This window comes from Bufo bufo, chromosome 4, assembly GCF_905171765.1.
Source record: "Bufo bufo chromosome 4, aBufBuf1.1, whole genome shotgun sequence".
Taxonomy (NCBI): domain Eukaryota; kingdom Metazoa; phylum Chordata; class Amphibia; order Anura; family Bufonidae; genus Bufo; species Bufo bufo.
In genome coordinates, this window is record NC_053392.1 from 527,965,817 (window position 1) to 528,037,905 (window position 72,089).

The window sequence follows — 72,089 nt, forward strand, 5'->3', positions numbered from 1 at the left end:
ATAAAACTTTTTTATTTAAAAATGTGTTTTTTTCCCCCCTGTGTTCATATATGTCCCAATGCATATTCCATAAAACCAAATTTTACCATCCATGTCCTACTTGCTTAATTGAATACTGATTCCATATGTTATATTCTAACTTTATTAGGTAAATACGTGTACCGATTCTCTTTGTTGATTTATATATTATGGAGGTACACCCTTGTTAACACAAGGCTGTTTTGATCCAGTTGAAGTACTGTTTTTATTAGTCTAACCTCATGTGATCTTATGCATTTATTCCAGGTCCTAAAAGCATATTTATTTCTTGTAACTGTTATTGTTCATGTAATTTACCTGGTTCACCAGAAGGTGGCAGCAAGCATGGCAGAGCTACATTTACAGAGGATGGAACCCTTTTTTCCATTCTAACCCTCCCTCTAAGGAGGGGATGGATTAGTTAGTTAGAAGTCAGTTGCAGTTACCCCCATGCTAGGGGAAGGAAGCAGGTGCACGTCCCTGTTGGACGTGCCTTGCGTAAGCCAGCCAGAGCACCTTCAGCTCTGCTGGATGTGGCGGCCACAGCTTAGAGCCTATGAAGCCAGGAGAAAGGTTGCCAGGATTAAGCTAGAGTCAGACTACAAAAAGAGAGAAGTTGCAGCAGACAGCTAAAGCAAAGTTATTCAGTCAGCCTGTCAGCACAGCAGAGCCAGAGAGCAACAGATGTAGCAGGGTTGAGTTTGTTTGCCTGCCAGAGTTAATGCTAAAGCCTGCTGGGAACCAAGACAAAGCCTGAAACTGTTGGAAAAACGTTTATGCAAAGTAAAGCTGTTATTGAACTTCATCACAAGGTCTGGACTCAATTTATTTCATCATCCTCTTCATCAACAACCCCTCCAACATTAATTGACATTTACCCACCCTACATCACTCTGGCATTCCTACACCTGGGTACCATCCATATCACTAAAAAGGGCCCTGTAGTTTCATTGCAACTGGTGTCACAAAACAAGTACTAGTACTCTTAAAGGGCCCTGGGTGGAGGCGCCCGCTGCATGTACATGTGTTTAGCAGAGTTGTATGTGTTTAACAGGACTGCATTTGTGTAGCAGAGCTCTATGTATGTAAAGGAACTGTATGTGCGTGGCAGAGCTGTATGTGTGTATAGTAAAGCTATGTGTGTGTAACAGGGCTGTATGTGTATGGCAGAGCTGTATCTGTGTGTAGTAGAGCTGTATCTGTGTATGACAGTGCTGTGTCTGTGTTACAGACAAATCCTTAAAAATAATCTAGTAGTACAAGAAGCATGGCAGGACACAACAGAGCAATGACAGGAGATACATTTATTTGGATAGGTACTTTTAATGAGGTGACCACATGCACCATTGCTGGTTGTTAAAATGGTCAGCAGATGACACACTAAGGGTAACAGGAGCTGACCAAAACTATTTCCCCCCATGCTACACCCTAAAGTTACTGACCTTGACCCCTCCAATTCAGTAAACCACATTCCCTTCAAATTTTCTGTTGTCTAAATCTTTGGTGCATCTTTTAAATCCAAAAATATGGTAACCCTTTCTACAAGCAGTAAAGTCTATTGCCATAAACATGTGGTTACCTAACGGTCTCAGTTCAACACGACTTTTTTTTGTGGTTCTCAACCATCTGTAAATGTCTGTTCTCCTTCTCACCTTCTCACGAGCCATCCTAGCATCGCGGATGAAGCTAGGGAGGCTTGTCCCCTTCACGGCCTTCTATCGGCTGCCCCCCCCCCCCATCGCAAGATGTTTTGATCCGCATGAGGGGGAGATGCAGAGGCAGCCGCGCCAGCATCAGAAGCAACGCGGGTGCCGGCGAGCAAGGTAAGTACAACCTCTGTGAGGGGCCCGGTTATATGGGGGGGCATTATAGGCCTTGGATAAACCCTTTAATTCTACCTCTAGCTCTAATGATGCACACTTCTCTATGAATGCTATCTTCCCTTTCCTTTAATGTAATTGTGCTCCCTTCTGCTCAAACACAGCTGCACCCTCCCCATTGAGGTGCATACCATCCTTACTGTACAGCCTGTAGCCAACAGAGAAGTCAGCCCACTTCTGTAGGAACCCAAACCCTAACTTCCTACACCCGTTTTTAAGATACTTGTTTACCTCCTTAATCAACCACTGCCTTTCTAGTGTGGCACTTGGTATGGATAAGTTAATGCTTCAGAAAATACATGTGAAATTCCTGCCGTAAACTTATGACCTAAGTCAGGGATGCTCAACTTATGGCCCTCCAGGTGTTGTAAAACTACAACTCCCACCATGCCCTGCTGTAGGCTGATAGCTGTATTCTGTCCAGGCATGCTGGGAGTTGTAGTTTTGCAACAGCTTCAAGGCCGCAGGTGGGGAATCCCTAACCTAAGTGATTGAGATCATTTTTAAGGGAGTTCCACCTACCTATAACTTTGTGTCAATTTGCACCATAGTCTATCAACATGATCTCCGATATGATCATGTGGGTTGTTGATGAGTCACACAGCTGGGTGTCAAATGCCACTCTCAAGTCACTGGTTAGGGTCATGGCCAAAAAGTGTACATATGTAACATCCTGAAGTATGTCACTAAACTTCTGCTTCCCCCGCTACAATAATGTTAGGTGTATATGTGTATTGTCACCTTGTGTAATCTAACAATGCATTCATTATTATATGTATTTTCCAGGCCTGTTTAATATATCATGCTGTAATTTCCATGTACACCAGCAGGTGGCAGCAGTATGTAGCAGACCATAGCCAGTTTAGTATACCTAGGCTGGAATGGTCCTTTCCAGTCTAGTCTTCCCTGTGTGAGCAGAAGTGGGCTGTTCCCATGTCCTGTCTCATGGGGAAGAAAGAAAGTTCTAGTTAGTGTACCAGCCACCCCGGCTAGGGGAAGGCTGTGTTAGTAGGAGCTCCCAGAAACAAGGATCCCAAGACAGGATCGAGCCTCGGCTGAGGCCAAGATCACTCTTCCCAGCCTGAGCCATCAGCCTCAGCTGGTTGACAAGAAAAGCAGCCATCTCCAGCCTCCAGGAAGAAGCATTCCCTGTTAGCCAAGCTGTGAGTACATATCCAGAGACCAGGAGAAGCCAAATCTCTCCTCAGCTAGTCAGGCCCATATCAAGCAGAAGACAGACAGAGCAGAAGATAAATACTTGCCATATTCTCCAGGCATATAGTATAGGAGCAGAAGAGGCATTAACCCCTGCCATACATTGCCAATACCTGCTGGGACCTAAAGACTATTGCTGTACTCATATGGATTTATGCTGCACCCATTAAGTAAAGACAAGTTGGATCATATTTCCTGTCTGGATATCATTCATTCCTCAATTACTCCTACTAACCACACTCAATTTATTGCAAGTGAGCCAGGATCCAGGAGTCCACCCGTGCCCAGGTAGGAGACACCGTTGACATTACACAGAGACATTATCCCCCTCTGGCATTCCTCACCTGGTACGTGAGTTGCAACATCTTAAAGGGCCCTGAGACTATAACCTGCGCACATTGCAATTGGCGTCACAAACTAAAAACCATTAATATTGCGCCAGTGTGCAATTGCCCCAATCCAGCTTACTGCATATTTGGCGTCACGAACAGGATCGGATTGAATTGTGTGTCCATCCCTAACTACAGAACTGGATCCAATTGTGCGCTAAAACGGACCTAATCGCATGTTCCACAGTATTATAAGGGCTGAAGATTGTGCAAAAACCGCTGAAAATGAACTTTCTTACTTTTATTGTTGGACCAGAGAACGCTGCATTGTGCGCAACGGCACTGCAAGGGTTAATCGCAGCAGCTCATCCATGAGTTCCAAGATGGCGAAGATAGCGAATCCACGCCCCCTCAAGAGCGCAAAACTAGCGAATACGCCCTCCAGAAGCGGGAAAACTTAGTAACTCCCCCTCAAAGGCGCGAAGATGTTGAATACGCCCCCTGGAAGCGGGAAAAATAGAGACTGGCCCCAGTGAACTTTCTATTGTGGACCGAGGAGATAAAGACTCCTCCCTCTGGGCTACACCCCTAGAACTAGCAGTCTGCTGGATTGATGAGGTAGTCAAGATGGCGTTTCCCCAACCCCGGTGGAGCCAGATGTCGTTTGACGATGAGCCCGTCTATGAAGAGCGCCCATCGGAGATCTATGTCTCCCAAGTCCTAAAGAAGAGTGGGCCTTCTCTACCTGTTACTATGCCGGAGGCCGCAAATTCCTCCCTGAGCAAGAGGTCAGTGCCACCTACCTTGGCCAGCGTCCCGGAGGTGCCAGAAGAGACCGCTACTGAAGTCCTGGTGACTGATGTCGAGAGCCCGGACCTGATGGAGTTCCCGGAGGCTGTGAATCCCTCCGCCCTGTCAAGTGGTACCGCGGAAGGCGACGTGCTAGCAGAGATGGAAGTAGACGTCGTGCCTGTTTCCGCGGAGGACGTCGCTGACGTCGCTACCCCAGCCAGTAACCAGTCTGCGTCACAGATGAAGATGGCATCCCCAGATGGCAACCAGGAGGCACCGGAACCTGCCGCCCGGCCGCAACAAAAGGTAGGAGCTGCCGCGCTCCCTGAGGCCCTGGCCCGGTCCGTGTCCGCCCCTGCACCGCGTCCAGAGACCCCAGCACCTGCCACCAGGCCTAGGCCTGCACCGCGTCCGTCACCTACTGGTGCGACGGAGGCGGCTGGTGATTCCACTCCGCCGCCCAGCTATGACAAGCTACGGAGCTTGAACCCCGATGTCCCACACGAAATCACTGCTTTCGCCCAGACCGCATGGGAGTACAAATCAGCTGTCGAGGAATGGGTGAAGCAGGTCATTGACGATCCCCAGCCAGGAGATCCCACCTTAACCAGGCGTACCGGGACAGTTCTGTGGTTCTCCGTGGAACGGGGGGTGGGCTTCTTACAAGACAGCCATTCCGGGACGGAGATTTTTGTGGGCCGACGGTCTGTTAAAAGGCACTACCTGCCCCAGGCCAGACACAATCTCTATGTGGGGGACCAAATAGAATATACCCCCATGCGGTCCATGCAAGGACTCTTTGCTGCCGGTGTCACATTACTGGACAAACCGCTCACCCCTGCCGTCACCCCAGAGACCTGGCAGGAGGATCCAGGCTCTGCTGGCAGGACCAGATGTCTCCAGGAAGCCCCGGACGGCCGCCTGCAGTTTAGAGAGAGGCCCCAACCCGAACCTGTACCTCCCATCCCGGACCTGTCACTACCACCAACCCTGAGGGTAGGGCAGATTAACAATTCTGTCCTGACCTTCAATCCTAAGGTCCAGCCCTACCTCTGTCCACCATATATGCTGCCCTGGAAGCAGCCCCAGGCAACTGCTTCAGTCCTTCCTGAGCCCCTGCAGCCAGAAGTTCTCCCACCTCCTATACCGGCTGGAGATCCCGGGCTGCGGCGTGTTACCGCTGCTTTTTCAAAGTTGTCAGCCCAACAAGTCCCTGCAGCTACCAGTAGAGGGCAGTGGCGCACTACTACCAACGCCACAATGAGTTTCCATCAGAGGCAGGAACAACCTTTGATGAGATTCAGCAGCTCCAGTAGTGACGAGGAGCTGGACACCTTCCTGTAAGGTGTCCTCTATAGCAGAAAAACCCTTCAGTGACATTGTTCGGGAGCCACGCCATGGACTGATTTCCTGACGGGTGAGGACCTGTTTGGCCTTTGTGTGCAATGTTAATGTTTTATGTTCCAGGTTGCCAGTGTTGTCCTCATCCACATGGCCATGTCAGTTAGGACTCCCCCCATCAGCACTTAACCCCATCATGTCCAAGTTAACTGTTTTATCCCCTTTCTCAGGTTACCTGATAGCCTGCTACTCTTGAACATTTTAACCCTTTGGATTACAATTAACTTTAACCCCTTGGATTACAAATGAACTTTTATCAGTTTCCAGAGGATTCTACTACAAGCACTTTCAGGAAAAAGGACTCAAGTCATTGTTGAGCCTCATTTTGCACTAATAAATTGCACTACCTATATTATAAAATGTTTTATTGCAACATAAAAGCTTGCACTCAATCCTCATGCTATTTAATATTTTGCACTATTGTACCAGTTTACCTGTTATGTAACGTTCAAGTAACCTGCCCATTGTGTGTATTGTCCTTCCAGATGCCACAATGTGAATTTATGCACTGTTTAGAATAATTGCACTTAACAAAAATGTAGCAACTTACTTAAAGTGTGCCTTTTTACAGCTCTTGTTCTCTTCCCCCTTATACGGACTGTCATCATAGGGACGTTGAATACTAATGGCCTACACCCGGTGATATATACCCATAGGTACCCAGGGTAGGACTAAGTGGTAAGTCCAGGCAGATCCAGTTACTTCACAGGTACCCCTGCTGCTTCGGGAATCGTTAGAAGCCCTAGGCTGCTCCTTCCCGCTTGTTTAATGTTCCGGATTGTTCCTATCCGGAGGTGTCTCATTTCCAGGAGCGCACAGGATTAAAGGCCCTCCTCCTGTGACTTGCCAGAAGATACGGAGACGATAAATACCTCCCCTTCTGAGCCTTTGCCTAAGGTATGGTACCTCAAGCCTTAGAGCCGCTTACTTTAGCTTCCTCTTAGTCATCATAGTGATCGTGCTACAAGCCAAATTTCTTCAGGCTATGGTGCAGGGAAGGAAATACAGGATAAAGCCACCCTTCTATTTGCGGGAATTCCATTACATAATGGTGGGATTACGAAGTAAAGACACCCCAATGCTTTCTTTGATGTCAACAGCGCTTAAGACATACAAAGTCAGTCAATAAAGGTTTTGCTTTGTGCAGTATTTAGGTTACCTGGTTATACCAAGAGAAGGAAACTGTGTGTTGGACACCTTACTCTAGCCGGCAGGAACCTCGAGAAAGACGTTAAATGTTTTGTCTATGTATGTCTTTATATGTATTTCATGCAGCACTTTGTATTTTATTGGGTACCCAGAGCTGATTCCTCAACCGCCTAACGTGCGCCGAGGATGGCTTATCTTAAAGTAAAGGGGTATGTAACATCCTGAAGTATGTCACTAAACTTCTGTTTCCCCAGCTACAATAATGTTAGGTGTATATGTGTATTGTCACCTTGTGTAATCTAACAATGCATTCATTATTATATGTATTTTCCAGGCCTGTTTAATATATCATGCTGTAATTTCCATGTACACCAGCAGGTGGCAGCAGTATGTAGCAGACCATAGCCAGTTTAGAATACCTAGGCTGGAATGGTCCATTCCAGTCTAGTCTCCCCTGTGTGAGCAGAAGTGGGCTGTTCCCATGTCCTGTCTCATGGGGAAGAAAGAAAGTTCTAGTTAGTGTACCAGCCACCCCGGCTAGGGGAAGGCTGTGTTAGTAGGAGCTCCCAGAAACAGGGATCCCAAGACAGGATCGAGCCGCGGCTGAGGCCAAGATCACTCTTCCCAGCCTGAGCCATCAGCCTCAGCTGGTTGCCAAGAAAAGCAGCCATCTCCAGCCTCCAGGAAGAAGCATTCCCTGTGAGCCAAGCTGTGAGTACATATCCAGAGACCAGGAGAAGCCAAATCCCTCCTCAGCTAGTCAGGCCCATATCAAGCAGAAGACAGACAGAGCAAAAGATAAATACCTGCCAGATTCTCCAGGTATATAGTATAGGAGCAGAAGAGGCATTAACCCCTGCCATACATTGCCAATACCTGCTGGGACCTAAAGACTATTGCTGTACTCATATGGATTTATGCTGCACCCATTAAGTAAAGACAAGTTGGATCATATTTCCTGTCTGGATATCATTCATTCCTCAATTACTCCTACTAACCACACTCAATTTGTTGCAAGTGAGCCAGGATCCAGGAGTCCAGCCGTACCCAGGTAGGAGAAACCGTTGACATTACACAGAGACATTATCCCCCTCTGGCATTCCTCACCTGGTACGTGAGTTGCAACATCTTAAAGGGCCCTGAGACTATAACCTGCACACATTGCAATTGGCGTCATGAACTAAAAACCATTAATATTGCGCCAGTGTGCAATTGCCCCAATCCGGCTTACTGCATATTTGGCGTCACGAACAGGATCGGATTGAACTGTGTGTCCATCCCTAATTACAGAACCGGATCCAATTGTGCGCTAAAACGGACCTAATCGCATGTTCCACAGTATTATAAGGGCTGAATATTGTGCAAAAACCGCTGAAAATGGACTTTCTTACTTTTATTGCTGGACTAGAGAACGCTGCATTGTGCGCATCAGCACTGCAAGGGTTAATCGACCATGTTTCCCTCATGGCGCAGCAGCTCATCCATGATTTCCAAGATGGTGAAGATAGCGAATCCACGCCCCCTCAAGAGTGCGAAACTAGCGAATACGCCCCCCAGAAGCGGGAAAACTTAGTAACTCCCCCTCAAAGGCGTGAAGATGTCGAATACGCCCCCTGGAAGCGGGAAAAATAGAGACTGCCCCCAGTGAACTTTCTATTGTGGACCGAGGAGATAAAGACTCCTCCCTCTGGGCTTCACCCCTAGAACTAGCAGTCTGCTGGATTGACGAGGTAGTCAAGATGGCGTTTCCCCAACCCCGGTGGAGCCAGATGTCGTTTGACGATGAGCCCGTCTATGAAGAGCGCCCATCGGAGATCTATGTCTCCCAAGTCCTAAAGAAGAGTGGGCCTTCTCTACCTGCTACTATGCCGGAGGCCGCGGATTCCTCCCTGAGCAAGAGGTCAGTGCCACCTACCTTGGCCAGCGTCCCGGAGGTGCCAGAAGAGACCGCTACTGAAGTCCCGGTGACTAATGTCGAGAGTCCGAAACCTGATGGAGTTCCCGGAGGCTGTGGATCCCTCCGCCCTGTCAAGTGGTCCCGCAAAGGCGACATGCTAGCAGAGATGGAAGTAGACGTCGTGCCTGTTTCCGCGGAGGACGTCGCTGACGTCGCTACCCCAGCCAGTAACCAGTCTGCGTCACAGATGAAGATGGTATCCCCAGATGGCAACCAGGAGGCACCGGAACCGGCCGCCCGGCCGCAACAAAAGGTAGGAGCTGCCGCGCTCCCTGAGGCCCTGGCCCGGTCCGTGTCCGCCCCTGCACCGCGTCCCGAGACCCCAGCACCTGCCATTAGGCCTAGGCCTGCACCGTGTCCGTCACCTACTGGTGCGACGGAGGCGGCTGGTGATTCCACTCCGCCGCCCAGCTATGACAAGCTACGGAGCTTGAACCCCGATGTCCCACACAAAATCACTGCTTTCGCCCAGACCGCATGGGAGTTCAAATCAGCTGTCGAGGAATGGGTGAAGCAGGTCATTGAAGGTCCAGCCCTACCTTGGTCCACCATATATACTGCCCTGGAAGCAGCCCCAGGCAACTGCTTTAGTCCTTCCTGAGCCCCTGCAGCCAGAAGTTCCCCCACCTCATATACCGGCTGGAGATCCCAGGCTGCGGCGTGTTACCGCTGCTTTTTTAAAGTTGTCAGCCCAACAAGTCCCTGCAGCCACCAGTAGAGGGCAGTGGCGCACTACTACCAACGCCACAATGAGTTTCCATCAGAGGCAGGAACAATCTCTGATGAGATTCAGCAGCTCCAGTAGTGACGAGGAGCTGGACAACTTCCTGTAAGGTGTCCTCTATAGCAGAAAAACCCTTCAGTGACATTGTTCGGGAGCCACGCCATGGACTGATTTCCTGACGGGTGAGGACCTGTTTGGCCTTTGTGTGCAATGTTAATGTTTTATGCTCCAGGTTGCCAGTGTTGTCCTCATCCAGATGGTCATGTCAGTTAGGACTCCCCCTATCAGCACTTAAGGCCTCTTTCACACTTGCGTTGTCCGGATCTGGCGTGTACTCCACTTGCCGGAATTACACGCCGGATCCGGAAAAACGCAAGTGTACTGAAAGCATTTGAAGACGGATTCGTCTTCAAAATGCTTTCAGTGTTACTATGGCAGCCAGGACGCTATTAAAGTCCTGGTTGCCATAGTAGGAGTGGGGAGCGGGGGAGCGGTATACTTACAGTCCGCGCGGCTCCCGGGGCGCTCCAGAATGACGTCAGAGCGCCCCATGCGCATGGATGACGAGTCCATGCGATCACGTGATCCATGCGCTTGGGGCGCCCTGACGTCACTCTGGAGCGCCCCGAGAGCCGCACGGACGGTAAGTATGCTGTTCCCCCGCTCCCCGCTACACTTTACCATGGCTGCCAGGACTTTAGCGTCCCGGCAGCCATGGTAACCATTCAGAAAAAGCTAAACGTCGGATCCGGCAATGCGCCGAAACGACGTTTAGCTTAAGGCCGGATCCGGATCAATGCCTTTCAATGGGCATTAATTCCGGATCCGGCCTTGCGGCAAGGCTTCAGGATTTTTGGCCGGAGCAAAAAGCGCAGCATGCTGCGGTATTTTCTCCGGCCAAAAAACGTTCACTCCACTCAGAATGCATTAGGATAAAACTGATCAGGATTCTTCCGGCATAGAGCCCCGACGACAGAACTCTATGCCGGAAGAAAAGAACGCAAGTGTGAAAGAGCCCTTAGCCCCTCATGTCCAAGTTAACTGTTTTATCCCCTTTCTCAGGTTACCTGATAGCCTGCTACTCTTGAACATTTTAACCCTTTGGATTACAATTAACTTTAACCCCTTGGATTACAAATGAACTTTTATCAGTTTCCAGAGGATTCTACTACAAGCACTTCCAGGAAAAAGGACTCAAGTCATTGTTGAGCCTCATTTTGCACTAATAAATTGCACTACCTTAATTATAAAATGTTTTATTGCAACATAAAAGCTTGCACTCAATCCTTCAAGTAACCTGCCCATTGTGTGTATTGTCCTTCCAGATGCCACAATGTGAATTTATGCACTGTTTAGAATAATTGCACTTAACCATTGCACTTAACAAAAATGTAGCAACTTACTTAAAGTGTGCCTTTTTACAGCTTTTGTTCTCTCCCCCCTTTTTTGGACTGTCATCATAGGGACGTTGAATACTAATGGCCTACACCCGGTGATATATACCCATAGGTACCCAGGGTAGGACCAAGTGGTAAGTCCAGGCAGATACAGTTACTTTACAGGTACCCAGGAGTCCAGCCGTACCCAGGTAGGAGACACCATTGACATTACACAGAGACATTATCCCCCTCTGGCATTCCTCACCTGGTATGTGAGTTGCAACATCTTAAAGGGCCCTGAGACTATAACCTGCGCACATTGCAATTTGCGTCACAAACTAAAAACCATTAATATTGCGCCAGTGTGCAATTGCCCCAATCCGGCTTACTGCACATAAACTTAAGTAACCAATCATTGTTACAGTATACCAGAAATAAATGAGTAAAGCAACTTTGTGAATAGTCTCTAAACTATCCTACTATCACAGCCATGTACTGGAGATTTGGATTCTCTAAGGGTGGGTTCACACTAGCGTTATGGAGTCCGTTATGGCTTTCCGTTATAACGTAACATAACGGAATCCATAAGACGGAATGGCGGATCCGTTAAAAGGCATTCCGTTTGCTCTTCGTCCTAATAGAAGTATATGAGAATCAAAACGTATCCGTCTGGTTCCCGTTATGCTAGACAGAAAACAAAGTCCTGTCGACAGGACATTGTTTTCCGTCTTGCATAACGGGACCCAGACGGATCTGTTTATGGGAAAACATAACAGATCCGTCTCTGTCCCGTTATGCAAGACGGAAAACAATGTCCTGTCGACAGGACTTTGTTTTCCGTCTTGCATAACGGGAACCAGACGGATACGTTTTGATTCTCATAGACTTCTATTAGGACGGAGACAAAACGCAATGCCTCTTAAAGGCTTCCGTTTTGCCTTCCATCCTATGGATTCCGTTATGTTCCATTATAACCCTGTTATAACGGAAAGCCATAACGGACTCCATAACGCTAGTGTGAACCCACCCTAAGCTGTATTTGACTTAAGGTAGAGAGTGTAAAAGATCTACTAGTCTTGAGTCTTAACCCTAAATCTTTAGAAGGAGGACGCTCACGTAGTAGTCTCCATAATAGTCATGGACTGATTAAATTAGTGATGATGCTGTAGTAGCATAGGAACGGAGGAACACAGCATTCCTGCAGAAGCATAGGAACACAGGAACGGAGACAAGGATCATAATCAGGAGAAAGGTCAGGATGCAAAAGGCCAGAGGTTGAGATAGGACATGGAAGCATAGTCAGAAATGGAACCAAGGGTCCGAACAACAGGTAGCAGACAAAAAAATCCAAAGGGTGATATCTAGGAACAAAATGAGTCTATCATGAGTCAGAACCAGGAAAAATAGCATAGGAAGTGAGAGGTAAGACAGAGTACGGACATTAATAAGCAGACAAGGCATGGCAGGATGTTTCCCCTTTAAATAGGCCACCGACTTGGCATCATCTACCATGACTGGTTGTCTTGCCATCCCAGTGCCACCGTGCAGGCAAGAGATCCATAGCCTAATAAAGCAGGCTGTGGCAGAAGATGAGGACCGGAACAGCAGAGGTGGAGGTATGGAGTTTCTTAGTGGTGCTGGAACAGATGAGGTGAATGATTACCTACCCCTAAATTTACCCTTTAGAATTTAGATTTAAAGTGTATGTAATTTTCAGCCCAGAGTCCAGACTAGAAATAAAGTGAACTGGAATAAGCAAGGGACCTTTTCTTCTAGTTTATTTGACATTTTACTTTAGCTTCACAGAATACTTTAATTCCTTCTACCCTGTTCATTGTTCTCCTGTGTAATTACATTTCCATTTTATCAAAACCTTCGTCTACACTTATTGACATTCCCATCTTCCATTTAACCACTGATTCAAGACGGAGCTGACAAAAGAAAAGAATTTTATAAGTGAATTGTGACAAATGATTAAAAAATTCTTATAGGCGAAATAGAGGTAAGATAAGAAATATGAAACTGTTGGGAGCTCTTTGATCCCTGAGCAATTCAATAACTTATTTATAATTCTGCAATTCAAATTTAAAACATTTATTGTAAAAATCAGAAAGCTCAATACCAGATACAGCAACTGAAGAAGAGCAGCACTGTTTCTAGATTAAATGCAGACCCTTTTTTCCCATCTTCATACAACCCTTTTAACACCTTTAGGCTACTTTCACACTTGGGTTTTGGGCGGATCCATCATTGATCTGCAAAAACGGGCCCGTTACAATAATACAACCGCATGCATCCGAAATGAACAGATCCGTTTGTATTATCTGTAACATAGCCAAGACGGATCCGTCATGAACTCCATTGAAAGACAATTGGAGACCGATCTGTTTTCTATTGTGCCAGATTGTGTCAGAGAAAACTGATCCGTCCTGGCACACAATGTAAGTCAATGCGGATGGATCCGTTTTCTCTGACACATCCTGGCACAATAGAAAACGGATCCGTCTCTAATTGTCTTTCAATGGAGTTCATGACGGATCCGTCTTGGCTATGTTACAGATAATACAAACGGATCCGTTGATTTCGGATGCATGCGGTTGTATTATTGTAACGGGCTGTTTCGCTCAGTTTCGTCAAGCGGACAGCAAACCGCTGCAGGCAGCGTTTGGCTGTCCACCTCCAGAGCGGAATGGAGACTGATCGGAGGCAAACTGATGCATTCTGAGTGGATCCTTTTCCATTCAGAATGCATTAGGGCAAAACTGATCCATTTTGGATTGCTTGTGAGAGCCCATGACGGATCTCAGAAACGGAAAGCCAAAACGCGAGTGCGAAAGTAGCCTCTGCTAGAAGTATAATCTTAAATAGTATAGTCAGGAAATATTATTGCTTATGCTTTCTGATTTCTGTCTATTTTTCTATGTTGAAAAGGAAAAATAAAAAATTATATAAAAAAAAAGAAGTATAATCTTAAAACTCTGGATCCAATTTAAGTCCTGAGGCAAGGGCCAGGCAACCTTCCTTGATGCCCAAAACAGGGGCTTAATTGAGGGTGTTTTCCAAGTGTTTTTTTTACTGATGACCTATCCTCTGGATAGGTCATCAGTATCTGATCAGTGGGGGTCCAACACCTGTATATAATTTTGCAAAAAAAAGCACACAGTTGTATGAATTATGGTTTTTATTGAGCACACTGAGTAGACATCCACAGTCCAGGCACCGGGCTCCGGTGTTGATATCTCAAGCGCTGCTGGAGAATGCACCTAATTTATCACAAGGTGCGGGCCTCATCATAAATTAGGCGCATCCTCTGGCAGTCCATGCACCTAAAGAGAAATCTACGGCAGCTCTGAGCTTCCGTAGAATTCTGGCTTCGTTTGTGCCATGAAAACTGGTGTAAATGAAGAGAAATTTTTCTCAGGTGTTGGCCACACTACTTTACCACTCTTGTCACTCCCTCTTTTGGAAAAGTAGCATAAAAAGAGGCACTTGTCACTTAAAAAAAAAAAATAACTTGCATTTAAAAAAATAGCAAACACTCAGCTTGCAACTTTTTAAAGCTTTCATAATAAATCCCCCCTAGTGTGTCCATTTTTAATGACCATTTTTTGTCATGTGAATGTAACCTAAGTGAATCTCTGTGTTAATGATTTCTACTAGATCTAATTGGCAAGAGGTTTCAGTTAGAGGGGAACTAAACCCTGAAAAAACATAAATCGTACAAATACCTTTAGTGTAATCCATCGTGCACATACAGCTATGTCTACAAGGTGCTCCCCAAACTGCTGTCATAAGCAGTTTAGGAGGGATCTTGCAGGCAAAGCACTTTTGGGGGGGTATTTAGCAAGGCTATTATGCCACAATAGTGATGTAAAAAAAAAATCGAAAAGTTTGTTGCACGCTATATTTGCTGCACAATTGTTGATTTTTGGCCCTTCACGCCACTTTTCTAAAGTGATGAGAAAAGGGGACGTAACGAGCAAGCAGCAGAAATCTATGGCAGCTGGGAGGCTGCTGTATGTTTTAGCCTGTCGCAGGGCCTGCCAGAAGATGGAACAGATCTATGACATATATGTGTCTCTCCATAAATTTGCAGAGAAAGCATTGGTCTTGATAAATGTCCCCCTTTGTGTATCTCCTAGTCCACCCCCATCTTCAGCTACAGATTCGCTGATTGAACAAGCCTGACCTAGCAGACGCAGAACATTCTGGATAACCATGCTAAAATTCGACAGATCCATCTGACTGCACTGCTATAGAAGTCACTGCCCTTAGTCCTGACAGCCATGTTCTCTCCCACTCCCTGCCAGACACCCATCATCTGCCTCCCTGCATTGCTCATTCCATTCTAGTCAATTCATTTTTGAAACGTGCCGGTCCGCAGGGGTAGGACACGTGAGGTTCACGGTGGGCAGAGGGGTACAACAGTTCATCGGTTACTCGCGGTTTAGCAGACGCCTCCCTGGGCCAGCAGTGCAGTGAAGGGGAGAACAGCACTGGATTCTCCGGGGCACACTCTATTACAGTGGACACCGGCCAGGTGGTGATTGAAGTGCTCTTTATGGTGAAAGGGTGCTGAGTGACTTAAGTAATGTCGTGACACCAGCACCTTGGTGGTGCAAAATGATGAGAGTGGTAGTAGTATGGAGATAGAAGAATGGGGAAAGTTTGAATCCAACTGAGAACTTTACTGTAACCAGGTTTTTGATAACAGTTTAAATCCAGTTATGAAACAGTCTCTGATACACATGCAAGTTGGATGTGATGAATCCGAGTAACAGGCTGTACTTATAGTTATGTCTTAGGCTAGGGTAGTTAGTTATGTACTCACTGATGTTCAGCTCTTTGTCTTGCTTCAGTCTCAGTAGAGGAAGTTCAAGTCTTTATCTTCTACACACAAGTGATGCAACACATATCTTATCTGTCCTGAAAAAAACGGTGAGGCTGCCGGAAGCTAATAAATCCTTCACCTAGATGCAAAGGCGCCTAGAGCCCAGAATAATAGTTTTGTCCTTCAATTGTCTTTTCCACAATAAACTTGGCAAAATCCACTTGATACTCCGGAAGAGTAGACTGTCGAATACAGACTTCACCTCTGCCTATTTTCCTGGCTTGACACTGAGATATAAATTGGCTCCCCTGGGCCTCGGAGCCCAAGAGATAGCTGAGAGGAGAGGGGACATCTCCTTCCCCCTTGCTCCTCACTCCATCTCCTTCTTCAACTTCCACACTCTGAACTCCAATTCCTACATCTTTTCAACTGACTAACTAGGCCTGAACTGTGCTATATATACTGTGGTGCTACACCCATATAGTGGTGGAATGTGTGTAGTGCACCTGACAGCCTGGTAACAGGGATTTCACATAAGAATAAAATGAAGCATGATACAACATATGACATAACAAGCTTTTGCAGTGCCCACTTACACTAGTGGCATTTTCACCCCACTTACCCACTGACAGAGCTCAGCAGCACAGAGAAGTGGTGCAGGACCTGAAAGGACTAGAATGATGTCATCATGCGGGTGTGAGTATCTGTGAAAGGTTAGTGTTTCCCTTTAGTTTTGCTGCAAGGCCTTTTCCTGTCTGTGTTAGAGAGACTTTTCCCTGCAGCACTGCAGGGGTTAATTCCCTTTCTGCAGGGGCAGATTAAGTGCATGATAGACCCGCGGCTGTCTACCCAACTTTGCCCCTCCCTCCATATGACATCTTCAGACAAAAAAAAATACCCCAAATTCCCTAAACTGAAAAATATGGTCGCCAAATTTAAAATACATATAATTATAATAAAAAAGACTTTGAGGAGAATACAGCACTACATACCTCTTACATCCAGGGACCTCCTGTCATGTAGATCTTCTCTTTCCTCTTCTTCGTTTGACCCAGACCGCCATGGCAAATTCTTTCAGCCACATCTCATCTCTACAGAGTTTGTAACAACGCCCCCATGCAGTAATTTTCCCCACACTGCCCCCACATAATAATACCCCCATAGTAATTTGCCCCCACACAGTAATTTCCCCCACACTGCCCCCATATAGTAGTTTGCCCCACACAGTAATGCCCTCCACATAGTAATTTGCCCCACACCGCCCCACATAGTAATTTCCACCACACTGCCCCCACATAGTAATTTCCAACACACTGCCCCCACATAGTAATTTCCACCACACTGCCCCCACATAGTAATTTTCCCCACCACCCACATAGTAATTTCCATAACACTGCCCACACACATTAATTTCCCCCACCCCCACAGTAATTTCCATAACACTGCCCACACACAGTAATTTCCCCCCACATTTTCCCCCACATAGTAAATTGCCCCACAGTAATTTGCCCCACAGTAATCCCTCCCCTAATAATTTTCCCCACACAGTAGTCCCTCACATAATAATTTGGCCCCACCTCCCCAAATAGTAATCCCCCCTAATGTACTCAATGCCTCTTCACTAAATGTCCTACTGTGTGTCCCCACACCCCATGTCCCCCAAAGTAGGCACATAACATTAAAAAAAATATTAAAATTAAAAGCTGAATACTCACCTATGTCCAGGGCCAGGCGCTTGCTCTCAGAGGAAGGCGGGACGAGGCAGGTGTGCACACGTCCCGGCACAGGCACGTGATGATGTCATCACGCCAGACTGCGCTGGGATTTCACTACTGCTTAGGCGTCAGGCCCACTAGGCCTGAAGCCTATGGTGGTGATCAGTGGTGGGGCAGGGAACTATGTGCTCCGCCACAGTATGTGGGCATTCGGGTCGGTGCTGGGCCAGGGCTGCCGACCAGAACTCCCCTATTGTAGTCCGCCATTGCCTTTCTGACCCTGTGCTGAGCTGTTTGACAAATGAGCTAATCAACTCTCCTATATAGCTGTGCTGCTGATCTCACTTATTTGCCTGAGCAATTGGTCTCTACAGATCCTGCTAGGTGTCTCTAACTTGTTAGGGCTTATAAAGAGCTATTTTATATCTGTCTTCTAGATCCTGACCCTCTGTCACCTGACCTGACCTGTGCCTGTTCACCATGCTCATCCTATGTTTCCTGTTTCACGGATTTGCAAAAACTCTGACCACCCTGACCTCAGCCTGTTATTGACTATAAGCTTGCCTGTGTCTCTGATTCCTGTTGGTCAGCAGCCAACCACACCGGGACTATTTCAAGAGGAAGCGACCTGGTGTTTCCTTTGCATTGAAGGACAGATCCCTGTATAGGGGTTAAAGGGTGAACACTAGGGGACCGCCAGGATAACACCCTAAGGACTAGTCCAAAGTCAAACCCTTTGGTTGACAAAGTGGGTCCACACTCACTGCCCGTAACAGTTACTCAGCCTGCTCAATAAAAGACATGTACAGTACCAACTGCTTGATAATTTATCTGTTAGAAAATGTAAAGCACTAAAATAAAATATCTAATCCAATTCTAAGCGTCTTACTTAAAGTGAAATATTTTGTCATAAAAGTGAAAGTATGTTTCTGTTAGTAAAAGACATGTCATGAATGTCACAACTGAGGGATTTAACGCAGTTTCTGGCAGACACTTATCTCTTATTCAGCCAACCACAGGATTTAGGGAAATGAGTTCGACTTGGTATTTTGGAGACTCTGAGACATTATTTTGACAGCTTGCTAAGATCATGAAATCCTTCAGTAAGTAGTAACATTATTAGGTCTTCCTGTGTAATGTTGCAAGAATTCATTTCAAGTTTGCTAAAGATCACAGTCATTAACCATGATTCAGTAGGTCAGAAAAAAATAAAAAATAAAATACATTGTATTGTACAAACCTTCCATGAACTGTACGTACAGAAGTTTGATTACTGATCTACTGAAATCTTCATTAAGAAGTCTTTTTCAGTAGAATGACTATATCAACTAATAATTACATCTGGTTTACTGTGCTGATGTCTTTGTCATGGCTACAAAGTGTACGCACATCTTTGGTGCTTTGCTGAAATGTTAAAGCCATGTTCCGGTCAACCTTGATCATATTATGAGGTTTCAAGGGACAATGATGCAGAAACCCATCTACAACAGAAATCCTAACTGGTTTTCAGAATGCCGCAGGGAAAAAAAAGCAATACATGGTGTCCATTCAATGATATCTGTGACTATGTGATTCATGTATCTGTCTTCCAGAGTAGGAGTTGCTCAGATCAGTGGCAGTCAAGCAGCAAGCCTCTTTATACTACCTTACAGAAACAGTCCCTCTAACAAGGTAAGTCACTAATTAACTGATGCTGATTGGGTTGTACACTTTAGAAAACCCACTTTCATATAACCTATTGGGGTCCTTTGAGTTAATAAATGGGAATTCTCTGTTTAACATCCTCATCTCTTAGAGTTTAGAATGGTAATAAAGAGCATCTTTTGCTCTGGAGAACGTGTCATGTCTTGCATAGACAACTTTTTTATTTGAATGGGCACCATGTAATGCTTAATTTCCCCCATAGTGGTGCTGCACTAGGTTTCCTCACAGATTACAGATGAATGCTGGTGGTCAAGTAGCAATTGTCCAAAGCAGAAAACCCCTTTAAAATGCACCTCCTCTTTAGAATTACATTGCAACAGTATTAGAGATCTATTTTTTAGAAACCCCCTCATACACTGCCTATACTGGCTAAGTTGCTCCCACTGCAAGCAAGAGTGTTCAGAATAATAAGGGGTGCACTCACAGCCTATAAAAAAACTATAGGGTAACATTTAGTGCACTCCATGGTTAACCGCTAGGACTCTTGGTATAGATACAGACTATTATAAAAGCCCTGTAGACTCTTGTTTAGTGTAGCTTCTGGCAAAACCTGCAGTTAAAAGTATGGCCTGCCCTTCTCCATAATGAATTTGAGGAAGATGTAGGGTAGACCTGGGGCATTTAGAGTTTTGGATAAGGGAAATAATGTATAGGTAAGAAAAATGAATGAAGTATCTTGAGAACAAGGTGGAGCATTTCTAATTGTGGTATAGGTTGGTGGTCGGGGAAGAGGTTAGAAGGATTCAGAATTTATCACATTTGACCATGCCAACTCCATTTATATTGCTGTTGTGGAGTCATCTGCTTCACTCAAGGCCTTGGTTTTACTTCTGTCATATCCTCCCATTTCAGTTTACTCTGTTAGAGATACACAAAATGTAATTGAATGGATATCCGTAAGTAGATAACATCTGAAACATTATGTAATACATGTCATCCAATTTCATTAACCAGAAAGACGCTCTGGTGGAATTCTTGAAGAATACCTCTGATAATGTCACGTCTGAGGATGGGGAAAACCCTCAGCCGTGCGATGAGCGGAAGATGATGGTCGCTGCTTGGCCAGGAGCACAGAATTAGGGAGCAGGTCTCCTCCTAACGCATCCCTAATCTGACCCTGACTCCTAGCTGCATGAGCCGACCTTGAAGGTAGGAGGGCTCATGCTCCGGAACCTCGGATCCCTAGTAACCCTCCGCAGATCCCTAAAGCTAGGAGCAGGGTAAGACGACCTGTTCCTCCTAGACACGGAGGAACAGGAGTCTCACCGGCCAGGCTACAATAAAGGGGAACATATACAACTCATGGCAGTGGCAGGTAAATGCCATAAGCACAACACCTACCTGCCACAGACACAAAGTCTGGAACCCATGCGCAAGTGCTGCTGTCCTAACACAGAAACGGACACAGCACACAACACACATCACACAGGAACCCAGGACCATAAGCTGCAATAAGAAACATACAACAGACACATCTTCATCACATCAAACAAGATTTATGACCACAAGGGTGGCTCTCAGTGGCAGATGGTATAAACCAGGAGGGTGCCTCCAGCTTACAAACAAGGCTGGAGTACCCCTCAGACATCAGGTCTCAACTGGGGCTATATAGCCCATGTAGCCACACCCACTCAGACACACCCAGTGTTCACACAGAAAGAAGGGAATTAACCCTTCTCACACCAGGGAAGGGAAGACCACAACTAAAAGGGAAATACACACACACACAATTACCCTGCAGCTGTTACCGCAGGCAACGACATGCGCGGCAACCGTGTCAAGGGAGTCGGCCAGAAGGCCGAGACACTGCCAGCACATGTAAACAATACAACAAGTTGCCGCGGGCAGCCACAGGCGAAGGGAAGTGTCAGTGCACACACACAAACCAAGTGCACACCAAACCTACAACGAAACACACACAAAGACAGGTTGCCAGGTGCAACCGCATGCAGACTGCAGCAAGCTGCCTAGCAACAGCTCAGGCTGCTATGCTGCCAGGCACATAAATAGAGCATGTTGCCAACGGCAACCACAAGTGAGGCAACATACAAGCGGCCCTCACCTGTTGCTGAAACAACCACACGAGACCGCAGGCAACAGCATGCGGTGATAGGAGTCACGACCATGACCATGGTCGTGACAGATAATTTTGTCAATGTACCCATGGCTACTGTTAATGTTGTTAATGTTTTTTTTTTGTGGAAATGGATGTGGTATACATCTTAGTGTGAACAAGAACCTAAGTCACTGAAAGAAGTATACAGATGTGGATCTTTTCTACAGATAACAGAAACATCCAACACTTTCACTTGATTTCAAACATGGTGGCATTTTTCGCTTTGACATCAATAGGAAGCTGTTGGTGGCATTTTGCGAGCGGATAATGCTGTGGAAATAGATACTTTATAATGGGGGATCTTGTGGCACATTTTATCTGTTTGAACATACTAAGGGTAGCTGCACTCAGGGCAGATTTCAGTGACAGAGATTACTGCAAAAGCTGCACAACATGCGGAGTATGCAGCAGATTCTACTCTTCTACATTGAAAGAGTACATTAAAGGGAACCTGTCACGTTGAACATGGTGTCTGAGCTACAGGCAGCATGTTATAGATCTGGAGGAGCTGAGTAGATTGATATATAGTTTTCTGGGAAAAGATTCAGTATAACTTGTATTTCATTCACTTAAAGGGGTTTTCCTGGAATTTTTGAAAATTAAAATAAATATTACTTTATTATAAATACATTCCCAAATACCTTTCATTAGTTATAATGGCTCGTTTTGTCTAGGGATCAAACATTAGGAGATATAAAATGGCCACCGTCCTATTAGTGCACAAAAAATATGTCCTAATCACACAGGACAAGTTACTGTACAACACTGAGCTAAAGAGCTGCCTCATCCTCCTCTTTGCTCTTCTTGTCAGGGATTATGATCCTGAATACAGATGATAAGATATTTAGCTGAATCTCTGTGGGAATGGAGTTCATGAGGAGACATGAAGTACAGAAATGACGGACAGGACAGGCTGTGGTAATAGGGACTGCATACAAGTGCTGCTGCTCATTAGCCATATATCCACCTCCTCTCTGTACTTCATGTCTCCTCATGAACTTCATTCCTACAGAGAGATTCAGCTAAAGATATTATATGTATTCAGGATTATAATCCTTGACAAGCAGAACAGAGAGGAGGATGAGGCTGCTCTTTACCTTGTGAAGTAACTTGTCCTCCTGTGTGATTAGGACAGGTTTTATGTGTACTTACAGGACTGCAGACATTTCCCCCCAGACAAAACAAGCCATTATAACTAATGAATGGCTTTTGGGAATATATTTATAATAAAGTCATATTTAAGTATTTTCCATAATTAAATTTTCTTAATTCCCGGAGGACCATTTTAAGTTCCTGCTCATTCTGGTCTTTGAAGTCTAGTTGATGGTCCTATCAGTGACTGACAGCCTTCCCTCTATGAATGTGTATACAGAGATCTGTCAATCATTGATAGGACCGCCCCCTTGACTTCAAAATCCAGAATGAGCAGGAATTTAAATGAATAAATTACAAGTTATATTTAATCATTTCCCAGAAAACTATATATCAATCTGCTCAGTTCCTCATGCTCTATAACATGCTGCCTGCAGAGTACTTAGCATTTTCATGGTGATAGGTTCTCTTTAAACTACATGTGCAGTTACCCTAATGAGACTCTTTAACACACACTATTGCATTTTGGATTTTATTTCTTATTTTATTAATGCACAATGAGTTTTAAGAAGTTACTACTATATATTCAATATCATGCATTTTAAAAAGTAATTAAATATAAATTTTTAGTCTGATGATCACTCGTAAGTATATTGCTGTAATCAGCATTTGAGATCTCCTGAGATAAGCGGCAGCGCTTTGTGTGCTTTTGGCGCTAGAATTCCCTCCAGGGCATGTTTTCTTAGATCAGAGATCGGGTCAGACTTGTCTCCACTGCTGCTCTGAATATAAATGACAGCTGTGTTTTCTGAGATGATTCTCAAAGTCATGTCCAGTTTGCTGAACATGTGATTTGTGCACAGTTTGGACAGCAGCCTGAGTCATACAACAAATCGGTTTGTTTTTTCGCTATTCTTTGTGCTTTCATGCAGAGGTCAGTCTTACGGGTCTAAATAATTTAGCGGCTAGCATTTACCGTATACAAAAGAAAATCTTACATAATGAAGCTGTCTAAAATAAAAACTGTCTTCATTGCCCATAGTAACCAATCACAGAACATCTTTCATGTCTCATAGTGCTCTTGAAGGACATTAACCCTTTCCTGACATGGCAATTTTCAATTTTTGCCTTTTCATTTTTTACTCCCTGCCTTCCTGGAGCCATAACTTTTTATTTTACTGTTCACATAACTGTATTGGGGGTTATTTTTGCGAGATAAGTTGTACTTTCTAATGGCACCATTTAATTTTATATACAATGTAAAGGGAATAAAATGCGGTGAAATTGGAAAAAAACGCAATTCTGCCACAGTTTTATGGGTTTTGCTTTTACAGTGTTCCATATGCAGTAAAACTGACCTGTTTCCTCTATTCTCCTGGTGACTACAGTGATATCGCATTTGTATAGTTTAGATGATGTTTTAATTCTAAAAATAATAATAAAAAAATTTGAAAAACTTTTTCTTTTTATTGCAATATTCCGACTCACATAACTTTTTTATATTTAAGTCTACAGAGCTGTGTGAGGCTCATTTCTTGCACAGCGATCTGTAGTTTTTATTGATACCATTTTGATTTGTGTGACTTTTTGATCACCTTTTATTTAAAAGGTTTTGTCACTTTCGGGTTATCATTGACCAATGTGTATGTAAGGTGATTATATAACACTAATATAGTCTTTGTTCATATTCTTCACCATTTTCTATATTTCTTAAGGTATGCTCCCTTGTTTGCCAAATCTTTTGTGCTGTCTACACAGAGCTCCTGTCTATACAATGGCTGCTGATGGAGGGTCATGTGACTGAGCAAATCACCTGAATGTGATGTCTCCACCATTCAAATACACTGTACCTGCAGATGCAGGTGCAATTTTTTGGAATGGAGGAGACTGTGATTTGCCTGGTCACATGACCCTCCATCAGCAGCCATTTTATGGACAGGACCTCCCTGTAGCCAGCACAAAAAACTTGGCATACAAGGTGGCATGGCTTATAAAATATAGAAAAGGGCACAGAATGTTAACAAAGGCTATATTAGTAAGTACAATATAGCCATCTTATAAACACATTTGTCAATAGTAGCCAGAAAGTGGCCAACCCCTTTAATTATTTTGGGAGGTGAAGCAACGAAAAGACGGCAAATTGTCCATTATGATTTTTATGGCGTTCACCATATGGGATAAGTACATTTATATTTAATAATTTGAGCATTTTGGGATGCAGCTATGCATATTGTCCATCCCATTCATCTCTCCTTCTAAATCCTGGTATGTCTTATCTGAACTATTAATGTCTCTTTCCCTGCTGGATTTATTGAGTATTTGTTTACATTGACTATTTCACCCCTGTATCTGGTCCTCCTTGATTAGGCCAAATGTTGCCCCCTCCCCTCTTGGTCACACCTGATTGAACACTGAGTGGTATAAATCTAAGGTCCTAGGTCTTTACAGACCTTGGTCTTTCCAAATGCAACATCTTTCAAGTGCAACTCTTAAGTGCACAGACTGAATTATACCAGAATTGGACCAGAAGGGGACCACAGGTAATTACAGACATAGTTAATGCAAACAATGTTTCAATTTTCCTCTTACTCTTCCCACTTCTCTACAACCTCCTGAAATACCCCCACGTCCATTCACCCAGCAAGGAACTATTCATCTCTTCCTCCATCTTACCTTCTCATCTGACAGCTTGCACAAACCTGTTTGACAACATAAAACACTTCCTTCCCAAACACACACAGATACCTCCTGCCCTCTCCTTCTCATCTATTAACACTTTATCTGCTTCTCCTTACTGCTGGTGATATCTCTCCAAATCCAGGCCCCCCTCAGCAAATCCCCACTATCACCTCTATGTCCCAATACAAATCTCCTTCTACAAATTTCTGCAACCCCTTAAACCTAATAACCATTCCTGTGACCCCTGCTCCTTTGGTTCCTCTTGCAGGAGCATTATGGAACGCACGCTCTGTCTGTAACAAACTGTCGTACATTCATGAACTTTTCATCTCTCAAAACCTTTCCCTTCTGGGTCTCACAGAAACATGGCTGACACCCTCTGACACCTCCTCCCCTGCTGCACTCTCTTATAGTGGATTTCAATTCACTCACACCCCCCGCCCCGGCTGCAAACATGGTGGAGGAGTTGGTCTTCTCCTATCAGACACCTGCTCCTACAGCCCAACTCCACTGCAACCCTCCCTTAAGCTCACCTCATTTGAAGTACACTCTGTTCGCATCTACTCTCCCTCCAACCTTCAAGTAGCCGTCATTTACCGCCCCCCAGGCCCAGCCACCATCTTTCTTGACCACTTTAACACCTGGCTACTGCACTTTCTTTCTGCCGACATCCACACTATCATCATGGGGGGAGTTCAACATCCCTAATGACACCTGCCACTCGCCCGCCTCTAAACTCCTATCGCTCTCTTCCTCCTTCGGCCTATCACAGTGGTCTTCAGCTCCCACCCACAGAGATGGTCACACTTTGGATCTTATCTTTACCCGCCTCTGCTCCCTATCTAACCTTTCTAATTCGCCTCTCCCCCTATCCGACCACAACCTACTCACCTTCTCTTCATTGGTCTCTTCTGCTGCTCCCCCGGTCCACACACTAGCACACCCCCGCAGGAAGCTTAAACATCTCGACTTTTGCTTGCTTTCTGACTCTCTTCTCCCACTCTCTACCATCTGTTCCCTCCAAGACCCAGATGCTGCTACCACCCTATATAACACCACAATAAGTACAGCTCTGAACACTGTTGCCACCCTCACACACAACAAAACCCGAAAAATTAACAGACAACCCTGGCACACCAACCTGACCAAAAAACTCAGACAAGCTTCCAGGGCTGCTGAGCGGCGATGGAAGAAATCCCATTCAAAAGATCATTTCACCGCATACAAGCAATCCCTCCTCATATTCAAATCCTCACTCGCTGGTGCAAAACAGGCCTACTTCTCATCTCTCATATCTTCCCTGTCCCACAGCCCTAAACAACTTTTTAGCACTTTTAACTCCCTTCTCCATCCCACAGCGCCCCCACCCTCTCCTCTCTTCTCAGCTGAGGACTTTGCCAAATATTTCAAACAAAAGATAGTCAACATCAAAGAAAGCTACACACTCTACACAACTGCTCGGTCCTCTTCTCCCAAAACCCGCTTCTCCACCATTACAGAAGAAAAACTCTCCACTCTACTATCCAGATCACATCTCACCACCTGTGCACTTGACCCAATCCCATCCCACCTCATCCCTAACCTCACCATAGTGTTTATCCCAGCCCTAACTCATCTCTTCAACCAATCACTAACCTCTGGTGTCTTCCCCTCCGCTTTTAAACACACTACCATTACACCCATCCTCAAAAAGCCTTCACTTGACCCATCTTCTTTGTCCAGTTATCGCCCCATATCACTTCTTCCGTATGCCTCAAAGCTACTTGAACAACATGTCCATTCTGAACTGTCCTCTCACCTCTCCTCCGGCTCCCTCTTTGACCGCCTACAATCTGTCTTCTGACCCCACCACTCGACTGAGACTGCCCTCACCAAAGTCACCAATGACCTACTGACAGCCAAAACCAAGAAACAATACTCTGTCCTCCTTCTCCTTGACCTGTCCTCTGCCTTCGACACTGTTGACCACTCCCTTCTGTTGCAAACTCTCTCATTTCTTGGCATCACTGACCTGGCCCTCTCCTGGATCACATCATACCTCACAGACCGAACGTTTAGCGTCTCCCACTCCGGCACCACCTCCTCGTCTCATTCCCTCTCTGTTGGTGTCCCGCAAGGCTCTGTCCTAGGACCCCTGCTCTTCTCTAGCTACACTTCTGCCCTCTCCTTCAGACAGCACATCCAAGCCCTTTCCACCACCTGCCGCCTCCAACTCAAAAACATCTCCTGCATCCGTGCTTTCCTTAACTTTGAATCTGCGAAAATGCTTGTACATGCCCTCATCATCTCCTGCCTAGACTACTGCAACACTCTCCTCTGTGGCCTTCCATCTAGCACTCTCGCACCCCTCCAATTTATCCTCAACTCTGCTTCCCGACTAATCCACCTCTCACCCTATTACTCCTCTGCCTCTCCCCTCTGCCAATCCCTTCACTGGCTCCCCATTGCCCAGCGAATTCACTTCAAAGTACTAACAAATACATACAAGGCTGTCCATAACCTGTCCCCTCCCTACATCTTTGAGCTACTTTCCCGTTACTCCCCCACACGCACTCTCCGATCCTCACAAGACCTCCTTCTCTCCTCTCCTCTTATCGCCTCTTCCCACAATCAACTGCAAGATTTCTCCCGTGCATCCCCCATACTCTGGAACTCGCTACCCCAATATATCAGACTCTCACCTACAGTGGAATCCTTCAAAAGAAACCTGAAAACCCACCTTTTCAGACAAGCCTACAACCAGTGACCCTGCTGCCTCCATACCGCCACGACCAACTTCACCCGCACCTACTGTGTCCTTCTCCCATACCATGTAGATTGTAAGCCCTCACATGCAGGGCCATCTTTCCTTCTGTACCAGTTTGTAACTCGTCTTGTTTATGATTAGTGCAATTGTCTGTATTATGTATGTGCACCGCTTCTCATATGTACAGCGCTATGGAATGAATGGCGCTTTAATAATAAATAATAATATTATGTTTATTTTTATGGTTTATTTATTTTTATTTTTAGCTTTAATTCCTGTGGAACACCTAAAAGCAGTGGCATACCTCCAGTGGAGGCAGACCACACAACTGTTATGGGCCTGGTGGGAGGGGGTCATGCTAAACTCCTTCTTTCTTTTCACCATGTAAAAGCATTACATTTCCATGCAGCCAGAACTAGGGGGAGCTCCATGCAAAGAGATTATTTCAGCTTCCAGGGAATAGTAACTGTATAAATTCCTGTGCACTGAGCTCCCCCTAGTGGTGGCTGCAGGCAGGCAGGCAGCTGTATAAAAGGGAAGCAAGAGATGTCTTAATGTAGGGGGGGGGGGGCGACCGCACTGGCCACCAATGTGTTAAATACAAGGGAGGGAGGGGGGGCCGCACTGGCCACCAATGAGTTAAATACAGGGAGGGGAGGGGGGGTCTGCCCCCTGCTGCCTGGCAGCACCTGCCAGGCAGCAGGGGGCAGTCATGTACACAGTTCTTTTAGTATATTCTAACCTGAAGCGTCCCCATCACCATGGGAATGCCTCTGTGTTAGAATATACTGTCGGATCTGAGTTTCAAGATCTAACTCAAATCCGATGGTATATTCTAACATAGAGGCGTTCCCATGGTGATGGGGACGCTTCAAGTTAAAATATACCATCGGATTGGAGAAAACTCCGATCCGATGGTATAAAAGGGACTCCTGACTTTACATTGAAAGTCAATGGGGGACGGATCCGTTTGCAATTGCACCATATTGTGTCAATGTCAAACGGATCCGTCCCCATTGACTTGCATTGTAATTCAGGACGGATCCGTTTGGCTCCGCACGGCCAGGCGGACACCAAAACGACTTTTTTTCATGTCCGTGGATCCTCCAAAAATCAAGGAAGACCCACGGACGAAAAAACTGTCACGGATCACAGACCTACGGACCCCGTTTTTGCAGACCTTAAAAAAAAACGGTCGTGTGCATGAGGCCTTTATCCGATCATTTACCTCTCTCCATTGAGTTATGTATGGTGGATGATAAATACAGTGTTAGACTTCCATTTAGATTGAAGCCTCACTGGATTTTTATAATGGACAACCATGAACTGATTAAACCGAAAATTATTTTGGGACACCAATTATAATTCAGTATTTGGTATGGGATGCATTTAAGGCTTTTATGAGAGGGTGTTTATTAGTAATATCTCTAATTTAAGAAAAAGCTTGGGTAAGAAGGAGAGAGACTTGCAAGAAGCAGCGGCTGCTGCTATGGATGAGTTTGCCAGTAAGAATACAGAACAAACTAGGGAAATTATGCAGAGGACAAGTCGGGCCTTCTCTGAATTTCTTCTGGATAAGGCCCAACAAAGGCTTTTTTTAGGGGACAAAAATATTTTTCTGAATCAGGTCGCCCAGGGAAAATGCTAGCTAGGGTGATCTCTATTCAGGATCCAAAAAATATATAAAGTTAGCATTCGTTCTTCTGAAGGCACAATTATTCAAGATCAGGAATGCATTAAAGATGCATTCGTAGGGGGCGTGGTCTGGCTGCCGAGGCGCGCGGATGTAGTGTGCTGCAGCTCCGGAGATAGCACTACAAACCAGCGACTTATACAGCGACTAACTCAATGTTGAACCACCTAAAGCTGGAGGGAAAAGTCACGGAAACCTATCTGAGCATGACGGGGCGGAAAAAAAGAGTGATGAAGCACCCGCAGCTGACGAAATTCTACTTCACCAGAGAAGCGGGAAGATCTCAAGATGGCGCCGGGGACAAAACCGCCTCCACACGAGAATACACAGAAGGCCCGCAATCAGCTATAAGCTCCGATTCTATGAAGGGGTCGGATACACTGGCTCCCCCGAGATCTGCACCCGATGATGACGAGGATTTGTCTCTCGGGCAGGAGGGAGAAAGCAGCATGACTGCTCCAACCCAGACAAATGGGAGAGAGTTGACCGCAGGGCCTGCAGACTCTTCACATACCCCACACGTACCCAATCATCTGAAGAGGACCGTAATCATGCAGGTACTCTGGGAGCATAAGGGGGCCCTCAGGACACGGGGGAGGCAGAGATCCTGGCTCTGCCAGTTAATAATATGGCCCTGACAGACACTGTCATGAGGGATATGCTTCTAATACAGAGGCGCTCTCTTCTCCATGATATGCGCTCTATAGTGGCTCCTTTACGAATGGACGTGGAGGATATTGGGGCTAGAACAGACCATTTGGAGCATAAATTTGGAGAGTTTGCAGGCTCCCACAATGATCTTACAGGGAGTGCAGAATTATTAGGCAAATGAGTATTTTGACCACATCATCCTCTTTATGCATGTTGTCTTACTCCAAGCTGTATAGGCTCGAAAGCCTACTACCAATTAAGCATATTAGGTGATGTGCATCTCTGTAATGAGAAGGGGTGTGGTCTTATGACATCAACACCCTATATTAGGTGTGCATAATTATTAGGTAACTTCCTTTCCTTTGGCAAAATGGGTCAAAAGAAGGACTTGACAGGCTCAGAAAAGTCAAAAATAGTGAGATATCTTGCAGAGGGATGCAGCACTCTTAAAATTGCAAAGCTTCTGAAGCGTGATCATCGAACAATCAAGCGTTTCATTTAAAATAGTCAACAGGGTCGCAAGAAGCGTGTGGAAAAACCAAGGCGCAAAATAACTGCCCATGAACTGAGAAAAGTCAAGCGTGCAGCTGCCAAGATGCCACTTGCCACCAGTTTGGCCATATTTCAGAGCTGCAACATCACTGGAGTGCCCAAAAGCACAAGGTGTGCAATACTCATGGCCAAGGTAAGAAAGGCTGAAAGACGACCACCACTGAACAAGACACACAAGCTGAAACGTCAAGACTGGGCCAAGAAATATCTCAAGACTGATTTTTCTAAGGTTTTATGGACTGATGAAATGAGAGTGAGTCTTGATGGGCCAGATGGATGGGCCCGTGGCTGTATTGGTAAAGGGCAGAGAGCTCCAGTCCGACTCAGACGCCAGCAAGGTGGAGGTGGAGTACTGGTTTGGGCTGGTATCATCAAAGATGAGCTTGTGGGGCCTTTTCGGGTTGAGGATGGAGTCAAGCTCAACTCCCAGTCCTACTGCCAGTTTCTGGAAGACACCTTCTTCAAGCAGTGGTACAGGAGGAAGTCTGCATCCTTCAAGAAAAACATGATTTTCATGCAGGACAATGCTCCATCACACGCGTCCAAGTACTCCACAGGGTGGCTGGCAAGAAAGGGTATAAAAGAAGAAAATCTAATGACATGGCCTCCTTGTTCACCTGATCTGAACCCCATTGAGAACCTGTGGTCCATCATCAAATGTGAGATTTACAAGGAGGGAAAACAGTACACCTCTCTGAACAGTGTCTGGGAGGCTGTGGTTGCTGCTGCACGCAATGTTGATGGTGAACAGATCAAAACACTGACAGAATCCATGGATGACAGGCTTTTGAGTGTCCTTGCAAAGAAAGGTGGCTATATTGGTCACTGATTTGTTTTTGTTTTGTTTTTGAATGTCAGAAATGTATATTTGTGAATGTTGAGATGTTATATTGGTTTCACTGGTAAAAATAAATAATTGAAATGGGTATATATTAGTTTTTTGTTAAGTTGCCTAATAATTATGCACAGTAATAGTCACCTGCACACACAGATATCCCCCTAAAATAGCTAAAACTAAAAACAAACTAAAAACTACTTCCAAAAATATTCAGCTTTGATATTAATGAGTTTTTTGGGTTCATTGAGAACATGGTTGTTGTTCAATAATAAAATTAATCCTCAAAAATACAACTTGCCTAATAATTCTGCACTCCTTATATTGTTGCCCATTATGCTTTAGAAGCAGAAGTTGAGGCTATTAAAAACAAGACAGCGGACTTGGAAGACCGCAGCAGACGCAATAACATCAAGCTGCGAGGTATTCCAGAGACTGTTGCGGCTAAAGACATTCCTTCTTATGTGAAATCGCTAATAAAAAGCGCTTTGCCTCATTGCAGCGACAAAGATTTAGAGATTGACCGGGCACACAGAGTCCCACGCCCCAGACATCTGGAGGAAAATGTCCCAAGGGATGTTCTTGCTAGAGTTCATTTCTACTCCATTAAGGAGCAACTGATGTCCTTTACTAGACAAAATGGTGGACTGCCCGCTCCCTACCACAAAATATCACTGTAATGCTGATTTATCGGCTGCTACGCTTAGGCTACGATGGGCTCTCCTCCCTATTACATCTGCTTTGCAAACAGCCAAGATACAATACAGATGGGGTTTGCCGGTACTCCTCTTGATACACCATTTGGGGGACCTTCATATAATAAAGTCCATAGAAGAAGGCAGGAAAATGCTGCAAAGCTGGGACATTCCAATTGATCCGCTTAAGGAGCATCGTCGGGCCCCTCCTGACAAAATTCAGAAAGATTGGGACACCGCCCGCTGAGCAGGTTCACCGGGAGAAGTTAAGGCTTTTATTGCCTGTATGCTAGGTTTGAGTGACTGTCGATATAAGTTACAACCTAGGCTTCAGACAAGACTTTAATTCCCCAAGTTCTTCAGGTTTTCGGAGAGCCTGTTGGCTCTTACGGGTGCACCTTACGTATTCATGCTTCTGGTTTTATGTTATTATGTTCTACCACTGTTATATGATGCTAAATCCATGAATGGTGCCACAATTATGCCTGTACAATGCTCCACCGCCTTCATGTTATGGATGGGACGCGCTGGCTGGGAGGCGTCCTACACCTTATTTACAGTTTACTAAGCGACCTTTTTACTTTACATTTTAAGTTGCTTTACTATGGTAATCTCATTTCCTAGCCTTAATGTGAATGGATTGAATAGTCCAATGCGCAGATCACACTTATGGAAAGAGGCCAAAATTCTTAAATGTGATTTCCTGGGAGCACGAGAAACCCACTTACTAGTCAAAGATGCTCATAGGATACAACATGCACAATTATCCCATATCTTTCAAGCCCACTCCAACTCAAAAACTAGAGGGGTTTTGATAGCCATAAAAAATACTCTAGCATTCACACTGATCGACAACATTAGTGACCTTGCAGGGAGATTTGTGATCCTGGTATGCACCCTGAATAGCATACTTTTCACTCTAGTATCTATATACGCACCTAACACTGGCCAAACCCGATTCTTCAATAGATTATTGAAATTGATCAATAAGAAACGGAAAGCCCAATTATTAATGTTTGGAGATTTTAATATCACTACAGACCCTGAACTAGACACATTATCCTCCTCTTGTAGGACTGTTCCATCCTTAGCTGATACTCTGTGGAAGGCAGAACTATTTGATATCTGGCGAATCCAGCATCCGTCAGACACAGAGTATACGTTCCACTCAGGGGTACATAATGTATATTCTCGTATTGATATGTTCCTTACTGACAGGGCAGCACTTTCAAGGACGGTGGATACGGAGATAGAACAGATTAAATGTTTCGACCATACTGCAATTACTATGTCATTTTCAGAGGACAACAATTATTCCCCAAGATATCTTTGGAGGAGCAATCCTATCTTACTGTCTTGTCCAAAGCATGGTCGGCGCATTGAATCAGACCTGAAATAATTTTTTCATCTCAATAAACTAGACTCCACTAACCCCGTGGTCTTATGGAATACCCACAAAGCATACATTAGAGGGTCATTCATTTAACAGGGTGCGGTGCGGAAGAGGAAATTGGAGGAGGCCAATATCACAATTGCTCGCCAAACTAAAACATTTGGAGGACAGTAATAAAACAAATCCCTCATCCTCAACTGCAGAGGCTCTGAAACAAGTAAGGCAGGATCTGAGGAATCACATGTTAGAGTCCTTTGAGAAAGGGCTTTGTAAAACCAAGGCATGCTATTACTCCCAAGGGAATAAATCAGGTAAACTTTTGGTGGCCAGTCTCAAGGCGAAACGGGTAAAGAGTAGAATTCCATATCTCTTACATCCTAAGACACAAACTAAAATGTACTCCCCGTCGGATATAGCAGAGGGTTTTCAGGCCTATTACCACGACCTGTATAATTTAAAGGATTCAATACCAACTCCCCCAGACTTGACAGACGTGATATATGAATACCTCCGCTCTCTAAACTTACCTACTCTAACAAGGGTACAACTCCAAACCCTTAATGCCCAAATAACCATTGAGGAAGTTGAAAAAGTAATAGCCTCTTTACACCGGGACAAAGCACCTGGCCCGGATGGATTTGCTAGTCACTACTATAAATGGTTTTCACATATTCTAAGTCCATTTTTACGTGACTTTTGCCAGTCCGCCTTGTCATCCGGAGTCTTTCCTAAAGAAAACCTACAGGTTATTATTATCACCCTACCTAAGCCGGGTAAGCCCTCTGACAGACCCCAAAATTTTAGGCCTATCTCTTTGCTGAACCAAGACATCAAAATATACGCTAAACTTTTAGCCCTTCGGTTAGCTACAATACTCCCATCCATAATCCACACAGACCAAACTGGCTTTGTTCCATCCCGCCAGTCTTATTTTAACACTAGAAGAATGCTGGGCATCTTTCATCAGGCCAAACAAAAGAGCTGCCCTCTGCTACTCCTAGCCCTGGACGCAGAGAAGGCGTTCGATAGGATCAGATGGTCGTTCGCCTTCTCGGTGCTTTCTACTATGGGATTTAGTGGTCCTATCATGCTTGCAAGAGGCTCTCTATAGCAACCCTACAGCTAGCGTATATGTCAATGGGGTCCTGTCCGGGGCGTTTGATTTGATGAACGGCACCAGGCAGGGTTGCCCACTGTCCCCATTCATTTTTATTATTGCAATGGAACCATTAGCTCAAGCTATAAGGTTGGATCCCCACATTTCTGGAGTTAGAATTGGAGGTCAGGAACATATAATCTCACTATACGCAGATGACGTTCTCCTGTCATTAACAAAGCCGGAGACGTCCCTAGCAGCGGTCATGAACCAGATAGAAACTTACGGTAACATCTCGTATTACCATCTTAATTCCTCCAAAACACAAGCACTACCAATCCACATTCCGGAGGCCTTAACATTATCTTTTCGCGAAAAATGGTACTTTGATTGGTGTACTGACAGCATTAAATACTTGGGTACTAATATGACTTCCTCTTTGTCAAAACTATATACCCTTAACTATGATTCTTTTCTACTAACGATTGGTAGGGATCTGGAAAACTTTCACAAACATGAAACATCATGGTTAGGCAGAATTGCAGCATTTAAGATGTTTATCCTCCCCTGTTTCCTTTATCTGTACCGCACTATCCCGATCATGTTGCCAAATAGTTTTTATAGTAAGGTGCAGTATATAATGTCTAAGTATATTTGGCAGAATAAGAAACCGAGAGTAGCCAGAAGCATTATTCAGAGGACACGTGGAATGGGAGGTCTTGCAGTACCGGACATGAAATTATATTATATAGCCTCTTTAGTTTCTATGCTCAGGAATTGGAAGCAGGAGAGGGTGGGGATCCCCTGGGTACAGGTAGAACAGGCACAAGCATCGCCTTTTACCTTGCCAGACCTATTACAGTTGCCCTTTTGGGACACCCCAGTCCCAAACAACCTAAATCCAGTGATACTGGCTTCTATAAAATCTTGGAATCAATTTCATAACATAGCCACTGGGGGGAACCCGCCAACATTGGCCTCATTGCCATTTTCTATTATCAGAGCTTTATTCCCGCACACAGATTTATCTATGTGCACAGTGGAATCGTTGTATGAGAGTGGGATACTGAAGTCCTTTCAATCTTTGAAGGAACAATTGAAGCTCTCTAAGTCAGAATTTTTTAAATATCTACAAATCTGGCATCTGCTACAAACATTACGCCCTGCAAAAATTGATTGTAACCAAATGGGCATGATATACCTTTCTAGCAATTCTAAAGGGCTAAAATCGCTATCTGAAGCACTGCTCCAACCAGCCCAATTTAAGAAGTCTCATCTGTAACGGTCACGTCCACACACACACAGGGGGAAGGGTAGTGACCACTGCGCTCCACCCTCACCCCTGGCCCTGCCTACTTGCCTCACGAGTCCTGATGACAGGGGACAACTGGACGGCAGTCCCTAACTTAGGATATGTGCAGGGAAGACAGACAAGACAAAATACGGAACATGAACGGACCGGGTCAGAACCAAGACAGCTACGCAGTACAACGGATTAAGCAAAGAATGGTCAGGAGAAGCCAGGGTCAAATACCAGGAGAGTAGCGAAGTACAAGAGGAGTCCTAAGAGAGTAGTCAGGTGGGAGCCGAGGTCACAATACCAGGATGGATGCGCAGTACAGGAGGAGCAGGCAGAGGATCGTCAGGGAACAGGATCAGGTAAGTATTCAGTAGTCCAACAGATAGCCAGGAACCTAGAAATTAACAGGCAACCTGTAGCCAGCAGGCTTCCTGTATTTATAGTGGGGAGTGAGGGTCATGTGACGTGGCCAGCGTTACATGACCGTCAGACCAACCAGTCGAGCACCGAGTGATCAGCTCGGCGCTCAAGGCAGACTAGGAGCAGGGAGCCACCCAGCTAGTAAAGCCGCCCTGGGAATGAGGTCAAACACAGATCCTCATACCCAAAGCTAAGCAACAGGTCTGCGGGCAATGGGGGACCGAGTGCACCTTCGGAACCCCGTGACATTATCCCATGCGTAAATGGGAAAGATCTTTGAATATTTCTATATCGGACAGAGATTGGCTGAGAACAATCAAGGTAATCCACTCTCATCTACAATGTTCCACTCATGTAGAGTCGGCTCTAAAAAATTTTTTGCATTGGTACTACACACCAGAAATGTTACAATATATGTACCCTGGGGTATCTGGCGAATGTTGGAGAGGCTGTGGAGGTGGGGGGACGCTTCTCCACATCCTTTGGCAATGCCCATTGATTAAAAGCTATTGGAAAGCATGTGGAGAATTGTTGGGACTATTACTTCCACAGAAGTTTAGGTGGACACCCCAACTTGCCCTACTTCTAGTTGGGGCGGATGATTTCCCTGTGGAAAGTAGGAAACTGGTATGCATATTTTGTGTTCTGGCCAAATTGATGCTATTGCGGAGATGGAAATCTCAGGAAGTGCCGCAAATAGGGGATTTATTGTCCGCCATTAACACTACCTTTGCTTATGAAAAAATCATAGCTCTAGGTAATGGTTCCTTCCTAAAGTTTATGAAACAGTGGCAAGTTTGGATGACATTTCCACACTGTAAAGTGGTATGATGAGGAAATATGGGTGGGATATGTTTGTTGTTTCTCTCGCATACACACATTTGCGCTTTGGACCCCAAAATCTCTTTTATAACTGCACGTTAGAAATAAGGTGGAGGGGGTGGGTCTCTAATTAATAAAATACCAGCTATATAAGGCTTTTGATTTTTCGTAAGCTTATAAGAATCTACATAAAAATGTGCACCAGTCGTGGATAATGATCATTGGAATCAGTGGTGTTATTTCTTGACAAGAGTTATGTCATTGTAATGTTATTTTTGTTTTAAATAACTCAACTACCATAGATGTTACTGAAATGCATCTTTATTGTAACTATGCCTTAAATTTGGAAAATCCAATAAAAATGATTGAAACAAAAAAAAAAGATGCATTCGTAAAATATTTTTTGGAATTGTATAAATCAGAAAATAGTGTTTCAGAGGAAGCGATTGATTCATATTTGGATTCTTTCTCTCTTCCAGTCCTTACAGATCTCCAAAGAGAATCCCTAGATGCGAACCTCTCCTTGCAAGAGTTAGACAACACTTTAAAAGCTTGTGTGGGAAACTCTTCTCAGGATCTGATGGACTCCCATATGAATTTTATCGTAAATATAGAGAGGTTGTTCTTCCCAGTCTTCTGAAGATATTTATTGAGGCAATAGAGGACGGTAGTCTTCCCGAATCAATGAGGCGGTAATAGTACTAATATTGAAAAAAGACAAAGATTCCTTAGATATGGCATCATATAAGGCTACTTTCACAACTGCGTTAGGTGCGGATCCGTATGGTATCTGCACAGACGGATACGCACCTATAATGCAAACGCCTGTATCCGTTCAGAACGGATCCGTTTGCATTACCATGAAAAAAAAAAAAAAAATGTTAAGCTTTTCTCAAGGATTCTTACTACTAGGTTGTCTAAAGTTATTTAATCTATTATACATCCTGATCAAAATGGGTTTATTCCTAATAAGGGTACTCATTATAATTTGCATCTCCTTTTTGCCAATATTCAGTCCCCCAGGGGGGTATTTCGCTCCACCCTGTCTTTCGATGCCTCTAAGGCCTTTGACAGGGTGGAGTGGAGATTCCTCTGGGGATTTGGTAGTAAGTACATAAATATGGTTAAGCTTCTGTACAAATCCCACAAGGCGAGGTTGAATATTAATAAGATGCTTGCAAAGTGTATTTCCTAGGGGAGAGGTACTCGTCAAGGATGTCCACTTTCTCCATTATTATTTGATATTTATATTAAGCTCCTTGCTGTTGGGGTCAGGCAGAATCCTAGGATTGAAGGGTTTGGGACATTGGGCACAGCAGATCGTATTTCCTTATTCCTATGCCTTTAGATTGACTTGAATCTCTTACTGAGGAGTTGTCCAGTACTTTGAGGATCTCTGACTCACTTGAATATTTGTGTATTACTATTTTTCCTAAGATTGAAGATTTCCTACAGATTAATTTGATCCCATTGATAACTAAATTGAGATCTAAAATAAAGATATGGCTCCGACTCCCGCTATCTAGAGCCGATAGAATATCCCTGGTGAAGATGGTGATTTTGCCCCAACTACTGTACATCCTCAGGAACTCCCCAGTATGGATTGAAGATAAGTTTTTTAAACTGATTGAGAGAATCATTAATGATTTACTTTGTGGGAGAAAGTGAGTAAGGCTCAAACTAGAGTATTTTTATAAGCCAATGGAACAAGGAGGATTAAATCTTCCCTATTTCAAGGGCTATTTTATAGCATCACAGTTATGGCTATATTATAAATGGGAGAAAAGCCCACTTTGTAGAATTTTGGTGAAGACTTCTTCACATGATAATATATCTGCTTTATTTGAATCTGGTCAATTAATTAATCCCTAACAGGACTACAGAGTTGCTGTGAAGTTACTCATCAAGTCCTGGAGTACTATTAGAGATTGGTTGGGAATAAAGGGATCCCTCTGTTGCAATCCACTTTGGCATAATTATTATTTACAGGCCTTAGACGAATTAGTTGGGGATCAGTATTGGCAAAAGAATAATATTTGTTATCTTACACAGGTGGTTGGGAATGGCATATTCTTTCTTTGTTGGAGTTAACACAAAGAGAAAATATTTCTAATTTATCCTGGTTTCGGTATTTTCAGTTACGTTCGGCACTCTCTAGTAGTGATAGATGAACATCAGCTGGGACAATTTGCGAATGCGATCATGATCAAATGTTCGCGAACCGCAAGTTCGCGGCGTGCCCCATTCACTTTAATGGCAGGCGAACATGAAAAACCTTTCAGCCACCAAATACTTACTAGAAGTGCACAAATCGTCCCACAACATTGACAGTGACATACCAGAGGGGGATCAGTGGCAAAAATTCCCACAAAAAATATGTATTTTAATCAGGGGCCATTTGTATGAGTCCTAAAGGGAAACTCTCAAAAATGTGCCCTGCTGGAACCTAGAAAAAATTTATTTTACGCCACGGGAGTACAGGCCCTAAACATTAGGCATTCACCGGACAGAAAACATCAAGTGATTATATGGCTAAAGGTATATTAGACGGTGATTGGATATAAATTTATTGCAGGCCAGTGGACTACAGGCCCCAAAAATTATTCATTCACCGTACAGAAAAGAACAAGTGATTATGTGGCTAAAGGTATATTAGATAGTCAATGGATATCAATTTTACTGCAGGCTAGTGGACTACAGGCCCAAAATATTATTCATTCACCGTACAGAAAAGAACAATTGATAATGTGGCTGGAGGTACATTAGGAGGTCACCGTATAACAATTTTACTGTTGGCCAGTTAGATTACAGGCCCCAAAAATTATGCATTCAACGTACAAAAAAGATCAAGTCATTATGTGGCTGGAGGTACATTAGGCATGTTTCTGCTGGAGCAGCCTATCAAGCATATACAAGGTGGAGTTCCAGCGCGTCGGGTAGTCACAAATCAGACGTCTGACGGGCAGTTGTTGTCGCCACTGAACGTCAACAAGGTGAGCCATGGCCGTGTAAGATCTTCTAAAATGGCCAGAGACTTTCGTGGCCTGCCGCAAGAAGTCCTGAACCCTGGAGTATTTGGCAACGAATCGCTGCACAACCAAGTTCAGGACGTGTCTTTTGCTCTGTTTCAGCGTGCTCAGCAGATTGGCACTGTTGTCGCTCACCACTTTACCAACTGTCAAATTGAGCGGGGTTAGCCACTGATCAGCCTGTGACCACAGAGCTGGAAGGAGTGCAGGAATGGTGTGGCTCTTGGCTTTCAGGCACAACAGCCGCAGCACAGCATGGCAAAGTCTCACCTGGCACGTCGAATAGTTTCTGGGGAGCTGGGGGGGTGCAGCGGAAGAGGCGGTAGCAGTGGAAAAGGAGGAGTCCGCCGAGGAGGAGATGAAGGATGGAGTAGGAGGAGGAGAAGAAGAGGCAGGCCTGCATGCAATCCATGGTGGTAACACCAAATCCCCACGGGTGCCACAGGTTGCATGCTTGACAGCAGTCAGAATTTTCAGTAAAAGTTATGTGCCTACCCTGCCCGTGTTTGCTAGACCACGTGTCTGTGGTCAGATGTATCTTGGCACCGACACTGTGTGCCAGAGATACATTTACTTGCCACTGAACATGGCCATATAGCTCTGGGATGCCCTTCTGGGAGAAATATTTCCTTCCTGGGACCTTCCATTGCGGTGTGCCAATGGCCACAAATTTTCAAAATTTTCTATCACACCCCTGCCAGTTTATATGGCAGTAGTTGGTGGGCTAGCAGTTCCGACAAGCCAGCGGTCAGCCGTTGGGCAAAAGGATTATCCGGCATCATCAACTTTTTACGTTCGAACATTTGGGCCATGAAAGCCTGCCTTTTGCCAGATGAACGTGACAACGACACGGTGGAAGGTGAAGTGGAGGAAAAATAGGAAGAGAGAGGAGGAGAGAAGAGGCAGGACGTGGAGCGCCGGGAGTGTGGCTTTGTGGGTTCTGACTGCGTTGCTGCCACTGGGCTCGATGATGGGAGGCCAGGTGCCTTTTTAAGGCGGTCATCTTTAGGTGAGTGTTGGGCTTACCATGACTTATGCTTTTACAGCACAGGCTGCAGATGGCAAGACTATTGTCAGCAGCTGACACGTTAAAAAAAGCCTGCACTGCGGAGCCATGTGTTGGCGTCCTGGGAGCGCAAGATGTGACCGTGCATAGTGGATGGCTCACTCCAGATACATTTGCAGTCTGCTTTTTGCCTCCTGTGCACTGCGAGTTCTGCCTGCTTCTCCTCCTTCTCCTCCCTATCTGCTTCTCTTTCTCTCCCTCTTTCTCTCCCCTCCTCTTCCTCTCTTGAGGGCACCCACGTGACATCCATCGACACGTCATCATCTTCACCTTCACCACCACTGACATTAGAGAACTTGGAGTAGGCAGCAACAGCGGGGACCACCCTCCTTGGGCTGATCTATGTACTGTCGTCAGACTGCTGGGTGGCAGCTGTTGCTACCTCCTCTTCCTCATACGATGCCAAGAATGGCTGCGCATCAGTAAGGTTTGGGAATAGATGGGAAAATAATTCCTCTGACTCGAGTGGAGGGGCTATGGTGGTGGTGTCTTTGGGGGTGCACACAGCAGAGAGTGAGGAGGGTGCTGATACAGAGGATGAGGAGGTTGCAGAAGCGGAAGGCTGAGTGAGCCACTCAACCAACTCTGGTGTGTCCCCTGACGTAATCGCATGCACCTTCTCCAACTTCCCACTTAGGCTCCGGCCTGGTGCACCTGCCCGACCCCTACCACCCCTGCGGAATGGCCCTGCGTCTTCCTCTGCCGGTCATTTTCAAAATGACCCTGTGATAAAGTCACTATAGAAGAGCAGTATTTGTGTAAGCAGGTATATAGAACCCCTTAATGATTATTTGCTGGAAGCAGGTATATAAAACCCCTTAATCAGTTATTTTTGGGGCATCAGGTATACAGTCAGGTCCATAAATGTTGGGACATCAACACAATTCTAACATTTTTGGCTCTATACACCACCACAATGGATTTGAAATGAGGGTATTTACATTTAAAGGGATTCTGTCACCAGGTTTCACCCCCTCCAGATAAAAATATGGTTATGTTCAGGGAGCTTTAACCATTCCTAATGTGGTCTTATAAATGTAATCTGTAGGCTCATTTTGCTAAAAATACACTATTACTAACCTGTCATTCATAAAAATAATGTGCCCAAGGGGATGTGAAAAGCTCCAAGCTGCCGCTCGCACCTGCTGCCGTTCGTGCCCAGCGCCACCTCATAATCTTCTGTGACGCCTCCTGCTCTCCCTCCCCCCTCCTCCTGCTGTAAGATTGCTGTGACGTCTCCTGCTCTCCCTCCCTCCCCCCTCCTCCTGCTGTGACGTCTCCTGCTCTCCCTCCCTCCCCCCTCCTCCTGCTGTGACGTCTCCTGCTCTCCCTCCCCCTCCTCCTGCTGTAACATTGCGATGTTACAGCAGGAGGAGGGGGGAGGGAGGGAGAGCAGGAGACGTCACAGCAATCTTACAGCAGGAGGAGGGGGGAGGGAGGGAGAGCAGGAGGCGTCACAGAAGATTATGAGACGGCGCTGGGCACGAACGGCAGCAGGTGCGGGCGGCAGCTTGGAGCTTCTAACATCCCCTTGGGCACCTTATTTTTATGAATGACAGGTTAGTAATAGCATATTTTTAGCAAAATGAGCCTACAGATTACATTTATAAGACCACATTAGGAATGGTTAAAGCTCCCTGAACATAACCATATTTTTATCTGGAGGGGGTGAAACCTGGTGACAGAATCCCTTTAAATCAGGTGAACGGTGTAGGAATTACAACAGTTTGCATATGTGCCTCCCACTTGTTAAGGGACCAAAAGTAATGGGACATAATAATAATCATAAATAAAACTTTCACTTTTCAATACTTGGTTGCAAATCCTTTGCAGTCAATTACAGCCTGAAGTCTGGAACACATAGACATCACCAGACGCTGGGTTTCATCCCTGGTGATGCTCTGCCAGGCCTCTACTGCAATTGTCTTCAGTTTCTGCTTGTTCTTGGGGCATTTTCCCTTAAGTTTTGTCTTCAGCAAGTGAAATGCATGCTCAATCGGATTCAGGTCAGCTGATTGACTTGGCCATTGCATAACATTCCACTTCTTTCCCTTAAAAACTCTTTGGTTGCTTTTGCAGTATGCTTTGGGTCATTGTCTATCTGCACTGTGAAGCGCCGTCCAATGAGTTCTGAAGCTGTTGGCTAAATATGAGCAGATAATATTGCCCGAAACACTTCAGAATTCATCCTGCTGCTTTTATCAGCAGTCACATCATCAATAAATACAAGAGAACCAGTTCCATTGGCAGCCATACATGCCCACGCCATGACACTACCACCACCATGCTTCACTGATGAGGTGGTATGCTTAGGATCATGAGCAGTTCCTTTCCTTCTCCATACTCTTCTCTTACCATCACTCTGGTACAAGTTGATCTTGGTCTCATCTGTCCATAGGATGTTGTTTCAGAACTGTGAAGGCTTTTTTAGATGTCGTTTGGCAAACTCTAAACTGGCCTTCCTGTTTGTGAGGCTCACCAATGGATTACATCTTGTGGTGAACCCTCTGTATTCACTCTGGCGAAGTCTTCTCTTGATTGTTGACTTTGACACACATACACCTACCTCCTGGAGAGTGTTCTTGATCTGGACAACTGTTGTGAAGGATGTTTTCTTCACCAGGGAAAGAATTCTTCGGTCATCCACCACAGTTGTTTTCCGTGGTCTTCCGGGTCTTTTGGTTTTGCTGAGCTCACCGGTGCGTTCCTTATTTTTAAGAATGTTCCAAACAGTTGTTTTGGCCACGCCTAATGTTTTTGGTATCTCTCTGATTTGTTTTTTCAGCCTAATGATGGCTTGCTTCACTGATAGTGACAGCTCTGTGAATCTCATCTTGAGAGTTGACAGCAACAGATTTGAAATGCAAATAGCACACTGGAAATTAGCTCTGGACCTTTTATCTGCTCATTGTAATTGGGATAATGAGGGAATAACACACACCTGGCCATGGAACAGCTGAGAAGCCAATTGTCTCATTACTTTTGGTCCCTTAACAAGTGGGAGTCACATATGCAAACTGTTGTAATTCCTACACTGTTCACCTGATTTGGATGTAAATACCCTCAAATTAAAGCTGACAGTCTGCAGTTAAAGCACATCTTGTTTGTTTAATTTCAAATCCATTGTGGTGGTGTATAGAGCCAAAAATGTTACAACTGTGTTGATGTCCCAATATTTAGGGACCTGACTGTAATTAGCATATCATAAAAGTATGTTTTTTGCTAAATCTATTGAATGAAAATTATTAATAACATAATGTATGGCAATATGGCAGTATAGGGATTATGAGTAAAAAAAAAAAAATATATGAGTTTAGTGGGGTGACAGAAGCCCTTTAACAGTTTTGCTTTCTCCTCGTCGCTCTCTGCGACTCCCCCCTCATTACTCTTTAAAGGGCCGACACCTTCAGATTTATACTTTTTAACATTTATATAATTGAAGAACATTTTAGGGTTAGTTTTACTCTCTTTGGCAATTAATCTCTCGGTCTCTAGTTTGGCCACTTTTATTTGTTTTTTACATGTTCTATTTTTTTCCTTATAGTTTTTCAGTGCTTCCGTGCTACCCTCCTCAGTATACAGTATACTGAGCTGTGTTGTTACGGTGGTTTGTTCCAGTGCTGCAGCTCATGAAAATAACTCATTGGCAGGGGGGAGTCAGACCCCTGCAGATCCGATATTGATCTCCTGTATAGGTAAGTTATCAATAGTTGCTCCCTTAAAACCCCTTTAAACTGGAGTCAGGGATCTTGACTACAACAGTTTCCTCCAAGTCGGTCTACATAAAGGTGATGGCAGGCTACACAGCCTGTTCTTACTGTGCCTCTATGGGTCTTAGAGTGTCTACCATCTGCCACAGCCTTCCCAGCCAACATGCTGCTGAGAGGACTCATCTCGCAGCTCTGGTAAAGGTAATGAGGTGTTCCTGCGGTTACATTGTTATCCCCTATCCATATAATAGAATAGTGGGGGTCCTTCCATTGGGACTACTACTGATCACAAGAGGCCCCGTACCCCCTGCAGTCCCCTGAAATGAACAGAGGGGCCAATCAGGATCCATTCATTTCTATGTAGTTTCCGAAGCTAGCCAAGTCCAGTGCTCTGCTATCTCCAGAATTCCCATAGAAATGAATGGAATGGTCGCACGCATTTCAGAGGGCTGCAGATAGAACGGGGCCCCCATTCTTGTGATCAGTGGGGGTTCCAGTGGTAGGACCCCCACCGATCTAATAGTTTTCCCCTATCCTGTGGTAGCACTTGAAGGATGTAACTGAGCATGTGTGACCTGCTCTTATAGATCAGTAGGTGGATGTGCACATTACTATACAGATTAAACACCAGAGGGTGCCATTATAATGAAGTAAAGAGAATGGGTCAGATATATTCAGATAAGCAGTAAGGTTTATTTTGCTCCAGAATATTGTGCCTGCGTCATTTGTAATTTATGTCAAACTTATGACCAGTATGTTTTTGGATTAAGTGTGACTAAATTTGGGATGTTAACTTAGAAAGTGGTGAAACACCACTAAAATTCTTATTTTCGACACATTTCACCAATAGGCTTTACAGTGTAAGAATTGAAATCTACCATTTATACCACCTTGGAGCTGGCATAGTTTTTGCCCTAAATATGCGTCACAATCTGTCTAAGGCCTCTTGCACATGACCGTATGGCTTTTTCAGTATTTTGCGGTCCGTTTTTAACAGATCCGTTGTTCCGTTTTTTGTTTCCGTTGTGTTTCCGTTCCGTAGTTCCGCAAAAAATCTGTGTATGGTTTTGGTATGGGATCCGTTGTTTGCGGATCGCAAACAGAAACATAACATTTTTAATCATTAATGTAATGTACAGTAATGTGTTTTAACAGTATACACATGGGCAAAAAGGGCATGGATCCGCAAAAAACGGATGACATATGGATGTGTTCCGTATGCATTCTGTATTTTTTGCGGACCCATTAACTTGAATGGAGCCAAGGATCGTTATTTGCAGGCAATAATAGGACAAGTTCTATCTTTCAGTGGAACGGATATATGTAAATACAGAAACGGAATGCATAAGGAGAACATTCTGTTTTTATTTTACGGAACCATTGAAATGAATGGTTCCGCATACGGACCGCAAACGGAATCCGCAAAAACAGAACTGAAACAATAAACGTTTGTGTGCAAGAGGCCTAAGGCCTCTTGCAAACAACCGTATGGTTTTGAGGTCCGTTTTAAACTGATCAGTTTTTTTGTTTCAGTAGTGTTTCCGTTTGGCTTCCGTTCCGTTTTTCCGTTCCATTTTTCCTTTTGGTTTCCGTCTGTGATCTGTTTTTTGCGGATTGCAAACGGAAACTGAAGCATACAATAATGTTTAAACAGTAATTGGATAAAAAAAAAATTGGGCTGGGCATGAAATTTTCAGTCGATGGTTCCGCAAAAACTGAACGGATACGGAAGACATAGGGATGCATTCCATATGCATTCCTTTTTTTTGCTGAACCATTGACTTGAATGGAGCCACGGATCGTTATTTGCGGGCAATAATAGGACAAGTTCTATCTTTCAGCGGAACGGATATACGGAAATACGGAAACAGAATGCATACGGAGTACATTCCGTTATTTTTGTGGAACCATTGAAATGAATGGTTCCGCATATGGACCGCAAACGGAATCCGCAAAAACGGAATGGAAACCGAAAAAAAAAGTTTGTGTGCAAGAGGCCTAAGGCTGCAACAAAATGAGACGCAGAATCGGACTAGACCAAAAGTTGTCACTAAAGTTGTCAAAAGAAAACAAGTATGTCATAAATCAAACAAAATTGTTGCGCATACACTTCGTAGTATTTGGCGCAGCAAGCATGTGCCACACATTCTGTCACAAATCAAGACACTGTCCAGGTGCAGTGACATTGATATCTCCTCCAATATCTTTCAACTGGAGCATTTTTCTAAGAGAAAGTAAGTTACAAAAATAACTAGTTTTTCATGGTGAATTGTATGAAAATATCATTAAAAGTAGATGTATGCCCACAGTTCTGGTGAGCAGAACAAATCTGATTCCCGCTTAAAAATATAGTAGGTTAGTTGTAAATGGTATGAAGTATGGACTAGACTTGCATTGGTTTACATGATAAGTCCTCTAATGTATATAATAATATATAATCTAATATACACTGTTCATCAAAATTAGGGCTTGTTCACACGACCGTTGCCCCTTCGTGCCCATGCTGTGGACCGCAAATGGGGCTACCGGATTCATATCGTGACCCCATTCACTTGAATGGGGTCCGTGATCCGTCTGTTCTGCAAAAAGATAGAGCAAGTTCTATCTTTTTGCAGTGCGGAGGAAGAGAACGGAACCCACGGAAGCACTCCGTAGCGCTTCCATAGGGTTCCGTTCTGTTCCGCACCACATCTCCGGATTTGCTCGGATTTGTTCAGCTCATTATTAGTCAAGGAGAGCTGAAGAGCAGAAGGGAGAGAGAGAGTGTAGGGATTGAAATAGCAATATTTTTGTTTTCATGGAATGAAAAAAGAAGGATGAGGGGCACTCCGAATTCAGGAAATGATAGACAGCACTAGGCGAGTGAGACAGATATTTAATACGATAGGCCAATCAATAAAAACAACTCTATGAGTAAAATCAAATAAGCAGTAAAATCAAGTAAGCAATGAAACCATATCACAGATGCATCTGGACACCAAGTGATTGGGGTCCCGGTATAGCCTCTATAGCAAATGATGACCGCAAATGTTTGCAAGGGATAATGATAATGCGTGAGTCACAATCCCATATATGTGGCCAAGCGGTAGGCTCCGATATGTCAGGATGAAAAGACAGACACTTCCTGCCTATTGCCGGCAGCGCTACGTAGGCACTATACAATGTCCCAACATACATGGATGTATCTATCTGTCCCAGCAGGATAAACACATATCAATGGTAGTGGCAGGTATACTTTACCACACTTCGTCACACGCTGGACAGTCTGCTCGCTTCTCGTGCCGCTCTACCCCAGGGAGACCAATAGTGTCAGGGATAGATTCGATTTTATCTAATCTATCCCAGTATATTGACCAGTGGTTACAGCCATTGGTCAAGAATACTGCTTCCTATATCAAGGATACTACAGACATTATCAAAAATTTGGAATCGCTGGAGTGGGAAGAGGGCTGGTTGTTGAACATACTTGATGTGAGCTCGCTTTATACGGTGATTGAACACCAATTGGGTCTAGAGGCCCTAAAGAAACAATTTCAGACCAGTAACACACTGACGAATGAACAACTCTCATTTCTTTTGGAAGGAGTGGACTACATTCTTTCGCACAATTATTTTGCATATGAGCGGGACTTCTATGTGCAACTTACCAGCACTGCCATGGGCACCAGATTCGCCCCCAGTTATGCCAATTTATTTCTTGCACATTGGGAATCCGAGACCATATGGCCGAGGCTGGGGGCGGGTCTGGTGTTGTGGCGCCGGTACATAGACAACATCCTGTTTATATGGGAAGACACTAGGGAAACCCTTGATGAATTTTTGTTAGAGATCAACAACAATCAGAAAAATCTGGTGTTTACCTCTAACATTAGTGATAAGAAAGTTGAATTCCTGGACATCAATATACAAATAGAGGGATGCAGGATTAAATGTAGTACACATATGAAGGAGGTACCTAGAAATAGCTTCATACGTTTTTCGAGTTGCCATTTGCCGAGATGGCAATTGAACATACCGGTTAGCCAATTCAGGCGGCTCAAACGTAATTGTACAGATCAGCGACAATTTGAGGAAGAGGCTAGGACCCTGAGTCAGCAATTTTTAGACAGAGAATATCCTGCACAGACTATAGAAAAAGCCCTGGAGAAAGTAAGAGATATGAAGAGGGAGGATTTTTTCATCCCGAGATGTATATCTCAACAAGAGGAAGTAATGAGGATGATTCTACCTTATCACTCTCAACATCGACAGGTAGAAACATAGAAACATAGAAACATAGAATGTGTCGGCAGATAAGAACCATTTGGCCCATCTAGTCTGCCCAATATACTGAATACTATGGATAGCCCCCGGCCCTATCTTATATGAAGGATGGCCTTATGCCTATCCCATGCATGCTTAAACCCCTTCACTGTATTTGCAGCTACCACTTCTGCAGGAAGGCTATTCCATGCATCCACTACTCTTTCAGTAAAGTAATACTTCCTTATATTACTTTTAAACCTTTGCCCCTCTAATTTAAAACTGTGTCCTCTTGTGGTAGTTTTTCTTCTTTTAAATATGCTCTCTTCCTTTACCGAGTTGATTCCCTTTATGTATTTAAAAGTTTCTATCATATCCCCTCTGTCTCTTCTTTCTTCCAAGCTATACATATTAAGGTCCTTTAACCTTTCCTTGTAAGTTTTATCCTGCAATCCATGTACTAGTTTAGTAGCTCTTCTCTGAACTCTCTCTAGAGTATCTATATCCTTCTGGAGATAGGGCCTCCAGTACTGCACACAATACTCCAAGTGAGGTCTCACCAGTGTTCTGTACAGCGGCATAAGCACTTCACTCTTTCTACTGCTTATACCTCTCCCTATACACTGCGTGCAGAATTATTAGGCAAATGAGTATTTTGACCACATCATCCTCTTTATGCATGTTGTCTTACTCCAAGCTGTATAGGCTCGAAAGCCTACTACCAATTAAGCATATTAGGTGATGTGCATCTCTGTAATGAGAAGGGGTGTGGTCTAATGACATCAACACCCTATATTAGGTGTGCATAATTATTAGGCAACTTACTTTCCTTTGGCAAAATGGGTCAAAAGAAGGACTTGACAGGCTCAGAAAAGTCAAAAATAGTGAGATATCTTGCAGAGGGATGCAGCACTCTTAAAATTGCAAAGCTTCTGAAGCGTGATCAAGCGTTTCATTCAAAATAGTCAGCAGGATCGCAAGAAGCGCGTGGAAAAACCAAGGCGCAAAATAACTGCCCATGAACTGAGAAAAGTCAAGCGTGCAGCTGCCAAGATGCCACTTGCCACCAGTTTGGCCATATTTCAGAGCTGCAACATCACTGGAGTGCCCAAAAGCACAAGGTGTGCAATACTCAGAGACATGGCCAAGGTAAGAAAGGCTGAAAGACGACCACCACTGAACAAGACACACAAGCTGAAACGTCAAGACTGGGCCAAGAAATATCTCAAGACTGATTTTTTTAAGGTTTTATGGACTGATGAAATGAGAGTGAGTCTTGATGGGCCAGATGGATGGGCCCGTGGCTGGATTGGTAAAGGGCAGAGAGCTCCAGTACGACTCAGATGCCAGCAAGGTGGAGGTGGAGTACTGGTTTGGGCTGGTATCATCAAAGATGAGCTTGTGGGGCCTTTTCGGGTTGAGGATGGAGTCAAGCTCAACTCCCAGTCCTACTGCCAGTTTCTGGAAGACACCTTCTTCAAGCAGTGGTACAGGAAGAAGTCTGCATCCTTCAAGAAAAACATGATTTTCATGCAGGACAATGCTCCATCACACGCGTCCAAGTACTCCACAGCGTGGCTGGCAAGAAAGGGTATAAAAGAAGAAAATATAATGACATGGCCTCCTTGTTCACCTGATCTGAACCCCATTGAGAACCTGTGGTCCATCATCAAATGTGAGATTTACAAGGAGGGAAAACAGTACACCTCTCTGAACAGTGTCTGGGAGGCTGTGGTTGCTGCTGCACGCAATGTTGATGGTGAACAGATCAAAACACTGACAGAATCCATGGATGGCAGGCTTTTGAGTGTCCTTGCAAAGAAAGGTGGCTATATTGGTCACTGATTTGTTTTTGTTTTGTTTTTGAATGTCAGAAATGTATATTTGTGAATGTTGAGATGTTATATTGGTTTCACTGGTAAAAATAAATAATTGAAATGGGTAAATATTTGTTTTTTGTTAAGTTGCCTAATAATTATGCACAGTAATAGTCACCTGCACACACAGATATCCCCCTAAAATAGCTAAAACTAAAAACAAACTAAAAACTACTTCCAAAAATATTCAGCTTTGATATTAATGAGTTTTTTGGGTTCATTGAGAACATGGTTGTTGTTCAATAATAAAATTAATCCTCAAAAATACAACTTGCCTAATAATTCTGCACTCCCTGTACATCCAAGCATTCTGCTGGCATTTCGTGCTGCTCTATTACATTGTCTTCCCACCTTTAAGTCTTCTGAAATAATTACTCCTAAATCCCTTTCTTCAGATACTGAGGTCAGGACTGTGTCAAATATTCTATATTCTGCCCTTGGGTTTTTACGCCCCAGGTGCATTATCTTGCACTTATCCACATTAAATTTCAGTTTCCAGAGTTCTGACCATTCTTCTAGTTTTCCTAAATCCTTTTCCATTTGGCGTTTCCCTCCAGGAACATCAACCCTGTTACATATCTTTGTGTCATCAGCAAAAAGACAAACCTTACCAGCGAGGCCTTTTGCAATATCACTTATGAAGATATTAAACAAAATCGGTCCCAGTACAGATCCCTGTGGAACCCCACTGGTACCATTACCTTGTTTTGAATGTTCTCCATTGACTACAACCCTCTGTTGTCTGTCACTCAGCCACTGCCTAATCCACTCAACAATATGGGAGTCCATGCTCAATGACTGCAGTTTATTGATAAGTCTTCTATGTGGGACAGTGTCAAAAGCCTTACTAAAATCTAGATATGCGATGTCTACTGCACCTCCACCGTCTATTATTTTATTCACCCAGTCAAAAAAATCTATAAGATTTGTTTGACATGATCTCCCTGAAGTAAACCCATGTTGTTTTTCATCTTGCAATCCATGGGATTTTAGATGTTCCACAATCCTATCCTTTAATAGAGAGAATCATTAATAGTAGAGAGAATCATCAGAAAATATTGCCATTTTCTCCTAGATGACTAAACTATAGGATCCTCCCTCACCAAAGACCCTAAGATCACATATACTAAAGTGATGAATTTGGCAGCAAAGGTGGCACCTACACTGAAAATGGACAGAAAGGGTAAACATGAAGGTCAAAATTGGTTGACAACAGGGGGTTTTCATAGATGTGGCCGGTGTGGGAATTGTAGATCCACCATTTTCCTAAGAAAAACAACGAGGGCCACTTATACCCAAAACGCTGTTAGGATAGACATTAAAGAGTGTTTGACCTGCGATTCGACAGATGTGATTTATCTGTTACAATGCAGCTGTCGTAAGCAATACATAGGGAGGACAAAGAGAATGTTGAAAAAGAGGGTGGCAGAACATGTGGCCAATATTAGGAAGGGATACATGTTACATTCACTCTTTAAACATTTTAAAGAAGTGCATAATTGCGATCCTTCCTCCCTTATGTTTATTGCATTAGAACGGGTTAAGAGACCTTGGAGGGGTGGGAATCATATAGCCTCCATGTCCAGACAAGAGTCTCGTCGCATCTTTGAGTTTGATTCCCTCATTCCAAGGGGCCTCAATGCCGAATTAGAGTTATTTGGATTTCTGTGAAGTGTGGGGGGTGAGCCGGGTGGTGACGTAGGATCAGAGTCTGGCTGTTTATCAGCACTCTGTTCCTTCCTCCCTGCCTGGTTCTCCTCCCCCATCTTTCCGATATCTTCATGTAATTCTGTAATGGCAGACCATTACCATTGTTTTGCTGACTCTAGACAAGATATCTGAACCCTCCAGGGGCCATTTGGATGTTTTTGATAGAAAACACATCAAAAATGCAGCGAAAACGCATCTACAATGCAGATGCGTTTTTTAAGTTTTTATATGTTTTTTTATGTTTTTTATGCTTTGCTTTGATAATTCTACCACCACCCTGTCTTCCTTGTAGTTTGGAGGGTGTACGGACGGTCAGTGGTACTCGTCCCTACAGAGTATGGGAAAGTGTCCCCAGAATACCCTCGTCTCACCGCAAAGTGCACTCTTTGCACTTTGCGTTGAGACGAGGGTATTCTGGGGACACTTTCCCATACTCTGTAGGGACGAGTACCACTGACCGTCCGTACACCCTCCAAACTACAAGGAAGGAACTTTTATCCTGAAGTAAAACCCTTTGACTTCAGTAAGCCCCTGATGAGTTCCGACTCTATGGAATGAAACATGGCATGTAGGGCTTTATAGTAAGGGCTTTACAGGAACTAGGCCCCATTATAGGGACAGGTTCTGTATGGGGTCTCCCCTGTCGGGGCGGGTGCTCTGTGTTGGTTTGGCAGGTAAATGTGGATAGCCCCTGAATCACCTACACAGGTAGGGCTTTAGACTAGGGCACAATAGGGGTGTCTATACCGCCATACCCACAGAAACACTGGTCACCAGTGCCCTATTGTCACACCAGGGCACTGACGCCACCCACTGTTGCTGGTCATGTGTCTACAGGACGGGGTAAGATCCACCCATAACTATCCTTACCGCGGCCCCAGACGGTGGCAATATATGTGTATATATGTATGTATGATTTTGTTTTGTCCCACTGCAACCACCTATGCTTTTAGAAGATAAATTTGTAAAAGTTATATTTTATTGTGCCTAGTCCACAAGTGGAATTAAGTTAATTTGAGGTGTGATTTATATCTCTGCACATGCACACCTAGTGCATAGAGGTATTATTGTGTGTAAGTTTAAGACTATTGTGTGTGGCAGCAATATATATTTTTAGAGACCCAAAAGTCATTTTAAGGACTATAGTTGTATCTGGAAGCAATATATATTTTTAGCGCAACCTGCGCTAAATAGCTTGCAATTGTTTGGCCGAAGCGGACAGTTACATTACCTGCGCTACATCTCCTGTATAACATTTGTGTATCCGAAATACAAGTGACATTCAGTCTAATTTGTTGCTGCTGGTGATAACGACATTATCTACGCTACATCTCCTGTGTAACGTGTGCGCAGCCTAAAAATATCTGTGACATCCATTTGCGCATCCTAAATATCAGTGACATTAATTCAGTGTAATTTTTTATTAGCCACTGGTGACAGCAACATTACTTGCGCTATACTTCCTGTATAACGTTTGCGCATCCTAAATATCAGTGACATTAATTCAGTGTATTTTTTTATTAGCCGCTAGTGACAGCGACATTACATGCGCTATACCTCCTGTATAACGTTTGTGCAACCTAAATATCAGTGACATTAATTCAGTGTAATTTTTTATTAGCCGCTAGTGACAGCGACATTACTTGCACTACATCTCCTGTATAACGTTTGTGCAACCTAAATATCAGTGACATTTATTCAGTGTAATTTTTTATTAGCCGGTAATGACAGTGACATTACTTGCGCTATACCCCCTGTATAACGTTTGTGCAACCTAAATATCAGTGACATTAATTCAGTGTAATTTTTTATTAGGCGGTGGTGACAACGACATTACTTGCGCCATACCTCCTGTTTAACGTGGGCGCATCCTAAATATCAGTGACATTAATTCAATGTAATTTTTTATTTGGCGGTGGTGACAGCGACATTACTTGCGCTATACCTCCTGTTTAACGCGTGCGCATCCTAAAAATATCTGTGACATTCTGTTTACTTTATTTGCGCATACACTTAAAAAACCTGCGATACTGTACTTGTGACATACTTGCAAGCATATATACCATTTAATATGCGTAATGCGAGCAGTAAGGTATGGGGAAGTGGCCGTGCTGCTGATGGTGCACGCAGAAGCCGAGGTCCTGGGCACGATGAAACTGTGCCTGCTGCCAGAGCACAAGAAACACACTCATCCACGATACCTAGCTTCATGTCCGAGTTTACAGGGAGATGCAGGACACCAGTCTCGAAGTCAGACCAGTGCGACCAGGTGGTCGGTTGGATTGCAGCAGATAATTCTTCCACCACCCTGTCTTCCACAAAGTTCAGTCTCAGTAGCCAAGAGTCCAGTCAACAGAATCCTCACCCTGATACTCCTTTCTCCCACCATGGAGAGTCTTGGCAGACAAGTGATCTCACACTCGGATGTTCAGAGGAGCTGTTTTCATCGCCTTTCCTTAATTTGAGCCTCTCGCCAAGACCGCTTGAAGAGGGACATGAGGAGATCTTGCGCCCTGATTCCAAAACTCTGGAGCATCCACAGTCAGAAGAAGATGACGGTGGGGAATGGCGATTAGTGTTTCACGAGGTGGATGATGATGATGAGACACAGTTGTCAATAACTGAGGTTGTAGGTCAACAAGTCAGGATGATGACCAGAGTGAGGAAGTGGAAGAGGAGGTGCTGGACGATGAAGTCACTGACCCAACCTAGGAAGGTGGCAAGCTGAGCGAGGACAGCAGTACAGAGGGGGAGGGATCCGCAGCACCGCAACAGCCTGGAAGAGGCAGTGGGGTGGCAGAGGGGAGAAGACGGGCCACACCAAACAGGCCTGCAACTGTTCCCCGAAGCACACCCTTGCGGCAATCTCTCTTGCCAAGCTGTAGGTGTTCCGCAGTCTGGCGCTTTTTTGTGGAAAGTGCGGACGATAAAAGAATTGTCATTTACAACCTGTGCCGTACCAAAATGAGCAGGGGCGTGAACACTAGCAACCTCACCAGCATGATCCGCCACATGGCATCAAAGCACCCTAATAGGTGGGCCAAACGCCTGGATCCACAACCAGTGTCTGCGGGTCACACCACTGCCTCCTCTTCCCCTGTGTTACGTGCTGGCCAATCCCCTGTCCAAGACACATGCCCGGATGCCTCCCGCCATGCACCTGGACCTTCCCAAGCACCATCAGCTAGCACATCCACTTCTGTGTCCCAGCACAGCGTCTATACCCCAGGCCTTTGAACAAAAGCGCAAATACCCAGCCACCCACCCACAGACCATAGCACTAAATGCGCACCTTTCCTAATTGCTGGACCTGGAAATGTTGCCATTTAGGCTTGTGGAAACTGAGGCTTTGTCCCCAGCCGCCAATATTTTTCACTATGTGCAGTCCCAGCCTTACACCAGCATGTGTCCCGTAACATCACCCATGCCCTGACCAATGTAGTTATTGGGAAAGTCTACTTAACGACTGACACATGGACAAGTGCTTTTGGCCAGGGATGCTACATTTCCCTGACTGCACACTAGGTGAACATTGTGGAGGCCGGGAGCAAGTCGTACCCTGGAATGGCACAGTTGCTACCGATACCAAGGATTGCGGGCCCTACTACCATCTGGTTTTCCGCCGCCACCTACGTTAGTGGCTGCAACCCCCCTTCTCCTCCTCCACCTCCTCCTCCACTTCCGCCTCTGAATTATCATCTTGCAGCACCAGTCAGACATCGGTCAGTAGCTAGAAGCAGTGTAGCACTGCAGTGGGGAAGCAGCAACAGGCCTTGCTTAAGCTGATCTGCCTAGGTGACAAACAACACACTGCCGCAGAGCTGTGGCAGGGGATAAGGTACCAGACTGAGCTGTGGCTCTAGCCACTCAACGTACAACCAGGCATGGTTGTGTCTGATAATGGCCGTAACTTGGTGGCTGCTTTGGAGCTAGGCAAGCTCACACACATAACATGCCTAGCCCACAACCTAGTGGTTCAGCGGTTCCTCAAAACCAACCAAAATTTACCTGAGCTACTGGTGAAGGTGCGCCGCGTATGTACCCATTTCCATAAGTCATCTACAGCCAGCTAACTGACTGTTGTGCGACGTGAGCATGCGCTGGAACTCCACGTTTCACATGTTGGCCAGGCTTTGGGTGTCCAGTAGTGGAATACCAGCTGCAATATGGTTGTCGCCTTTACAGTGAGCTTCCGCTCTTCACAAGCGACGAGTGGGCATTGATGTCTGACCTTACAACTATTGGGTGTCCAAGCTGTACACGTAGGCACAAACTGGCGCTCTACGCCTTGGCGGTGCTGGCCTGCCCCGCCGCCAGCGTTTTGTCAGATCGTGTATTTAGTGCTGCTAGGGGCATAATAACTGATAAGCGTTGCCTGTCAACTGAAAATGCTGACCGGTTGACTCTTATAAAACTGAACAAGGCCTGGATTGCCCCTGACTTCTCTACTCCACCAGAGGAAAGCGGCTGAACATAAAGGCACTCTAAATGTGGCTTTAATGGTGTATTGAATACACTGTATTCCCATGCACCCCTTCCACCACTAAAAAGGGTATATGGTTCAATCTCCTTTTTCTCATACTCCTCCTCCTCCATCATATCAACATACTTATTAGGCTGCCCTTGCTCCTAATGTTTTAGTGGGTCAGCTCAGCAGCGGTCCCTTACCCATAATGTTTTAGAGGGTCACCAGAAGGCCCTCACCCATAATGTTTTTGAGGGTCACCAGCTAGCCCTCAACCATAATGTTTTAGAGGGTCAGCTCACCAGCGGACACTCACCCCTAAATTTTTAGATGGTCAGCTTGGCAGCAGGCCCTTGCCCAAATTTTTTTTTAGATGGTCAGCTCAGCAGCAGGCCCTTGTCCCCAATTTTTTTTAGATGGTCAGCTCAGCAGCTTAGTGCATAGGCTTTATGAGTGTAGAGTCCCACTACCTGAACAATTGTACCACAATGTGAATGAGGCCCGCCTTTATGTGATATACAGGTTGTATCGGAGTGCCTCTTCCTTGTAATTTTTGGCAGCACTTGCACATTATATACAAGTAAATATACAGGAAAGAATGTTTCCTAACAATTTTTTCTCTAAAATAGATTTTATCTTCGGTTTGGTGCGTATTATTGTCAGTCTAAAAAGTGGCGTACTACTCGGACAACATCGTTCCCAGCAGCAACCTGGGATCCAAGAGGCATCCAGACATCCTCCCCATGCTGTTCCCGAACCATTTCAGTGGTGTTTCCATTAATTTCTGACTTTTTACTATGAACCAGACACCCTCCCCTCTTCAGAGCAGGGGGTGCCTAGCTTAATGCTCGGGTTCTCCTCTTTACTTCCATTGTGCTCGGGTGCTCGGTAGAGCACCCGAGCATCCTGAGGTGTTCTACTCGAGCACCCGAGCACTTTGGTGCTCGACCAACACTATTCTCAACACATTCGACTATGTAATAAATAAAGATTTGCAACTGGAATATTTCATTCATTGAGATCTAGGATGTGGTATTTTAGTGTTCCCTTTATTTTTTTGAGCAGTGGGTATATAATAAAATATATATATATATATATTTTTTTTTTTGTGATCGGGTCAGCGTTAGCGGTTTATTAAACAACAGCAAAACAAAGTCTATGAGACAATAAAACAATCAATACGCTTTCTTCAGCTGAACTTTTAAAAAATCTTTGTAAATGTCCAAACAAACAGAGTTTGTAGCTCACCCAGTAGCTCTATAGTTTTCTGGCAGGATAGATCATCAATATCATAAAGGCAGGGGTCAAAGTTGTTTCGGAAAGTTGCGACACTCACCATAGCTCTGTTGAGTACGGAGACCTCTTGGGAGCGAGCACCGTGTTGTACATACTGTAGTATAGAAGCTTTGCTTGGTATTGCAGCTCAGCTTCATTGACTTGGGTGAGCTACAACTAAGCCATGTAACCAACATACAGTGACATCACATGGTCTAGGAGTGTCCGGTCTCTTCTAACAGCTGATGGGACCCCCAGCCAATCTGATATTGATGACCTATCCAGAGGATAAACCTTTTAAGCCATCTACAGGATTGATACATTTTCCCCAACGGGTTAAGCAGGATAGATAGGAGCTACACTTGCGTCCTGAGCCCTTCCTCCAGGTAGTACAATAAAATTGCTTTAATCTTGAATCAATAGGATTTGATGAGTGTTGGTTTATTGAGCAGTTGTAGAAAATGTATATAAAATTATACTGCAAGGTTACTACTGTACTGTATACTTTATACTACATTTATACTATATATGTTCAAGGGCTTATTCACACATCATAGAATCATGGATCTGTGCTGTCGGTGTTGTCCATGGACAGCACACGGATCCATTGACTTTAAGGTGTTTCTTCACACATCAGGAAATTAGCGCTACATTGTGGAACCAACTTGTCCACTGAAGTCTATGGGTCTGTGAAAACCACTGATGGAACACGGCTGGTTTTCACTGACCATTTGTAGGAGATGAAATGGAAATCCCTTTTCCTCGTAGTAGTGCAGGTGGAATACGGATCACATATGAGGGTGGAAAATGGACACATTGACCAAAGGACCCTTCGCAGATATCTTCACGGATGAACCACTGGCCGTCTTGTCACAGACAGGGACATGACATTTAAATAAAGACTTACACCAAGATAGCAAACATAATATCCCTCCTTCAATATTTCACCAGATTATTGAGCAAGTTGCATGCATCTGTGATGAAGAATAGGGATTTACATCTGAATTACCGTACATGTGGGTGGAAGACAACGCTCTCTTAAATCACACCATATAGATGAATTTTTATTAACAGACTAACACATAAGCCCACACAAATGATACAGACACTTCACAGAATCTAATTATTTCACATTGTGTACTGCTAAGATATTGGAAAAAGCATGACAGACGGAGATAATATACAGTAAATGACTTCACAATCAATACTGCACTATGAAACCACAACTGAAATGTTAATATAAGGGAGGATTAAGTGTACCATGGGCCCTAGGCTCTTCACACAACCTAGACCTCCCACCATACCGTTAGCAGCACCACTCTTTTATGCTGCATTATTACATACAGGCACGTCATAGCTGCGCCTGTACAATCACCTATGATCATGGTGTGGACGAGGGCATCAGGCTCTCCTTTAATATTTAATTACTAGTCATTTCAGCTATTATCCGTAGGTTGGTTGTGTGTGTGTATATGTTGCAGGGAAATGATAAAAATGGAGATTTGATCAAATCCCTAAGGGAAAGCAGCTATCAGCGACAGTAAAGCATGTTGTATTGTTTGTGGAATGGAATCTACTGGAGCCCATTCATGTGACATTTGTAAAAATCCGGTGCACGCAATATGTGGGGATACAGTAGGAGAAGGATATGGATTGAAAATTCTATGCTATTTATGCCAAAAAGAAGAGCGCATTAAAGATCAAAGGGAAAATGCTGCAAAACACCTGAAAAGATCAGCTGAAAAAATTAAAGAAGTTTCTTTGAAGAAATTTAACGACGTGTTAGTGGATTGGTATATGTACCTAAGGTAGATAGAGGCCCATTAGATGGAAATAACATTGTGGGGATCATATTACATTAAAAAAAAATATTTATACCAAATTGGTTGGAGTTATAAAAGATTGGCTACCTAGAGACGCTCTTCAAATAGCTACTACAACATTTACCGAAACAGTTCCCCGAACTAACCTAAGTCTGCGTGAGATTGCAGGAAAATTATCCTTATTTGGAGGTCAAGGATTTAAGAAGTGTTCTTGTGAACAATCCAAAATACAATGTAAAATAAAAAGATGTGCCTGTAAAAAAAGTTACGTACTTTGTAACTCGAGATGCCACAAATCAACGTGTTTTAATAAAAATGAATGAACATAATTATTTATTAATAAAATTCACTAAAAATGTTTAAAATTTCACTAAAAATATCTTTTTTGTTTTTAAAAATATCAGCTTAAGTACCTATTTCTTACAATATTATTTCATATTATTATTATATTATCAAAAATATTAAACTTTTCACTAAAACAGTTAAGGGATTTGATCAAATCACTTACTTTCTTTAATAATTTGTGTTTCAATGACTATTGTTGTATTTATTAATGCATGATATACTAAATAAATACTTTTACTATCTAAACAATATTATTTCATGTTATTATTAGGGTTGAGCGAACCCGAACTGTAAAGTTTGGGTTCGTACAGAACTTTAGGATTTTTGGACCCCGGACCCGAACCCGAACATTTCAGTAAAAGTTCGGGTTTGGTGTTCGGCGCTTTCTTGGCGCTTTTTGAAAGGCTGCAGAGCAGCCAATCAACAAGGCGTTAACTGTCTGACCTTAGAAGCCATCACAGCCATGCTTACTAATGGCATGGCTGTGATTGGCCAGAGCAGCATGTGACCCAGGCTCTATATAAGCTTGAGTCACGTAGCGCTGCACGTCACTCTGCTGTTACAAGTGTAGGGAGAGGATGCTGCTGGACTTGTGATTTCAGGGAGAGCATAGGAGAGAATCTAACAGAGATCTACAGACAAATAGTTGTGTGGGTGCAGGGCACAATCGTTTTACCCTGCCCTGAGCCCATTGACCAAAAAAAAAAACTTTTATAATTCTGTTAGTTAGGTGAGCGGCGGCGGCCATTTTATGCAAGCTCAGTGCACCAGCACTGCATCTGAGCGTTTGGGACATTGCAAATCAGCATTTTTTTGGCAAACTACAACATCTGGATTAGTCAGTGTGCAATTTAAGCTAGAAATACACCCATCATTTTCTGGGGTTTTAAAAACACACTTTTGTGTCACAAAACTGTATTTTCCTGATCTGCAAGCGTTAAATTCAAGTTTAATATATACAGCTTTCATATTCTGTTACCAAAAAAAACACTTTTTTGGCAATCTACAACATCTGGATTAGTCAGTGTGCAATTTAAGCTAGAAATACACCCATCATTTTCTGGGGTTTTAAAAACACACTTTTTTGCCAAAAAACACAATTTTCAGGCCTTGCAGCATCAGCACGTGTGAAATTACAGGCTTATATACTGCTGTCAAATTCAGTTGTTAAACAAACACTCGTTTGGGCCAAAAAAATTAGTTGGCAGCCTTTGAGGCAAATGTCATTGTGAGATACACCCTTAATACATTTAGGTTAGATTCAGAGATTTGAAATACCGCCATTTGGTGCACGAATATTGAATTCAGGCCTACACTGTTTCAGGCTCTGTGAGATACACCCTCTACATACAGGGGTTTGATTCAGGCATTTGAAATAAAGCCATTTGAAATACAGCCATTTTGGGCAAAGAAATATTTAATTCAGGCCTACACTGGTTCAGACCATGTGAGATACACCCTCTACAAACAGGGGTTTGATTCAGGCATTTGAAATACAACCATTTGAAATACTGCCATTTTGGGCAAAGAAATATTTAATTCAGGCCTACACTGGTTCAGACCGTGTGAGATACACCCTCTACATACAGGGGTTTGATTCAGGGATTTGAAATACAGCCATTTGAAATACAGCCATTTTGGGCAAAGAAATATTTAATTCAGGCCTACACTGATTCAGGCCCTGTGAGATACACCCTCTACATACAGGGGTTTGATTCAGGCATTTGAAATACAGCCTTTTGAAATACAGCCATTTTGGGCAAATAAATATTTAATTCAGGCCTACACTGGTTCAGGCCCTGTGAGATACACCATCTACATACAGGGGTTTGATTCAGGCATTTGAAATACAGCCATTTTGGGCAAATAAATATTTAATTCAGGCCTACACTGGTTCAGACCGTGTGAGATACACCCTCTACATACAGGGGTTTGATTCAGGCATTTGAAATACAGCCATTTTGGGCAAAGAAATATTTAATTCAGGCCTACACTGGTTCAGACCGTGTGAGATACACCCTCTACATACAGGGGTTTGATTCAGGCATTTGAAATACAACCATTTGAAATACTGCCATTTTGGGCAAAGAAATATTTAATTCAGGCCTACACTGGTTCAGACCATGTGAGATACACCCTCTACAAACAGGGGTTTGATTCAGGCATTTGAAATACAACCATTTGAAATACTGCCATTTTGGGCAAAGAAATATTTAATTCAGGCCTACACTGGTTCAGACCGTGTGAGATACACCCTCTACATACAGGGGTTTGATTCAGGCATTTGAAATACAGCCTTTTGAAATACAGCCATTTTGGGGAAAGAAATATTTAATTTCGGCTTACACTGGTTCAGGCTCCGTGAGATACACCCTCTACATACAGGTGTTTGATTCAGGCATTTGAAATACAGCCATTTGAAATACAGCCTTGTTGGGCAAAGAAATATTTAATTCAGGCTTACACTGGTTCAGACCGTGTGAGATACACCCTCTACAGACAGGGGTTTGATTCAGGCATTTGAAATACAGCCATTTTGGGCAAAAAAATATTTTATTGAAGCCTAGTCTGGTTCAGGCCGTGTGAGATACACCTTTTACATACTGTCGTTCTGTTCTACTATTAATTAAACACCCATTTAGGGCAAGATCCTAAATTTGAGAAATATGGGGAGAGCGTCAAATAAGGAATGTAGCCCAGGTCGTGGTGCTGCTGGTGGAGCTCCTGTTGCAGGGAGAGGATGTGGTCAATCTGTGCCAGCTACACGCACAAGTGAAACCCCTTCCTTAGGTGCGAGTAGGCGACAAAACCTGCAGCGGTATATGGTCGGGCCTAAAGCTGCTATACGAATGGTGAGGCCTGAACAAGTACAGGCAATAGTAGATTGGGTTGCTGACAGTGGATCCAGTTCCTTCACATTGTCTCCCACCCAGTCTCCTGCTTAAAGACCACAGTTGGCACCTGCAGCCAATGTCCATCAGTCTTTCACCTCACCTCCTTGCAAATCAGTAAAGCAGTCTGAGCCCCAAGTCATGCAGCAGTCTCTTCTGCTTTTTGATGACTCTGTTAGCAGGGTTTCCCAGGGCCATTCACCTAGCCCTGCCCCAGAAGTCGAAGAGATTGAGTGCACCGATGCCCAACCACTTATCTTTGAAGATGAGTACATGGAAAGACCATCGCAGCACGTCTCGGATGATGACGAAACACAGGTGCCAACTGCTGGGGCTTTCGAAAGTGTGCAGATCGACAAGGAAAGCAGGGGTAAATACTGGGTGGAAGATGATGTGGAGGACGATGAGGTCCTCGACCCCACATGGAATCAAGCTCATGCGAGTGACCTATGCAGTTCGGAGGAAGAGACGGTGGTGCACAGAGCCACCAGCACAGCAGAAGAGGGAGCAGGGTGCAAAAGCGGAGTGGCTGTCCTCTAGACAGTATGCCTCCTGACAGCAAGGGACCAAGCACACCAAAGCCAGCTCCAAGGAGTTCCCTGGCGTGGCAGACATGAGTGGTTTACACGCTGTGCAATCAGAGCCTGAAGCGAGGCATAAACGTTCTCAACCTGAGCACAACCTGCATGACCAGGCATTTAAGTGCAAAGCACGAGCTGCAGTATAGTAGACACCTCAAAAACCAAGAAAGGTCTCTGGCTCCTCCTGCTTCCTCCTCTGCTGCAGTCTCGGCCTCTTCATCCACCTCTGGAGTGACAGTGCCACCTGCCACCCCGCAAACAGAGGATCTGCCAGCAACACCAACACCTGGGTCACCAAGCATCTCCACAATGTCCCACGGAAGCATTCAGGTCTCCATCTCCCAAACGCTGGAGAGGAAGAGGAAGTACCCCCCTACCCACTCGCGATCCCTAGCCCTGAATGCCACATTTCTAAATTACTGGCCTTTGAAATGCTGTCATTCCGTCTGGTGGAGACGGATAGTTTTAAAGGCTTTATGGCGGTGGCTGTCCCACAGTACGTCGTGCCCAGCCGCCACTACTTTTCAAGGCGAGCCATCCCTTCCCTGCACAACCAAGTAGGGGACAAAATCAGGTGTGCACTGCGCAACGCCATCTGTGGCAAGGTGCACCTGACTACGGATACGTGGACCAGTAAGCACGGTCAGGGCCGTTATATCTCTATAACAGCACACTGGGTAAATGCATTGGCGGCTGGGCCTGAGGCGGATAGCAGTTTGGCGCATGTCCTTCCACCACCGAGGATTGCAGGGCGCTTGCAGTTTGCCTCCTGTTGCTTCCTTTTCCTACTCTGATTCCTCATCCTCTTCCAGCTCCTCATCCGGTCAGCGTAACACCTTCACCACCAACTTCAGCACAGCCAGGGGTAAACGACAGCAGGCAGTTTTAAAAATTATCTGTTTGGGGGACAAACCCCACACCGCGCAGGAGCTGTGGATGGGTCTTGAACAACAGACCGATGAGTAGTTTGTGCCAGTCAGCCTCAGGCCCGGCCTGGTGGTGTGCGATAATCGGCGAAATCTCGTAGCAGCTCTGGGACTAGCCGGTTTGACGCACATCCCTTGCCTGGCGCATGTGCTGAATTTGGTGGTGCAGAGATTCCTTAAAAATTACCCCGATATGTCAGAGCTGCTGCATAAAGTGTGGGCCGTCTGTGCGCTCTTTCGGCGTTCTCACCCTGCTGCTGCTCGCCTGTCAGCTCTGCAGCGTAACTTCGGTCTTCCCGCTCATATGCGACGTGCCCACAAGGTGAAACTTCACCATGCACATGCTGGCCAGACTGTGCGAGCAGCAGCAGGCGATAGTGGAGTTTCAGGTGCAGCACGCACTGGTGAGTCGCTCGGCGGAACAGCACCACTTAACCACCAATGACTGGGCCTCCATGCGAGACCTGTGTTCCTTGTTGCGCTGTTTTGAGTACTCCACCAACATGGCCAATGCCGATAATGCCATTCTCAGCGTTACTATCCCACTTCTATGCCTCCTGAAAAAACGCTCCTGGCGATGATAGAAGAGGATATGGCACAGGAGGAGGAAGAGGGATCATTTCGTAGGGTTTCCGGCCAGTCATTCCCAAGTGTCTCCGAGGGTGGGTTCCTGCACCCACAAACCCAAGGTACACAATTGTCCAGCCAGGGCACAGTTCTGGAGGAGATGGAGGAGGAGGAACCATGTTCACAGCAGGGTGGCACCCAGACCAGCTCATGGACATTACTGGTGCGTGGATGGGGGGATACAGAGGACACAGTCAATACACCTCCCACAGAGGACAGCTTTTCGTTGCCTCTGGGCAGCCAGGCACACATGAGCAATTACATGCTGCAGTGTCCCCGCAACGACCGCTGAGTTGCCCACATTCTAACTTGTGCTGATTACTGGGTGGCCATGCTGCTGGATCCCCATTACAAGGACAACGCACCTGTAATGACCGGCGTCACGCAAAGGGAGGGAAATGGGAAGGCCCTGTCCAAGGGAGAGGGAAAGGTGGTGACCCCTGACTCACCTTGCGGCTGGCACCTGACTGCCCTGAGGTCCCTAGACTGGTTCCTCACCCGTACACCGATCACGTGCCTAAACCCTGGCTTTCCCAAAGATGAGCCCTGTGTAGTGAACGGGGCGGTGGGATCACTAGTCCGCACCACTGACACTAAGAGGAAAACACCAAGGAGAGGACAGACAATACAGACAAACATATAATCCCAGGTGGGCGACAACAGCAGACCACCAAGGCCCAACAGGGATCCGGAGGGTAACGCTCTGGAACAACAACCAGGGAACACAGCTACACAGCTCCAGTGGGTCAGTATAGAAGTCCAGGCAGGAAGCTCTATATCTGGCAACCAGAGAAGTGGGAGATGGGAATATAAGGAGGTTGGGATTGCTGGACAAGAAACAGCTGAGGAGGAGAAGCTATGGATCCCTGAGTGAGCCAAAAAGGATTGCAAGGCAAACCCAGAAAGCTACCATTACAAAACAGCACTGTCTTTGTACATCGAACGCGCAGCCACCCGCTGCGACTTCCTGACCCCGGGTATAACGGAGTCAGACGTGGCTCTTGACACCCTCGTGACAGTACAGTCCTTAATTCCCTCACTGGAGCATGATCGTAAGATGCGCGAGTACAAGCGCACGCTGGTAGACGCGCTGCTGGTGGCATTCCCACCTGACAGCGGGGGCACAGTGGAAGCACAAGGCGAAGGCAGAGGACAAGGAAGAGGTCGCCAACGCAGCTGGGGCACCGCCAACACCTCAGAAGGCAGGGTTAGCATGGCCGAAATGTGGAAAAGCTTTGTCAGCACGCCACAACAACCAGCACCACCAGCTGATATGGAACGTCTTAGCAGGAGGCAGCATTTCACCAACATGGTGGAGCAGTATGTGTGCACACGCCTACACGTACTGAATGACAGGTCTGCCCCCTTCAACTTCTGGATCTCCAAATTGGGCACATGGCCTGAGCTTGCCCTTTACGCCTTGTAGCCCAGCAGCCAGTGTACTCTCTGAACGTGTGTTTAGCACGGCAGGGGGCGTCATCACAGACAAGCACAGCCGCCTGTCCACAGCCAATGTGGACCAGCTCACGTTCACTAAAATGAACCAGGCATGGATCCCTCAGGACTTGTCCGTACCTTGTGCAGAATATACATGTATACCGGCACTAACCAGCCATTGTTATACTGCAGCTCAATTGCTCATTCTTGTATTTAGGATATTTCACACTCTTTTAGAGTGTACCCTAATAATAATAAAAAAAAAAATTTAAACCAAAAACCTGTGTTGGCTATCTCGTCCTCATCAACCGCCGCTTCCACCTACACCACTATGTCCACTGCCTCCTCAAACTCCTACTCCATATGGAACTCCACCTCATAAATCAAATATTTTTTATTTTATTTGTACGTATTTCATTTTATATCATTTCACTACTTTGTCAGTTACATTTTCTGGTGAAATTTAGCAATTTTTGGGTGTATAGTACCACTGCTATACCAAGTAAGACAGGTTTAAAAAATAAATAAAAAAGTAATTTACATTTTTGGGTGAAATTCACCAATTTTTGGGTGTATAGTATACCACTGCTATACCTAGTAGGCCGGTTAAAAAAAAATAATTGTCATTTACATTTTTCGGGTGAAATTCACCAATTTTGGTGTGTATAGTACCACTGCTATACCTAGTAGACCGGTAAAAAAAAAGAAAAAAAATTGTCACTTACATTTTCCGGTGAAATTCAGCAATTTTCGGGTGTGATGTAGCACTCCTATACCTAGTACACAGGTTAAAAAAAAAAATTGTCAGTTACGATTTTTGGTGACATTCACCAATTTTTGGGTGTAATATACCCCTCCTCTACCTAGTTGACAGCTTAATAAATTTCAATAATTTTTCTGTTACATTCTTGGGTTGACATTATACAATTTTAGACATGAATAAACGCCTGCTATGCATAGGTGACAGGGAATAAAATTTAATAAATAATTCAGTAATTAATGCGCGCCACATCCTTTCATTCAATGCTTAAACTTTGAAAAGTTGTCCCACTTTTATGCTTTAATAATTTCTCCCATATTTCAACTCTATAATTTTAAATTTGAAAAAATGAATCCTCCCTTGGATGTGGTCTATCTTTCTCACGCTCCCTCTCTGGCCTGGAACCCTGATTCCCCGCCACCCGTAATCACCATGGTAGGCCCATAAAAGAACATCGAAAGTTGATATCAAATTGGATTGTGAACATCATGGGGACATGCGACATGGTGGGGCAGTAAGTGTGCACACGCCTACACGAACTGACTGACACCAGCCTTTGCAAAAAATTTTTTTGGACTCAATTTTACCACTGCCATGAAGTACAATATGTGACGAGAAAACAATCTCAGAATGGCCTGGATAAGTAAAAGCGTTTTAAAGTTATCACCACATAAAGTGACACATGTCAAATTTGCTAAAAATGGCCTGGTCCTTAAGGTGAAAAATGTCAGGGTCCTTAAGGGGTTAAAACCTGTGAATATATCCAAAGACACTCTGATCAAATTGTCTGAGCAGGCCCCACCTGAAGAAAAAGAACTATGGACTAAACAAGGGACTGGGCCAGATGACCAAGGACTATGGGGAAACAAAGACAGAATTTGTCTACCACACCCTCTGTACCCAGCTATGGCTCAGGAGGCCCATGGGCCTACACAATTGTCGAAAGGTGCCATGGTAAGTGTGGTAAATAAAGGGTGGATTGCTCCAGGGTTTTCTGCAGTAGCAGCTCAATTTGTACAAGGATGTATGGTCTGTGCATTGAACAACCCTGGCCAAGTGGTGAAGACTCCAAGCAAGCACACTCCTAGGCCATTTTACCAGTTCCAGAGACTGCAGATAGACTATATACAACTGCCTAAGGTAGTATATGAGTTTGTTCTTGTGTGTGTTGTTCTCTTTTCAGGGTGGCCGGAAGCTTATCCCATGTCTAAGGCAAATGCAAACAACACCGCAAAGAAACTGGTCAGTGAACTGATATGCAGGTATGGTGTTCCTGAAGTTATTGAGTTATCAGATAGAGGTTCCCACTTTACAGGTGAAGTGATGAGAGAGGTTATGCAAGCCTTAGGGGTGACACAAGCCTTCCATATGGCGTACCACCAACAAAACAGCGGCCGTGTCGAACACTTGAACGGGACAATAAAACTGAAAATTCTGAAAGCCATGACAGGTAGACCCTTACTGAAAGGTTAGATAACACTCATAAACAAGTATTTGCTTCCATTCCAGACCCTGACTCAGTAGAAGGCACACACACAGTCTTGAGCCTGGAGATTGGGTGGTGATAAAGAGGCACGTGAGGAAAACCTTTGAGCCCAGATTTGATGGTCCCTTTCAAGTCCTGTTGAAAACTGCAACCTCTATAAAGGTGCAAGGAAAGCCTAACTGGATTCACGCCTCACATTGCAAAAAAGGTGCCCAACCCTTAGGAGATCCTTGCACTGCTACTATTCCGTCTGAGCATTCAAGCTCTACATGTGATACTAAAAAGTTACTGGGACAATGCCCTTATTAGGCATCATCAGGTCATGTTAAAAAAAAAAAAATATGACAGATGTGGACAAATATAAAAACTGTTGGATCTGTACTCACAGTCCTGTGAGTTCAAAGATTATGCCTTATTTAGCGATTCCGCTACCGTGCTTAGAACTTGCTGACATAAATTGTAGAGACTTCTTAGGCTACTTTCACACTAGCGTTCGGGGTTCCGCTTGTGAGTTCCATTTGAAGGCTCTCACAAGCGGCCCCGAACGGATCCGTACGGCCCCAATGCATTCTGAGTGGATGCGGATCCGCTCAGAATGCCTCAGTCTGGCACCGTTTGACCTCCGTTCTGCTCAGCAGGCAGACACCCGAACGCAGCAGGCAGACACCCGTCCACCATTGACTTTCAATGCAAAGTCTGGACGGATCCGTCTGACTAATTTTCAGACTTATAATTTTTTCTGAAAGATAATGCAGACGGATCCGTTCTGAACGGATTCCATCGTTTGCATTATAGGAGCGGATCCGTCTGTGCAGACACCAGACGGATCCGCTCCGAACGCAAGTGTGAAAGTAGCCTAATCTATCTGAAGACCAGAAAATGAAAGTTTTAAGTTTAACTCCACTGACTACCTAGATGACCAAATATGGGATGTGTCGGGCCTTGTAAACCAAACTATTGGTGTACAATCTCAGTTAATCATAGTTACTAAACAGCATACTCTAGTTTTAGACTATAATACTGCTAATGTGTCAAATAATAGGATCTGCTTGTTGTCATTATATAGATCCACAAGGTAACCTTCAAGTAAGAGCAGGTATCGAAAAGATTAAAGAAATGAGAGATAAATGGTAGTCAGGTACCTTCTCTTTCTTGAATTCAGCAAACTGGTTTAAAAATGTTGGTGGGTGGCTTATGGGTATAGTACAGGGAATAATACAAATTTTGTTGATGGTTTCACTCATTTACATTGTAATTAAGCTCACGTTGATGTGCTTGAGCAGAGTGTGTAACAAGAAAAAAGGTAGAAAAGACTATGAGACATGTCGAGATGACCCCTCGCACAGGTGCAGATATGCAAAATGTGGGAAACCAGCAGCAAGGGGAATGTCTGGCTGAAGTATGTGTATCTGACACCTGTGGTGAGTGAATATCTCAAAATGGGGGAATTGTGAGGGTTAAGACTCCATGTTGTGTCCTCAGCCTCCATGTTTGTATTTCATACTGCCATTTTACATTAATGAACTGTGAGCTTCTTGTGGAAAGTTACTGTAACTTCAAGGTCACTCCTTGCCCCCACCAACGCTCATTAGAAAGGAATCTTAACAAGCGTCAGGAGTACTACCATGTGGCTAGCACCCACAGTTAAGATTAAAAAGACGGTCTAGGCGTATAGCCAAGAGATGCTCATTTCAGATTCTGTTTTTAATGAGTTAATGATGTAAATGTTTAACTATGTCTTCAGGTGGAAATGATCTAGAAATTTGCCTTATAACCTCTGCTTTCTTTCAATAAAGTTTAGAAACACTTGATACACAGACCTATGCCTGTGTTGGTTTTTCTCTATGGATATCCATAACTTCTAATTCGGAGTCCACTTCTCATCCGGCAATGGGGTTTTTGCCCTAACACTGCCTTAGGTATTTGGAGGGGCACACATGCTTAAAGAATAACTGTCACATTTAGACCCTAATTTAAATTTTCATATATGTAGTTACTAATAACATGATATTCCAGAATCAGTTACTATTAGACTGATTACCCCATATTTAATAAGATTCAGCAACCAGTCTGCATAAAACTGCAATTTCACTATTCAGTTAAGATGGCCGCCACTGCCCTCACCCTGAGGATAATCCCGCCTGCCCTCACTAGCCAGTAACAATAGCCCCCCAAAAGTGTCAGTAACCAGAGCTCTCCCCCCTAAAAGGTTAATCTCCTGCAGCACAAAGGGGTCCTTTTACCACATGTTGCCTTCATTTATACACTGAGCAGATGGCAGATCTCCCTTCCCTGGTCTGCGCTGCTTCAACTCTGCATTCTCCAGCTCTGCTGAGTGAGGGAGCGTCTGCCAAGCGCAGGGAGAAGTGCACACAGCTCAGGCACTGTTATCAGCTGCTGGGGAGGAACTGGCTTTAATCATTTACTTACAGTCCCTGGCTGTCAGTAATCTGACCCTGCACGCTGCGTGCTCCGTCTATCAACAGATAGACGGACCATGCCTTGCAACCCAATTTTAAGCACAGGTAAAAGTAGGCAGTACAGGGAACAAAAATGTGGAATTAAGGGGTAATTGAATACACAGTGAAAAGTTTAAATAGGGCCACCAAGGTGATATTAATCACCACAATCCAATACTCCCAAAAAAAAAAATAC